The 71,448-nt window shown below is 50.5% G+C and overlaps 1 long non-coding RNA gene across 1 annotated transcript; it reads left to right on the top strand.

Annotated features, from left to right (window-relative positions):
* Positions 1-17,349: 17,349 nt before the first annotated feature.
* LOC132419818 (uncharacterized) lies at positions 17,350-26,707 on the top strand. The gene is made up of 5 exons (XR_009518250.1): positions 17,350-17,376; positions 19,181-19,261; positions 20,916-21,090; positions 21,725-21,827; positions 26,640-26,707. It is a non-coding gene; the product is annotated as an uncharacterized lncRNA (long non-coding RNA).
* The last annotated feature ends 44,741 nt before the right edge of the window (positions 26,708-71,448 follow it).

A 71,448-nucleotide genomic window follows, 5' to 3' on the forward strand; every position in this document is an offset into this window, starting at 1 on the left:
CTCTGGCTTTCTCTGTTCTCTTCCTTCTCGGGGCACAATGACAGTGGCCTGAGCTATTGTGCAGGCACTACCTCATTCCTTTCGCACGACAAGCGGCTACCGTCACTAGACTCAGTGCACAATGAAGGAGGGATGTGTGTGTGTGCGTGTGCGTGCATGTGTACAAGTGTGCGCTTATTCTGCGTCCACAGCAAGGGATGAGGTGCTGGGCAGGCCTTTGAAGGTGCACCAGGCACATGCACTGTTCTGTCAGGTCTCGCCACTTTCTGTCTGTCCATCCTCAGGCAAATCACTGAATTCTTCGAGACCTCCCTTTGCCTGGCTTGGAAATGGACGGGAGGGCGGCTGCCAGGTTCTCACCTGCTCTCAGACAGTCCCTCTGAGGCCCTCCTTCCAGCCCGGGTGACAGCAGCCTCTGGAATCGTCCTCACCCTCTGGAAGAATGTTCTTCTGCTCTTCCAACAAGACCGGATTCTTCCCTGGAGGGGAAGCCACGCCTGAGATTTCTCAGTGTCCCCAGTGCTATCCTGGGAACACGATGGAGATCTTAAAGCAAAATTTTCTGTGCGTGTGTGCACGTGTGCGAGCATGGGTGCATTTCCATATCCTTCTCTGAGAAAGAGCAAGCTTTCTATTTACAGCAATGTGCTTTCCGAAGTACCTTCTAAATGGCTTACCTCCCGTGACCCTCAGGCCTCCGCTCCCAGGTGAGCCAGAGCAGGGTCATCATCCTCACCCTGCAGGGGCGGCAGAGGCGCAGAGAGGTTGGATGACTCGCCAGAAGTTGTGGACTCTCATTCCGGACCCGCTCGCTCTCACTGACCTGCCCCGGTGAGAGAACAGGTGTGGCCGCGTGGCACCAAGGCCTCCCTTTCCTGGCAGAAGGTGGGTGTTGTCGCGGGGAGCCCCCATTCCTCACCCTCGGCACAGAAGCCTGAGGGGCTGCCAGGTGAGGAAGGAGAGGTGGGGCGTCGGCCCCTCTGCTGTGTCCTTCCGGCATTCCTCCCCAGCCCTGAGACGGGCAGCGTCCCGTGGGCTTCCTTCCCCACGGGGCAGACCAGGAGGCAGTGAGGCTTTGGTTAGGCCGGGAGGAGGAGGCCCACAGCCAGGGTGCGTAAGGGTGGGTGGCCCGGAGCGAGGACCAGGCGGGAGGCGGTGTGTGTGGTGGGAGATGCACCCTGCACTGGGCTGCAATTGAGGGTCCTCCTCTGAGTCACGCTGGCCCAAGGGGAGGGGCAGGAGGGCCTGGAGTGACACAGTGGGGTATGGTGGTGTGTGTGTGTGTGTGTGTGTGTGTGTGTGTGTGTGTGTGTATGAGAATGAGAGAGAGGGAGGGAGAGACTGCTGGGCCCTGTGAGAGTTGGAGGAGTCACAGGGACAGGGCAGCAGAAGCGACTCCATGGGTTGGGCATCTCCAGGATGTCTGCCTTGTGCACCGCCTTCCTCTGTTTCCACGGCCCTGGCCTCCAGGTCCCCCACGGTGCCCTAGAAAACACCAGGTGGACCGTGGAAACCTCACAGCAGAGGGCAGGCCAGCAGGCCACCTTCTGAGCACAGCAGGGGGATGAAGCCTGGGGGCGTGGGTGTCCTCGTGCAGAACACAGGGTGAGAGCCCCGTGCTACACAAGGCTGTGCGGCTTCGAAAGGTGGTGTGTGCGGCAAAACTGCCAGTAGCAGTGCAGGGGCCCAGCCCTGCCAAGAGGATTCTGGGCTTGGGGAGTTACGGGATGGGCGAACCTCGCTCGCACATTGATCATTATTTCCATTCTGACTAGTGTGTGGGAGGCCTGCCTATCAACGGGACCTTGTGGGGAGGAGAAGGTGGGCGGCTGGCTGGGGAAGGCTGGCCCGTCGTCTCCCTCAGTGGAGCCGATGGTCACTGGCAGTGCAGGCAGTGCTAGATGTCCAGGTGGGTCCTGCCAGTGCACAGTCACCTGGCAGGTGGCTGTGAGAGGCCTCCCTCCCCGGGCAGAGGGCACAGGCAGACAGCCAGGTCTTATGGAGGCCAGACTGAACACCTACTCACTGGCCAGCCCATATTCGGACCTATTTAAACAACCCCACCTAGAGATGCCCAGCTGTCCTGGGATATGGGCTGCTTGACCTGGGCCTGAGTGTGCCCAGACCTGTAGAAACCTGATTCTGTGAAGCAAACGCTGGCCTTGCAGTCGGGGGACCCGATCTGAATTCAGCTCCATTGGTGGACAAGTAACTCCCCTCCTGAAGCTCAGTTTTGTCATCAATAAAATGGGAGTAACAACAGCACCTGCGCCACAGTGTTTTTGGGATGATCGGCTGGGAAAAAATATATGACCCACATATAATACATAACAAGGTGCATTGCATATGCTCAGTTAATGTCAGCCATCGTCATTTGTTGTTATTGTCTATAAATATAATTGTCTCTCCCACAGGAGACTAAATTCTTTGAGGACAAGAATCACTTTTTAAAAATATTATTTATTTATTTATTTATTTATTTATTTATTTATTTTTGGCTGTATCGGGTCTTAGTTGTGGCACGTGGCTCTTTCATTGCGGCGCGTGGGCTCTTTGTTGTGGCATGCGGGTTTCTCTCTAGTTGTGGCGCATGGGCTCCAGAGCGCACGGGCTCAGTAGTTGAGGCGCGTGGGCTTAGTCGCCCCGTGGTACGTGGGATCTTAGTTACCCCGACCAGGGATCAAACCTGCGTCCCCTGCATTGGAAGGCGGATTCTTAACCACTGGACCACCAGGGAAGTCCCAGTAATCATTTTTAATTCATCTTTGTGTTACACAATACCTTTTCTAGAAATTCACCACTTTTTACATTAAGCAACTACTGTGCGCTTACATCATGCCAGACTGTCATCAGAATCTTGCTTATGATGAACTATGCAGTATGGGAAACACTGGTCCCCCGATCCACTGCACAGTACACAAGTGTCTTCACAGCCAACGTGCCCTCTCTCTTTCCTCCAGTCTCTTCTCTCCCGTCTCTTCTCTCCCTGCCTCCCCAGCCTCTGAGATCCTTAGGACGCTCACCTCCTCCTCTTGGTACAAACCAGATGGATATGGCTCCAGAGAGCATCTGCTACAGTCCCACACACTCAGGTAGAGAGAACTGATAACTTGATACTTGATGTGTTATTTCTCCAAGGGATTATTTCAATTCCAAGAAAGATTTAAACTTAGAGGAGATATTCTCAACTTAGTTTCATTGAAGGTCTGGCTATGGGTACAATTCACGTACTACTCACACTCTTTTTCTGTTGGGGAGAAAATCCATATCTTTTATCAGATTCGCCATTGGTCTGTGAACTAAAAAAGATTTAAGAAATGGTTCCTTTGAGCAGTGATGTCCAGGAGAACTCTCTCTGATAAAGGAAATGTTCTGTATCTGTTCTGCCCACTATGGAATCACTAACCACTTGTAGCTGTTGAGCACTTGAAATATAAGATAGAGCAAGTGAGGAACCGAATTTTTAATTTTATTTATATTAGTTATTTGAGATTTAAATTTAAATCTCCACGCACATGGGGCCGGTGGCTACCATATTGGCCCACGCAGCCTAAGATGATAAAAATTCAGTAGTAGAATTTTAGACATATTGGAAAGGTGGCATTTTAGGGATTCTTCCGGGTGGGAATTTCTCAAGGTCTCTGAAATCTGACAAACTCATCCATCCATCCATCCATCCATCCATCCATCCATCTATCCATCCTTCCTTCCTTCCTTCCATCCATCCACCAATTCATTTATGCATGTGTGCACACATGAATCAGCACTGACATCTGCTGAACAGCCACCATGCCTGCAGCACTCGGGGAGGAGAACACATGGTGACTAAGAGAGGTGCTTCCAGTTCGCTGGGGACCAGCAGGTCTGTGCAGAATGTCCAGGTGGATCTCTTTGGGGGCAACTTGTATGTAAGAGCAGTACCGCCCTATTCTGTAGTCTGATCCTTGTGACATTCGGCAATCCTGTGAGCAAGAGAATGTTTTTTCCCCTTAGGAGGCTGTTTGGTCCCAGGGGCTGGGAGAGGAGTGGGGTTGGGGGGATTTGCAAAGTGGAAGAGAGTGCAGATGTCTCCTGGGTGATCAGGTTGAGTTTGTAAATGGAAATTTCCTCGTTAACTTTTTACGGCTGTCGATGAGGCAACCTTTGGGAAACCAGGGAACTTAGCATCTGGACTTCATTGATTTTCAGACTTCTTCTCTTACATGTTATCACTAGCTCATCTACTCCCAGGGTTGTGGTGAGGATTAATTAGCTTTTGTGGATAAAGCTCTTATAGCAGCGCCTGTTACACAGTGAATGCTCTGGGAGCGTCAGTTATCATTACTGTTGAGAGTGCCCAGTAAATATAGGAGCGGTCGGTGCTCGATACCAGTCTGTGGAGTGAATGACTGAGGTTGCCGAGTGCACAAACTTAAAAGCATCAAGCAGAACCAGACCAAAGCAGAATGTCAAGGGCTGCAACAGCCTTTGCTGCCTACAAAACGGCCCAGTGCCACGGCCAAGGCAATCACGGTCTCTGTAGGGACAGAAGAAGAAGGCTTCAGTGATGGGCTTTGTCAGTGTGCCCGTCGTCATGGCGCTGTGACTCCCATCTTAGGGCCATGGTTTCTCACATGGGAGGGGACTAGACATTGCCTAAGACCTGCTCCAGCTGCAGTGGTCTGAGAACATGCCACCTGTCTCTAGCGGGGCCTTTACAACCCTGGAGGCATAATGACAACATCCATGGCTCCTCCGGCCAAGGGAGGTCCAACAGTCCACCATATGAACATGCTCAGAGACCGGAATTTGGGTCCAAGTGACCCATTTTGCAACAGCTCAAGAATTCCCAGTTGTGTCTGCTACTGAGTATAAAGTCCACAAGTGGGATGGCACTGCAGGACATCTGCAAGTGAGTTGTGGAGGCTTTCTCAGCTCTGCCAAGCGACGGGTGGGTTGGCGTCCACAGAAATAGACAAAACAATCCCCACAGGGTCCAAATAGTGCACTGTAGAATCTTCAAAACTTAGTTTGGGTGAATAACCTCCTTTGTGTCTGGCTGCCATAAAGCTGGACACAGTCATGACTCCTTTCTGCTGGTTGACCACAGCCCTCAATGTGGCCTTTGTCTGGTCAACACAGAGCCCTTTAGGCCGCCAATTCTATCGTTCTGATTAAAATGCCAGAATGGGTCTCCAGATCGCCACTGATTCTATTTCCTCTTAGAAAAGGAGGGAAAAATGGAAGTGGAGCAGGTCACCTAGCCCAGGTGTGAGGAATGGACAATGTTTCTGGGTAGGACGGCGGAGGAAGAGGAGGAAGGTCCAGGGTAGTGTTGCTAGAAGACTCTGTTATGCGCATTTTCGGGGAATGAGGTCTTCATGTTCAAGCGGGGAGCTCAGCTGTGCAGAGGAATGTGTGTTGGCATCTCTCGGAATGACCTCAGTCTCTAAAGGAATCCTTCCATGCCGGACATTTCTGAAGAGTGATGACCCCATAGCTGCCTGCTCAACCAGCAGTGAGGTACCCCTCATTCTCTCTCCTTCTCTGGCTGGCATAGCAATGAGCAGGGAGGTGAGGGAACTTGAGACTGGGAGCTGGCCAGAGCTAGCTGGCTCAGCCACTCCCTGGTCAGGGAACACCAGGCAAGTTTGCTCATCTCTCTGAGCCCTGGTTTCCTTAACTATAAAAAGGGATTACTTGGCTTCCCTGGTGGCGCAGTGGTTGAGAAGTCCACCTGCCGATGCAGGGGACACGGGTTCGTGCCCCGGTCCGGGAGGATCCCACATGCTGCGGAGCGGCTGGGCCCATGAGCCATGGCCACTGAGCCTGCGCGTCCGGAGCCTGTGCGCCGCAACGGGAGAGGCCACAACAGTGAGAGGCCCGCGTACCGCAAAAAAAAAAAAAAAAAAAGGGGGGGGGATTACTAAGTCTATCCTGTAGAATCATTGGTGGATGAACTGACTGTCTAGGAAAGAGGTTATATTAAGAAAAGTGGAGTTTTCATTATCATTATTTAATGTCCTTATTCAGCATTAAGACACTGAGATCTCCAGTGGATTCCACCCATCTTGGCTTTCTCAAAGAACCTTCTTTTCACCTTCAAACTGGACCTTCAAACAACTGGTGCATTTTACTCTAAGAACTACTGGTTTTAAGTTATTGTTTCTGCATTCGTCTTTGGCAGTGCACCTTCCTTTGCTATCTGATACATGCTCCCAAACTCTCTCCATTCGATGTTTACCATTAAATATTTAGTGAGTGCCTACTCCTACATTATCTGTATGGCAGGCACATCAGTGAACAAAGCAAAGATTTATACCCTGGTGGAACTACATTCTCATGGAGGGAGAGACAGAGTAACTATGGTACATAAGTAAACTATACAGTTGTTCAAAGCAGCAAGTGCTAAGAGGAAAGGAGAGGTGGAGCTGGGAAAGGGGGACAGAGAGTGTAGCAGGAGGTGTGGACTGCAGAGGGTGGCCTCAGGGACAGGGTGAAATGTTAGCAGAGACGTGATAAAGATAAGGGAGTTGGCCAAGGAGAGATGGGAGAGGAGCTTTCTAGGCAGAAGGAGTGGTTGAACAGAGTTCCAAAGCCGTGCTGGCATGTTCAAGGACAGGAAGGAGGCTGCTGTGGCTGGGGCCGGGATGATGGGGTGGAGGGAGGAGAAAAAGTCACGAGGATGGAGGTGGAAAGTGCAGATCACACAGGGCTTTAGTGGCCATTGTAAGGATTTGGGGTTTGACTCTGAATGACGTGGAGGGACATTGCAGGGTTTTGAGCAGAGGAGAGAGAAGATCTCACTTTTCAAAGGAATCGTCTGGTTCTGTGTTAAGAAGAGAAGTTAGGGAGGGAAGAATGAGAGCAGGGAGACCCTTTAGGAAAGCTTTGCTAGGATGTAGAGGAGAGATGATGGTAGCTTTGAGCAGCATGGGGTCAGGAGAAGTGGGGAGAAGTGGTCAGAATCTGGATCTACGTGAAGGTAGAGAAACTCCAGGTTTGCTACTCTATTCGATGTGAGGTGTGAGAGAGAGAAAGAAATTGAAGGCGTCTCCAGGGTTTCGGCTAAGCCAGGGGAAGGATGGAGGTGTGACAGCTCAGCTGGGGACAGCTGTAGGTGGAGACAGTTTTGAGTAGGGGAGATTAGGAATTTTGGATCTGTTGAGTTTGAGGTACTCATTAGCCGTCTAGGTCAAGATGTTGAGTGGGTTTTAGGCTCTGTAAGACTGAAGTCCAGAAGAAAAGGTCTGAGCTGGAAATATAAATGTGGGAGTTGTCAGTAGACAGTTGATGTTTAAAACCATGAGACTAGATGGCCCTGAGCCTTTCTCCTTGAACACTTCTGCTAAGTGTGCAAACCTAACTTTACCAGGAGACAAATAAAGATCACATTCATAGTAATACCTCGGATGTCTCTGGTTCTTTGCCCCCAGCTGATGATGCAGGACCCCCAGCTTCTGAAAATGTTCTACTCCCATCTGGTATTTCTGGGAGTTCTCAGGTGATGCCTCGTATGTGCTCAGAAATAAGTCCAACCCTCCCAGCTATGTTGCTATTCCATTGCCATGTCCAAAGGCATTGGCCAGGGTGCCTTGTCCAGTTCGTGGGTACCACTGCTTTCTCGCCCACAGGCCCAGCATCCCAGGTATCACAGCCCTTACTGATGCTCCTTTTCTGCTCCATGGGGCATCACCATCCTTGTATCACTGCCCTCAGGGACCCAGAGCCTAGGTGGGACTGGGGCTGCACATCTCCCCTACTCTGTGCTGACTTCTGTCTCCTGGAGATCTTGCAGTTCTATCAGTGTAGGGCCAGGCTTTTCACACTAGGACAGGGGTTCCCTGATGAGATGTCAGGGAGTACACAACACCACACAATAAATATGGTGCATCTTATTGGAGTATCAGTTTTTCTCATTGGTATCTAATTGAAAATAGTTTTAATAGTAAAAGAACAATTATATGGAAGAGTAGAACACAAAACTAGCCTACAATCCATAATAATTGTCATTTGTGACTATGTCACAGATCTCCCAGGGAATCTCCCATCATCTTTCAGGGGATGGTTAATTATAAAATTTTGAAAAGTCCTAGGACACTGTCAGGGGGTGGAAGTGGAATGGGAGAAATAAGCTTAAAGTATTTTTAAACATTTAAGTCCCTCGCTTGGACTGAATTAAACTAGCCAGACACCTATCAGAGCCCAAGGTAAACAGAGGCAAGATGGCAAATTGGGGTGGTGAATTACATTTTGGAGAGAGAAAACCATGATTCGGTGTGGCAGGATGGTAACACCTTCTCTTTTCTCTCGATCTCCATAGCCGGGTTTCTGGAATCACACAGACTTGAAACCAAAGCCAGGCTCGACCACAGATAGTTCGAGGCTCCAGGATAATGTCCCTGATAAGGTGAAGCTGGCATCTCTCAAGGCCAGGAAGGCAGGGGAGGCACTGAGCTAGCCAAGGAGACCTCACACCGGAATTTGATGGAAGTGTCCAGCGGATGAGGTCCATGGTATGTGGTCTATGGGGGATGTTGAAACAGGAACCATGGGGGAGGAGACGTCCAGGGGTTTCTAGGGGGACACAGCCGGGAAGAGAGTCCACGCTCGCCCCACTCCAAACAAGTGACCCACACATTCCACATCTAGGCCAGTGGTTCCAAAGGAAGGTGGTGATCAGAATTTTGTTGCTTATTTTAATATACTTACCTTCAGGCACCTCTTCCAGACCTCCTGAATCAGAATCTAATAAAATTTGATTTTATAAGGGCCTTTGGGGACTTCGAGATTGTCCTACCTCATTCCAAGTGTCCCATGTTGACCTTGATAACCACTGAGTATCTCCTCTGTACCAGGGCTGCATGCTGTGGGAGAGCACAAAAGTATTTAAGACGTGGGCTCTGCCCTCAGGTAACTTGAAGACGAGACAAGAAAAAGACAAATTACAACTTCATGAGTGAATTCAAGGCAGTGAAATAATGGCTGTCACCAAGCCATGCTGCTGAGAAGCCAGCGAAGGCTACACGCTGGATGGGCTGTGAGATCATAGCATGACTTGTGCCAGCCTTTGTTATGGACTGGCCAAGAGAACTGCAGAATGTGGCTCAGACCTTGAGCAGGGATTCCAGCTGGGCCTAAGGGGAGTCAGTGTCTCACTGTGTCTGCTGAGCTGGTGGTCTGGCCAGATCCTGGGGAGAGCTTGCTGCCCGGAGGAGAGGGTGTTGGCAGGAGGTCTGTACATAGATGGTGAGAGCAGATATGACGGGCCATGGAGGAAGAGAGCGTGATCCCTCTCCCTGGACCAAGTCTGAATGCTGTGGAGTGAGGGCTGGGGAGGGGACTGATGCGACTGTTTTCCCAGGGGCTCAAGCAGTGTTAAGGGAGCCCAGGTGACAAAGTGGGCTGCGGAGTGGAGGAAGCATGCGTTTCTCCCCTGCACGGGTCCTGGGAGGGCTCTGGGCAGCATGATGGCCGTCTGCGAGCAGTGGGTGAGAGCAGGGAAACTTGATGTTAGGCTGTGGATGTAATTCCCAATGGGCACTTGGTGGGAGAGCTGATACCTGGTGGTCACGGATGATCCTTTCAACTGGGAATAGGATGGACTTCTGGAGGCTTCACATGAGACCTTCCTTGTGGATACCCAGAAGTGCGCTTTACTGGGAGGGGGTGCTGTTGGGGGTGGTGGGGGGCGTCCTGTATCAGCAGGCGAATGCGATGAGCCAGAACAATCTGAGTTAAGGCTGTTAAGTACTGAGGCCTTTTGGTTCCAACAAACTGATGAAGCTGGGAATATCGTGCACCACAAAAGGACCAGAGCATTTGGGGGGATGAGAGGTGGGGTTAAGAGGGAATGAAGATGTCTGTGTTTGTGGACATGTGAGTTGCCAAGGATGGCAGAAACAGCAGTCTTAACCCAGTGGTTCCTAGGGCAACATTCTTTGGTTAATTGAGAATCTGAAAGTCCGTATGAAAGGAGGAGGTACTTGGTGACGCCCACAATGGGTGGGGCCTATGTGGAAACTGGCCCTAATCATACCGCTTGTCCAAGGCACTGGGAGAGGCTGAACCCTCCTGGGAAGGCCACCACGGACTGAGGCCCTCTGGAGATGGACAGGGAACTCAGGTCAAGAACTCAGGGACTTCCCTGAGGAGGGCTCCCTAAGAAGATGAAACCAACAGCCCACTGGCCTTCTTTTGCCAACGGGCATCCTGGGTACTCACCCTGTCAGCATTCCTATTGCCCAGGCTACAAATCTGCACCCACCTCAGAACTTATAATTGTGCATAACCTTATCCTTTATTCCAGACTCTCCCTCTCCCATCTCAGGTGAGTCTTCCCCATCCTTTCAAGGGAAGGTCTTGCGTTTCAAGGTAGCCACTGACCCAGGGGATAGGAAGCAAACGGGGCTTGGGAGAAAAATTTCAGTGCCCTTAGTGATTCCATTTCCTTTCCATCCTGCAACTGAGAGCCCAGTTGGCAGGCGACCTCATCCCCCCACCGAATCCTGACAGAAGCTGGAGGGCTCTGCAGTCCGTGGGTGAGATTATATGACACTGCCTAATTTGTTCTGAGCTCCCTGAAAGCTTCAGGGAAGACACTGCAATCGTAGCTTCCTCTGAAATACAAAAAAAAAAAAAAAAAAAAGCGTCAAATAAAAGGTTGTGACAGAGATTTAAATGAGAATAAAATGCCAATTAACTCAGAGGTATTGGACAAGAATCTGTGTCTCAGAAGAATCCGACATCGCACTTGGTGAATCAGTTTCAATTTCCCCCAAAGCACCAAACGGCTACACCAGGGAAGCAGACCTCAGAACAATCCAGAACGCGGTGCCAGACCCACTACTTATCACTTTAATTGACACTTACTCCCTATGATGCTCATACGTTCACCGAATGGGTTCAATTTAATTCTAAAGGGGGCATTTTTTCTTTCTCCTATTGAAATATTTAATGCGGCAGTCTTTAAAACTGAATAGCTTCAGCCCTAGCGTTTCATCACTCTTCTGTGTTGCTTTATTTTTTTCTCTGTTTTTTTCTGTTTTGCTCTAAAGGGTGCAAAAGACCCCTCCAACCACGATTTATTTTGAAAAAAAATTTTTTTTTTTTTACCAGCTCTGTAATTACAAAGCCTATTGATCTCTACCGTTTCTTTCGGTAGGGATGGGATAGGTGGCAAAAATGAAAATCCTCCTTTGCTATCTACCCCATAGTCCTCAAAATGACGTTAACAAGCACAGATCTACTGGAAAGAAGCCACCCTCAGAATCACGGAAGAGATCGGGAGATCGGGTAGGCTTCTACCGCCGTGGAGCACGTGTCTCTCCTCCCCTCTGCCGCATCGGGCTGCGCTAAGCATGAGCTGGGGAGGCGGCATCTTTGCTGATGAGAAGGATGAGAGGCTCCGGATCTCGGCTGATCACAGGAAAGCAGGTGGGTTCTCCCCCGCCCCGTGTTTATTAGTGCTGACAGACGGAGTGCAAGAGCATCCTTCACCCCGAGGTGTTACATACTGATACACTGACAGGCAATTATCTTTGGAGAGAGTGTTAAAACACAATAATTAATTGGAAGAGCAAGCGAAAGAGTGGTGACCCCAGGCTGAGGCAGAATGGTATTTCTAGAAAACACTCTGTGAGCCTGGTAATTTAGCCTCCGTGGGTCATTTGATTGCAACACCTCCCCAGTCCCGAAACCTTCCCAGTGCTTTGTTTTTCAAAAGCGTTAGCCATGAATGTGTTTCGGATGTCATTAAAGTGCAGAATAACCTCCCACAACAACTTTCCAAAATGGTGCCTGGCAGTAGAGAAAAAGCACTGCCTTGGTAAAGATGTCTCACACAGCCCTGCTTTTGTGATGGCCAGTGCTGGCAGTGTCTTTGTTTCAAACGGAGGCTGACACATGTCTGCTTAAATAAAACATTCGCACTTTAGCTGATTTGGTGGGAACAAGAAGTTCACATGCCAAAGCATGGGCTGACCTTCCCGACCCTCCGCAGCAGCAGCAGGGGGGAAGGCCACATTGTTGTCTCCTTTTGCTAACAAGCATGGAGAAGGGAGAGCTTTTCTTTTGGTTTTTTTTTTTTTTTTTACCATGATGACATCCATTGGCCTATATTTGATATTCTGCATAATGTACATGTGCCAGCAATCACACGTTTGATTGGGAAGGGGGAAAGGGGACGAGGAAGGAAGAGAAGGGTGGAGGAAGCCTTTTACACTTTAGCAAGAACCTGAATGTATTACAGAGGATTCCACAGTTGCAAGCGGGTAGAAACCACCTGGATTTAACTGAAAGGGGGAAAGGGGAGATTTATTTTCAGGACACAGGATTTCTAACAGAATCCAAAGGAAAGCAGGCTTCCTGACCTCGGAAACAGGTCAGAACAAAAAGTCATTTGCTCTCCCTCCATCTCTTGTCCCTAATAAGGGCTTTATTTGCTTCTTGCTGTTCAAGCTGGACCCTTTTCCTCTCTGGCCCACATGGTCATGGACAACCCCACACCCCAGGAACCAGGCCACATGTTGAAGGTACAACCACACGACATGAAGAGTGGCTCACTCATGCTGTCTCATGGATAAAATTCCCAAGCCTTGGACAAGGGTTTTGATTGGTCTACCTGAAGTGAGGTTCCTACCCCTTGTGTAAGCAACCTCATCTCCAAAAATCCTATCAGACGCTGGAGGGTCTGGTAATTTGTGGGTGAGATTATATGACACCATCCAATTTGCTGCAGAGAAGGTAATGGAACTGTAAAAATTAGAAAAATAAAATAGAAGGTTGTGGTTTACTCTAGAGGGTAAATCACTTTGAACAAAATGGTATATTTGGGGGCAGATAGGGGTTCAATGACGGGGAAGATACCCAAAAAAGTAACTTATTTAAGAATAAATAAGAATAAAAAAATAAGAATAATTTGAACTTAAAAAATAAGAATAACTTATTTTTTAACGAAAGAAAATACTGGGAGAGATTTAGTGCTAACTGTGCTGAGTTATTTAGAGGAAGCGTAAAGAGCAGAAGTGAGAATTTAGTGGTTCTTTGCAACCTTTCCTAGACTGTATCACCCTTCCCTTTATTCTCCAGGAGAGGCATTTTATGGTTCTCTAACATCCTGCATTTCCTTTTCTGGACAATCTATATAAACCTGTGGCACGAAAGGTTTGGGAGTCCTGGATTGTTTTGCCTTTCTTGTATTGCTATGAAGGAATTATCTAATTAGGGTAGTGTAGAAGTCATAACTCTCTGAGTCACGTGCGATAGAAACCAATTCAGACTGGATTTTTAAAAGGGGGGAACATATCATGGTACAGTGTAACTGAGAAATGCTTTGGAGGGTCAGGGCAGGCATGTCAGTGTCTAGAGGAAATCGAGTGTCTTGTTAAGGCTCCCTCTTACCCTCCTTCTTGTCTCAGCTGATACCCTCTATGTGTCAGCTCCATTCACTCCTGCTAAGATCGATCTTTTTCCCTGTGCTCAAAGAAGATGACTGCTGGCAGCCTCAACTTCACCCCTCCCTGGCACCAAGACTCAGGCAAAAAGCAACTCCAGCTGACGAGTCCTTGCAAGACTCTGATTGGCTGAGCTTGGGTCATGTGCACATCCCTGAACCAATCACTGCAACCAGGGCTAGCCCGGGTCAGTGTCTGGCTCCATGGAGGGGCAGGGTCCAGGGCACCACACTGTGCTACTTCCCAGACCACACGGTGTGTGAAAGGGATGGTCCCCCCCAAAGAAAGGGCTGTGTGCACACAAACGATATCTGACCACCATCGGTATTCATCTTGTCTATTATTGTTGGACATTAAAGAGGCACATTTAGGGCCAATAAATAGCCTTGGTGCCAAGATATTGGGGCCCCAAAGAGCCATCTGGCAGTGCTTCCAGTGCTCATGGGCCCTTGGCATCCTGCCAGGAGATGCTAAGCGCTCATAAGCATGTGGGATTACTAAATGGGTCTCTGACAATAAACCGCCAAGGTTAAGGCTAATAGTGGCTTTATAGGCTCTTTCCTCTGATCTCTTGAAAATATCCTCATTTTTTGTCGTGGGATCTGTTTTGTTATGATGACGGAAGACGGAAAGGAGGGGACTCATAGGGAACTGTAGGGAAAATGTTTCAGTGGGAAAGATGTTTTGTTTGCTTGTTTTTTGTTTTTTTTTTAATTCTTTGAGATAATTGTGGATTCACAGGCCATTGTAAGAAATCATAGAGAGAGATCTTGACACCCTTCGCCCAGTTTCCCCAAGGGTAATATCCTGTATAACGGTGGTATAGTGTCACCACTAGGAAATTGACACTGATACAACCCGTGGATCTTACTCAAATTTCACCAGTTTTACCTGCGCTCATTTGAAGACTGGATTATAATATGTATACGTTTTTCTCAGTAGTTACTCCTTGGAGCTGGGCTTGATGTTGGTGCTCATTATGAGAGCGAAAAAGTTTCCTAAGGTTCTGCATTCAGATGCTTTCCTGTAATCCTCTGGGATCCGATTAGATTACACCTTGAAGGGAGAGTGGAGACGATCTCTAGGACTAAATATAAATAGACTGTTCATTTCTGTAAATTACAAAAAGTTTTGGATTCCCAGCTGCCACTGCTTTGGGTGTACCCAGCAGGCGCTGGAGACACACGGGCCGTGTTTTGCACTTTGCAGCGGAGTGTAGGGTGGCTTGGGAGGGAGGGAGGGAGTCTGGAGGAAGGGAGACACCTAGTAAGCTGCAGCACAACTTGACGTGAGATGCGGCCAAGGACTGAGGCAAGGCTGTGGAAATCAAGAGAAGGGGACACACTGGGGAGATGCAGAAGAGTCAGAGAATGGGCAGGCCTTTGCACTTGGTTGAGTGTGTGAGTGTGTGTGTGTGTGTGTGTTCATATCCACTACTGGCCTTCATCTGTTCCAGGACACAATCCAGGAACCCCACGTTGCACATAGATGAGCTTTATTTTTGCGCGCTTCATCTTGAGGAACCGATGGAAGAGCTGAGGGGCATGGTCTCTTCAAAGCATGGACGATCTTGTCTCTAGTTTGGGCTGTATCTGGCAGAAGGTAGAGGTGGGTTGGAGACAATCAACCCGCCAACGTTTTTGTTTTCGTTTTACAAGATTTTCTAGATGTTACCTCTCTTCAACTCTGGGGAGATTTTCAGGGGATCCTGCGTGAAATCAGGTAATATATCACGTGAGTCTCTTAGCAGTTCCCACCTGCTAAGGTGCAGCACAGGCAGAGGCTCGGAGAAGCTGCGCTGTGGCTGAGGACACACAACTGACAAGGGCTGGCCGCGGGATCCCGCCCAGGGCTGCGGGTCTCCAAAGTCTGCTCTCATCGTGGAGGGAGAGTGCTCCTGCCCTGCTTATCTTCCCGATCACAGAAATATGGTTGTTCTGGATAAGAACTGCGATTGTCTTTGGATCCCTAGATGTGCCTGCACAGTGGCTGACATAATGCATCTTATATAGCTGTGGAAGGAAGGGAGGGAAGGAGGAGAAAAAGATAGTCTGAATCCATATACTCAGATCCTAAGCATTAAGAGGCTGAATTAATTGCTTGAGTTAGGATTTAATTAGGGCTTTAAACAACAGCTGTGCTATCTTGAGCGCCAACTGTAGATGACAGCTCCCGATCCATAGTTACCTATCTGAGACACTGCACCTATTTAAGATAAGCTTCCATAAACTGAAGGCGAACAAGGAACTATATGTAAGTGGCAGGAGCCATCTCTCCACCCTTAAGTGAAAGATCGCTAATATCTCACACCTTTGGACAAGGCTGGAGATGGGTAATATAGCAGAAGCAAAACAGGCTAAGACTGGGAGTTGGGAGGCATGGGATTGGGTCTTGTTGGTTTATTAGCTGTGTGACCTTGAGTAAGTTCCCCTTCCAAGGTCTCCATGGCCTCATCGGAGAAGTGATGAGCGAGGTCTCTTCCGGCTGGAAAGTGGTACCAGCACACGGTCATAGTGAGCTCTCAATGTTTTGCCTGAGATTCAAAAAGAAGAAATACTGTCCTAATTCCTTTTGTTCAAAGCTGCGTGAACTCCTGAGCTCCCCAAAGCAGCCTCTTCCGTGTTCTCTTGGCCCTTTCTGGTCTCTCTCCTGCCACTCTAGATTTTATGGACCCAGGAGGGAGAGGCCCACGCTGGCTGATGTGTCTGCGTCTGCCTCGTGCTCACAGCTCCATGAGGACAGTCCCACATGGGACTGAGTCCTCTGTGACCGGAGCCCACCCGAGGGTGGGCAGGGAGTGGGCATCTCAGGAAAGGGTGGCTGAAGGAGTAAATGGATGAACAAACAAGCAAAGGAACAAACGAGTGATGACTCATAACTCTTGGCAAAAGAAGCCAAAACCCCAGGCAGCCCAGAAGGTCTGCCTTTTCCTGGGAACAAGTGCCCACGTGTTCGAGCTCCCGTGTGCCAAGAGGCAGCACTGCGCTCCGCCTTTCCCACCCACCACCATCCTCCCAGCAGCTCTCTGAAGCAGATGCAGTAGTTCCCTCCCATTCCACAGAGGAAGGGACCCAGACTTCAAGTGACTTCAGATCCTGATCTGCCCAAGCCAGCGTCTTGATCCCCGCACCCAGGGAGATGGGTCTGTGCCTTCACTGCCTCTGAACCCCTTGTTTCATCAACAGGATCCTTTCTGCACATGTGGCACTGAGAGCCCCTTCCCATACGGACAGCGGCTGAACAGAAGTGATTGGGAGCTGCATGGCCCCCTTAGGAGGACGGAAAGGTACCTGCTTTGGAATGAGATACAACTGGGTTTTAATTCTGGCTCTTCTACTTACCAGCTTCGTATTCTCGGCCAAGTCCCATAACCTCTCTGAGTCTCTGTTTCCTCTTGTGTGAAACGAGGATAAGACTATCCACCTCTTGGGGCTGCTGTGAGGATTAGAGTTCAGCCACGGGGAGTGTTTAATACCGGGCTTGACCCACGGCTGCTGAGAAATAAAGCAGTAACGGCAGCGTATCCTTAGTTTGGAACAATTTGTTTTTCCATGCCCCTCAGTAAGGTAAGCATGGCATTTGACACCTTTTACAGATGGGGAAACTGAGGCATGCAGGGGTGAAGTGACAAGCCCGAGGTGCCACAGTTTACGAGGGGTAGAGCTGAGACTAGGCCGCCCTGCCTGCAGATGGCCCTTTGTCTCGGTGCTCTGCGTTGTCCTATGCGGGATGGGGGGAGGGTCTCTCTCTTGTCCACTTGGCCCAGTTGGGGATGAGGACCCTGGTCTGGAAGCCCTGAGTGATCACATCGCCAGCTAAGGCAAAGGCACCATGCTGGGGCCTCGATGGGGGGAAGCAAGGCCATAGGACGTTTGCTGAGGTCAGTGTGACTGCTGCTCCCGCCTGTGTGGCGCCAGTGAGGACACAGCACCAGAACCAAGTGGTGAGTGATGTTGGGTGAGCGGTCGGGGACACCGAGTGTGCTCGGATCTGCAGGTGACAGCGGACTGATCCTCTCTGCCCTGCGTCTGAGGGTCGGGAGAGGGGAGGTCTGGGTGAGACAGGCCTCAGAATGCTGTGCCCCAGGCTCCTGGCCTCCTCCAAGGGGACACTGGAGTGGACCGTCGCAGGCCACGGGGAGGAGAGAGCGGTGGGCCGTGAAAAGCGGGCTGCACAGAGGCAAGCACGGGCCCCCGGCCCCAGCCCTTGAGTTGTGCCACCAGGTTCCTTCCACGTAAGCCTTCTCGTGGGAGAGAGAATGGGATTCACCTGTTTTAAAAAGGTTGCGATTTACCTGCATGACTTTGCACGGGGCTCATTGGAGCCCAGGGAAGTCAGGTGCACTGCCTGGGGGCCCCCGGTCTAAGCAGGGAGTGGGAGTCTGCAGCCACCCCGGGGTGGACGGCTCTGCCACTGACACGGCACTTTATCTTCTGACTGGTCTGAGAAAGGGTCTCAACTTGGCCCAGGCTGCGCTGCCAGTTAGGGTCACAGATAGGACTTGGGGACTTCCCCAAGGGATGACGTTCAGGCCCTGCCCCCTCATTTCCCCAGAGCCTCTCGTTCTGACTTCTGGCTCTCTCTCCAGATGAGGTTGTGCTTAGAGGTACGCATGGGACAGGAAGGAGACATCTGTCACATCCCTCTCGATAAACTATTTCCCATACCTATCTCTTCACTTTAAATGCATCCAGAGCCCCACAAGGTGAACCTGGCCTCAGCCTCTCGGGAGCTTCAAGGCTCTGGACGAGGCCGGGTAACTCAGACCCACTCAGGAGTGGGGTGTCTGTCACCCGCCTGCCTTGTGACAACAATGATGCCCCTCATCTCGCTTGTCACCCCCTTGGGGCCCCCCCAAGATGTGGGGACCGGCATTGATTGAAGCCACAGCAAACTGGGCCGGCACTGCCTGTGATGCATGCCGAGAAACACACCCAGCTGCTTTCAAAGCGCCTTTCTCTCCTCTCCTTTCTAATGAAAACCCTTGTGTAATCTGTTAGTGCCGCGTCTACTGGAGCATGAATTATTCAGAGAAGTCTCTGTTCCATTATCTCCCCTCCCAGGGGGACGCCCCTACCATTGTCCGCCCTGACGGGTCATTATGCACTCTGTGAATTTAATCTTTTAGGCTATCTGGCCACACAGAAAAAATGTATGAATAACAATTTTCCTGTAATAACCTTCAACTAACCTTTCAACCAGAGTGAGTCATTCCAATCCCATTTTCACATCAAGAGGAGTTAAAGGCATGCAGTTACCTCTCGTCTGTTTCAGGAGCTGCCCCACCTCTGCCGCACCCTTAATTTTTAAAGGGGTGTTGAAGAGTGTTATGAGCCAGAGGAGGGTGTGGGAGGGTTGGGTGGTAAGAGGCGGGTCTGGAGTCCTGACACTAAGTCTGGGCCAGGGGTCCCGAGCCTCAGCTTTTTCCTGTGGACAGGGGAACCGTACCACCACATCCAGGTCCTACGGCCACTGCATCTGGCTCTCATTGTCCAGCAGCCTGATATTTTTTTTGCCCCATTGAAGGCAGCACTAATTCCTTCCTTTGCTCCTGCATAAGGAAAAATTTCCCCTCTGCCCAGAGATTTCCCCAGAGCCCTTCCACAGATGGCAATTTCAGATCAGTTTTAGCTTTTGGTGAGAGCTGTGGTGTCACCATGCTGCTGACATGAGAGAGGACGGGAGAGGGTGGGGCCGTGCGCGCACCCAGGAGCCCTAACCTTCCCCCCACCCCTGGCTTCCCACAGTGCGGCGATCTGGAAGGAACCTGGAGTTTGGAGTCAGGTAACTGACTTTGAGAGTTGGCTCCTCCAGCTGTGTGACCTTGGGTAAGTCACTTCCCCTCTCTGGGCATTGGAAGGGTTCCATGGGTAAGATGGGGATAATAATACTTTGCAGGGTTGTTTTGAGGATCAAATGAGACATTGAAGCAGTCTGTCTGGCGCAAAGCCCTGGGCCTGAGTTGGTTCCTCTCCTGGGCCTGAGGCACCCCTACCCCACTTTCCCCATCTCCTTTTCCCCTTCCTGAGTTCAGCTGGTTATGAGCACCTGTCTCCCCCTTCCCCCAGGCTCTTTGGCTCTGAGGCAGGGTCTGATACACTCATCCATGCTCAGGTCTGAGAACAGCAGCTCCCAGTGGCTCAACAGACCCAAAGAGACAGGAGGAAGGATGCTCACTCCAAGGTGGCCTTGGCCCACCCACTGGGTCCTGCAGAATAGCCTTTGACTCCTGGACTGCAGCTTTGATTCTGCTTTTCCGGTTTGCCTCATACCAACTTTCTTTTCTTTTTTAACCAAATGGGAAGAGCAAACCCAGGGTGTGAAAGGACTTCTGCAGGTCATAATTCAGAGGGTCAAAAACAGACGCTGACAAGGACCCTGTGTCCTGACTCCCCTCTGGGTGCTCAGATCATCTCACTGCCCCTTAAAGCGCTTGGATGGTGGTGGCAGTACAGGCCCTCAGGCAAGAGATCTAAACAGACATTTCTCCAAAAAAGATGTACAGATGGCCAAAAAACACACGAAAAGATGCTCAGCATCACTAATTATTAGAGAAATACAAATCAAAACTACAGTGAGGTATCACCTCACACCAGTCAGAATGGCCATCATCAAAAAATCTACAAACAATAAATGCTGGAGAGGGTGTGGAGAAAAGGGAACCCTCTTGCACTGTTAATGGGAATGTAAATTGGTACAGCCACTATAGAGAACAGGATGGAGGTTCCTAAAATACCTAAAAATAGAGCTACCATATGATCTAGCAATCCCACTCCTGGGCATATATATATCTGGAGATATATCCCCATAATTCGAAAAGATGCATGAACCACAGTGTTCATTGAAGCACTATTTACAATAGCCAAGATATGGAAGCAACCTAAATGTCCATCGATAGAAGAATGGAAGAAGAAGATGTGGAACCTGTACACAATGGAATATTACTCAGCCATAAAAAGGAACGAAATAATGCTATTTGTAGCGACATGGATGGACCTGGAGATTGTCATTGTCACTTAGTGAAGTGAGTCAGACGGAGAAAGACAAATATATAATATCGCTTATATGTGGAATCTAGAAAAATGGTACAGATGAACTTATTTGCAAAGCAGAAATAGAGTCACAGATGTATAAAACAAACTTACGGTTACCAAGGGGGGAAGGGGGTGGTGGTGGGATGAATTGGGAGATTGGGATTGACATATATACCCCACTATGTGTAAAATGGATGTAAAATGAGAACCTGCTGTATAGCACAGGGAACCCTACTAATGCTCTCTGGTGACCTAAATGGGAAGGGAATCTAAAAAAGAGTGGATATATGTATATGTATAACGGATTCACTTTGCTGCACAGCAGAAACTCACACCATTGTAAAGCAATATTCTAATAAGAATTAAATTGTTTTAGAAAGGGCAGGGACCCTTGATCTCCCTCAAGTCACACCGTGCAGGCCAAGCTTTAGCGAGTTTTTTCTCTCAGGTCACAAAAACGGCCAAGGAGGTGGTCCTGAAGTTCTGACAGTTTCCTCAGTGGGAGATGGGCACTCTGGGCGATCACACAGACAGCACGGAGAACCCTGGGGGCCTGTGTGAATGACGGGGTCTGCGCAGAGAGAGCAAGGTGCCACGAGGGTGCGAATAAGAGAGAGAGACGGGTGAGCAAGCCCTAAGCAGGGTTTATCTGCCGTTAGTTTTCAGACCGTCTTTGCCGCTTCCCATGCTCCCCGCCAGCTGTCCTGCTGTCGCAGGGCGGGGATGTGCAGGCCCCGTCCCACATCTGCGTCCCCGCCTGCTCCTCGGCCCCGCCCAGGAGGCCACCACCCTGGCTCTTCCACAGCCCGTATCCTGTACGCTTGCTTCGGTGCCTTTAGAGCATCCCGTCTCCCACTTGACCTGTCTTCCTCCAGAAAGCTCGCTCAGTTTGTCTTTGAGGGCTGGAGGGAGGCAGCCTGGACCCAGCCCTTCCTTCCTCTCCATTCCATGGCCGGTTGGATTCCTGTTCAGACTTTTCCTCCCGTCTCCCTCTGATGTATTTGCCGGGCTCTGAGCGAAGCCCCGCTGCCCCTGCAGAAGGATCTTTCTGAAAAAACGTTCCCCAAGGGCTGAAAGGAAATACAGAAAAACACTCACAATCGTTGCCTTTGGGCAATGGGATTTTAAGTGGGTTTTTAAAGTTTTACCTTTTCCTCCTACTTTTTGGGAGTTTCCAAACTTTCAACAATGTATGTTATAAAAGTTGACAGAATGTAAGAGATCACCGTTCTCAACATGTTTCCCCTCCTACTTCAGATCTAATAGTGATGCTCTGCTGCCCATTTGACACACGATCCTGGAGAACCTACTGAACGCCGGGCACCCAGGAGCGCCACCCAGAAGACCGGCCTTATGATTGGTAGGTGTAGCTGTGGGTCTGTGAGTTCAGAGGCTTCTGGAAGACACCCTTGTTAAAAGCAAAAACCCTCCACCTGCTAGCTGGGCCCTGCCCCTCAAGAACTCAGACCCGAGGCTTAGAGGCAGTTTTGCTGAACTGCATGAGACTGTGGGTGCAGGCAGCCCCGCTTTGGGCTTTTCTACCAGACTAATGAAAAGTGGAGTTCTCCTTCACACCATAGAAGCAGCCTAGCCTTCTGAGCTTCCCAGGTCTTGGCCATGGTAGACGGAAGAACAGCAGGAGACCCCAAGGGAACTGCCTGCCAGCCTGGGTAGGAATTGGCAGCGACTAAAGACAAAGGCAGTGTTACTGGGCAGATACCATGAAGCCCGCGAGGAGTGGATGCATTCACTGCACGGAGATGTGCCATGCTGGTTTGGAGGCGCACGGGAAACAGTGCTGGGCTCCTTGGAAATGCTTGACAGCGAGCGTGGCTGTGCTGTTTCACGGAAGAGGGCACGAGAGCCGGTAACATCCATGATTATAGAAATGCAAGCCCGTTTTCACTCTCAGACAGAGGGCCCATAGGCTATTGGGCTGCATCTTAGTGGCTTGTTTGCCTACCTGCCCCCTCCCCTGGAGCAGCTCTTTGGGGTTGGGGACCATGGCTGACCCTGCCCTGTTTCCCCACTGTGCCTTGCTAGGGCCCTGCCCCTAACGGTGTGTGTAGCCAGGAAGGTAGAGAAGACAGAGCCTTTCCAAAGGGCGAATGTGAATGGAGCGACTGGGGCGAGGAGTACCAGGGCCTCTGAGCCATTTGTGAAGGAGGGAAGAATCCAAACTGGCAGCTGAGGTCACCAAGAACAAAGCTCGGGGGCCACCATTAGGGGATCACCCGGACTCGGGCCTGAGCTGCTGCTTCCACGTCTTCACAGGCTCCCAGGAGAAAGGCAGCCCCCCGGGGAGGACCTTTCCTAGGTCAGAATTCGAACACAGATCCATCTGTGTCTGAAGCCTGCTTGCCTAATCCATCCCATGTCCGTTTCCAGCACCCACAAGATAGTTCCCCATCCCTATGCACTTCATCTTAGCTTTGTTGATTTCTCCACTGGCCCATATAACAGTCAACGTTCCTTCACCTCCACTGTCCCTGTCACCTCCTCTCCCTCTGCCCCATTCATACCTCCATCTTTTACAATTATTCCTGACGGCCCGCTCTCAGACCCTGATAGGAACATGAGATCCTTCTCCTTCTGTGCCAACTAATAAACCCTGTCGTACAGTCTCCACTCCTGGAGAGCTTGCCCTGGAGTCTGGAGCAGATTCTCCTGCAAGGAAAGCGCACAGCAAGGCTGGGGGAAAGTGCTCTGAACTTCTGGTGCCTGTTCGCTCAGATGTTTCCCATTTTGAATGTATATAAAAGAGCAAAATGGGCTGCAGAGCCAACATTTGGGCTACAAAAACATGTCCTATCAACAACAGCAACCTTCTCCCCAGAGAAAATGAGGTTGTGTATATGTGTATGTGTTTTTTTTCTTTTCTTCCGGGGGTGGAAGTGTTGCATTTTAATGCCTGATTTTGGCACTTGGTGCAGAAAAATAATTTTGAGATGCCAGTGGCCAAATTTTCCTCCATCCCACTTCAGAAAACTCGTTTGTGTTTAAATTTCTTGCAACTGAGTTATATACACAGTACATGGGGGTGGCTGTTCAAAATGTACCCATTTATAGCTCCACTGTATTTTTCCCCCTTTGCAATAGAGAACTGAGACATAAACACCACCCCCATCTGACTGCACACGAGGTATGGATGTGACAAATCCCCCGGGATTTCGGCAGCCAGGCTTTTGTGCACACAGGCACGACACATGTCAGTGCAGATTGCCAACAGGTGTGGCTCAGGGGGAGGACAGAGCGAAGGACAGGTGGGATGACTGTGCAGAAGCTGGTGGAAAGATGGCAGAGGGGATGCACCACCCTTCTCTCCCACAGCCTGGCCCGGTCCCCCTTCTAGACCAAGTGCAAGGCACGACCGCCGGTGTATGGCCAAAATGTGGGATTCTGGGCGATGCTACGGCTCTAAGATTGGCCTCTGCAGGAGAGACGAGGGGACATAAATGTCATCCCGAGTTTGGGGAGTTGCAGTAGCCTCTCTGGCGAAAGGCCCCATTTACACCTCACTGCCCAGTGGTTGAGAAACCAGCTGTTTGGGGACCCTGTGGAATCCAGGGTGATGTGTATTGGGGTGCTCCGGAAGCACAGCTTGTTTCTGAGACCCATGAGCTACAACGGACAGGCACTGTCCTCCCATTTCGCAGGTGAGTACCAGAGAGGCTGAGTCACTGGCCCACCGTCACACAGCCAGCCGAAGGTAGAAAGGAGCTCTGGAGCCTTTCTGGAGCAAAGGCAACAGACCCTGAGGAGAGTCTGAGGGGAATGGCATGGGTGCAGCATGACTTGAGGGTCAGAGGAAGTCTTGCCTCACCCATTTGCAGACCTGAAATCCTTCTGGGGAGAGTCAGCCATTGGGTTTTGATAAAATTTCCCAAAGGTGATAGAGCACTAGATTCCTGGGATATGTGAAGTGTGAAAGGGTCTCTGTGCCCAAAGAAGTTTGGGAAATGCTGATTTAAAGAAATGTAGACTTTTCTACCTTGCAGGACTTGTCAGAGCCTTTAATGTGCTAATGATCCAATGTGGGGCGTGGGGGCACAGGTTGGAGCCTCCAGGATTTCCCAACCCCACTGACCAGGGCACTAGCTTCACCACGCCCTTACCAGGGCTCTGTAGACACACATTTTGTGAAACGCTGGATTGCGGCTGTGATGAGTTTAGAAAGGTGTATTTTCTTGGGGAGGAGTAAAATATACCAATATTGATTAAACTCTCCAAAATGCAAAGTGGTTTGCAAAAATTAGCTTTGAATCATCTGGAAGGCTCAGAGGAAATGGGACACAGCAAAGGTAAGTTTCAATTAGAAGAAGAACAGAGGGAAGTGAAACCACCTTAAATCCAACTTGAGAAAAGCTTATTTAAATGTGTTGCTGAAAAAAACAAAAAAGAGGTTTCGTGCTTTGTAGAAGTTAGATTTGGCACCAGGAACTCTTCAGCTGAGACTGAAAGGCGCTGACCCATCGCTCTAGGAGCCTGTGTCCCGTGCAAGCAACACGTGGCCGGAGGCATCATGGGAAACACCTGTTGGCTGGGAGTGGGGGGAGGGGGAACTGGGAGCTGAATTTTTCTTCATTTTTAAGAGGAGAGAGATTTCTGCTTCTTTATGGAAGAAAAATGTTTTGTTTGTATTTGGTTTTGGTTTTTGGTGATGCCATGATTTGAGAGCACGTTTTTGCTCCATCAGAGGGTTTTTTTAATAAATGAAGCCCAAAGGCAGGGGCTGGATCTCGGGCACCCCCGTTGCCTGCCTCCTAGTTTAGGGCTGAGTGCATAAGGGAAATAGTTCTGCTGAACTGGACATTTGACTCCTGCGTTTTTAAGATGGAATTCTAATGGAAAAAAATAAGTCTGCACATAGTCCTTTCTGGCAGGACTGTCCTGTACATTGTGGCTGTTTCCAGAAGAAGCCCAGGGTTGGGAGGTGACTTGGGGGTCCATGCCTGCCTCTGCTTCCCTGTGGGTGGCCACAGGCAAGTCTCTTAACCTCTCTGAGCTCCAGTTTTCTCACCATAAAATAAGGATCCTAAAAGCTGCCTTGCTTATCTCTCATGTGATGGAAGCGTTAAAGGAGTGAAGGAATAAACACATGTTGTAAAATTAAGACGCCATACAAATACCAGTTATTATTACATGATGGCATTTAAGCAACGTCAGGAAGGCCTCCTTGCCTATCTAGAAATACCTTTTGTCAAGGATTGTCAAGGGTCCTGAAATTGTATCATTAGAAATGCATTCCCTGGGATGTTAAAGGCTTTTAGATCTTTAAGACATCTTCACTAAAATGCATTTGGGAGACATCAATATGAAGCCATTATCTCTGCGCCACCGAGAGCCTGGCGGAAGAGATGGACTTGTCCAAGCTGGTAGCAAACTAGCAAACCAGCTGAGGGGGCAGGGAAGTGATAAAGAAAAGTAGGTGTTCCAGGAAGGGATCCCCAAGACTGTGAAAGACCAGAGCTTCTTACCCTTGACTGTGCCCACAAATGGCCTGGGGATGGAGTTAAAATGCAGATTCTGACGCGGGGGGCTTGAGAGGGGCCTGAGAATCTGCATTTCTCACAAGCTTCCAGGTGATGCTGATACTGCTAGTCTGAGGTCCACATCTGTAGTACAAGTAGAATAATAATACTAACAATAACTAACAGCAAATCCAACCCTCCCAAGAACATCTGGCTTTGGCCGAAGGCCTAAGCACTGTAGGATTTGGTGGTTTGGGAGGAATCCTGTACAAAGGCACTGCTGCCTTGTGGGAGGAGAGTGACTAACACACGGGGATGCTGTTTGTTAATTTGGATGTGTTGTTTTGTGTGGACTTGGTTAGTGAGCTGTGCTCTTGAGAACCATTAAGATGTACATGCAGGATGGGGCCTTGAGACCTTGCTGGGCTCTACCCTGCCACCCTGACAGAGTCCAGTGTGAACTAGATCTCCCTGCCCACCCTCATCCCCTGCCCCACTTTCCCCTCCCCTTGCTTTGTCACCTCCCCCTAGCGCAGGTTTTCTCGAGCCTCTGGCTCTAATCTGCCTCTGTGTGTTGAGTGGTGTTTATGTGTGTACATACATTTCTATCTATCTATCAATCTGTCCCTCTTCCTCTCTCCCAGTCTCTCCCTCCTCTTCCTCTCCATCATCGAATCATCATCTCTGTGTTTCTTCTCTAGTAGCCGGTTCCCGGAGGAGGGGTGACGTATCAACTCACCAGATCAGTGTTTACTCGCCAGGAATCCCGGGCATTTTAGCACTGGATGATGAGCCCCTGAGGGCAGACGCAGGTGTTCCTCTGTTTGGAGCTCCACATCTCGGATCAGGCATGGACCAAGAGATGTGACAGTTGTAACTTGTAACAGCTCCGTGTGGAGCTGGGTTTGCAGGTCTCACGGCAGGCACCTCTGAGCCCCAGGTGAAGTGTACACTGCTCCCAAGCTCTCGTTTTCCCTGGTCCTGGAAGTTACCACATGAGGATGAATAAGGAAGACTCAAAATGTAGTGAAGGAGACCAGTCATCTACCACCATGGGAGCCCAGCTGATTATCTGTGAACAGATGACTGAAGGACCTCTCCCCCCTGCATGGCCGGGGCGTCCTTCAGAGAGGATGACTGGGGAGGGGTTAATGCCAGGGGGAAGCCTGGGCTACCAGAAGGGAAGAGCCGCACGGTACCTCTGAAGAGGGGGGACTGGGGGAACACATTGGTCTCCCAGCATCCTGGGCACATGGCACCTGGTGCGGGGAAAGACCTGTCCTTACAGGGAAGGTCAGGTCACAAATATTTAACTTGATGACTGGAGCTCACTGATGGGCGCGTGAGGGCTCATTATACTACTCTGTCTATTTTTGTGTAGATGACATTTGCCAAAATAAAAAGTAAAGGAAAGAAGAAGAGAGAGAGAAGAAAGAAAGAAAGATCAACGCATGTCATGCTTTCCATACTACTTTCTGATTACAAGCTGACTGCCCCCCTTCCTGCTGGTAAAGGCGGCTCTGATCCTGGCCACGTGGTTCTGGCTTACTTGGTGATCGTTTTGCCCTTTGCAAATTAAGAATGTGGCATTCAAGTTTGGATGAGCACTGCCCCAAGTGTGGTAAGGGGATCAGAGCCTACGTGTGAACTGTTTGTTACCAGAATACAAGGTAATCGAGGGTAAATAATTTAGAAACTTCTGTAGCCAATGACTTTGCCCTACTGTCCAAGCTCAGGGTCAGTGGATGGGTCTTGTGAACAGGGCTTGAGGGTAGTCAGATTCGAGTGGTGAATGTCATGTGGTGTGAACTGGGGCTTGATCACACACAGTAGGACCAAACATCAGACCATGATGGAGTGGATTTTTTTTTCAAGTGGTATCTCACAACATATGGCTTGAATCCTTGGGACTTTCGACGGCGTCAGCCAGTCCTTTAGAATCTAGTCGTGGAGAGCCCTAACAAGAAATTTCTAGACCTGCAAGAAGAAGACCCCCTGCAAGGACCCTGGTTTGAATTGCGGATCTCCCTACGGGGGCCTGCCTGGTCCACCTGCCCAGCCTCCCTGCCGTACCCTCACCCATCCTTACCCAGCTTGTCGAAAAGCAACAGATGCAAAGAGCCTGCAAGGGCAGGACAGTTTCACGGGCTAAGCCAGATCCCCGCTCTCCCTTTTCTCAAATTAAAATGGAGATGTGCTTCAGCTGCCTCTCCCACATCCCTCTTCCTGGGAGGACCTGGAGGGGTCCTCAGGAGGGGGACAGAGGGGCACTCAGGAGCCCCACACAAGCTGTCGAGGCTGTTCTGGAAGTGGGTAATCTCTGAAAGGGTGATTTAGAGCTCAGCGTGGCAGGGCTGGAGGCAGCGAGGTAGCTGTTCCCCACGGCGCTCATTAAGTTTCCATAGATTGCATTTCCTGCCTCCCCCCGCTAGCCCTCCAAAGTGCCTGTTACTAATTGATAAAAACACTGCGATCGTGACCGAGTCCGCTGATTGCTGGAGCAGGCAGACACAAGAGACGGTAAAATGTTCCGTGTCTCTCTATCAGGCTCTCAGGGGCTCAGGAGGAAGAAAAAATTAAAAAAGGGAAAAACAACAACATGAAGAAAGGAATATGAGAAGAAAAAAAAAACTGTGTTGTGAAATATTAATCAGAGCTGTTTGCCCCCGGGGGCCAAAAATATGAGGCGGCATAATCAATGTAGCAAGAGCTGCCCAGCAACATGTCTTTGAGAAGCTGATTATTGCGGGTAAACACAGCTAAATATTCTGAATCTTTGGACTGTGCCTCTGGTGTTGCTTGAGAATCCGATTCCCTTATCATCCTTCTGCAGGTGTGGCCCCGGGGAGGAGCGTGGGAGGTGTTGGCGGGACATGGCTTCCTGGGCAGGGAGTCACTTGGGCCCCAGTAGGAGCTGCTTCTGTTCCTTTCCAAATGCTGATCAGGAGGGGTGTGGGGTAGGGGGTAGGGGGTGGACGATGCCCAGGGAGGTTTGCGTGTGCCTGTGGGCTGGGGCCATCGTCCAGAGTTGGCTCTTAACAGCTAATGACCCGATGCTGGCCATGTCAAGGGAGCCCCAGTTCTAGAATGGCCTTCCTGAGGGTCCCCCAAAGGAGCCCAGCTGGTTTTAGGGGGAATCGGGTGGAGCATTCAGGGGTCTCCAGTAAGAATGGAGTCTTTCCAACTAAATTCTGCATTGGGGAGGATTTGGTTAGTTGACTGCAATATAAGCTCACAGTATGCACATCATTGCATTAAGCGGTCCCCATCCCTTGAGCTCAGTGATTAAGATATGAAACCTGCATGCAAACTGGAAGGGAATGCTCACCTGTCACTATGGGCCGAAGTGAGCGTGGGGACCTTCCAAACCTGGGGGTGGATCTCACCTGCACAGAACCTGAGGCTATCAGAATGGAAGTGACTTTGGAGATCAGGTATCTTCCTCATTGAGGACAGAGGCCCAGAGAGGGACAGTGACTTGCCCAAGGTCACACAGCAGAGAGAGGATTCTTGCTGCATAGGCCAATCTCCCAGCACACCCTTGGGGCATGAAGAAGGAAGAGCAGGGGCAAGTGATGGAGACTGGTTTGCGTTAAGCCTTCAGGCTTAAGGAAAGCTCCCTGTCAGCTACAAGGAGCTGGATCAGAGGGGAGTGAGCCCAGAACAAGAGACAGTCCCCCCTGAATTCCTGGGTGCTAGTTTCAGCTCCACAGCTAAACTTTCGGAGAACCTTGATTAAGTCACCCCCCTCTGAGCCTCAGTTTCCTTATTTGAAAGGAGTTTGACTAAGTAATGATAGCAAAGACCTCATCAAGTCCTGATGAAGGAGAGCAGTATTTGACGTGAGCTGTGGCCAGGGTCTTCTCCATGAAGGACAGAAAAAGGATGGGGTTAAGTAAGGCAAACTGGACCAATCACAGCATCGCCCTATCCAGGGACCATGGGGTTAAGTAAGGCAAACTGGACCAATCACAGCATCCCCCTATCCAGGGACCAGCATCCCCCTATCCAGGGACCAAGTAAGGCAAACTGGACCAATCACAGCATCCCCCTATCCAGGGACCAAACTGGACCAATCACAGCATCCCCCTATCCAGGGACCAGGAGAGCAGCTGCCACAAAACGATTCAGGAAGAGAATGGCCCTCTACCCCAAAGTGTCCTGAGTTACTTTCTTCTTCTCTTGGTGTTTATTATGGAAACTCAGAACTCCATCTCTGTTCTCCATCAGTCACAACAGCAGAGGACCCACGCCAGGGGAGGACCTAGGCAGGCAATGGCTGATTGCTTTGGTGAGAGTGGCTTAACTTGGGGAAAAAGTACTCCTTATTGGCTTCAAGAGATGGTCATTCAAGCCAATTGGGCTGATAATGGTAATTGTAACTATCATTTGTGGAGAAAGTACATTATTCCCAATCTTAAGCCAATTCTACCCATTTTACAGAACTGGAGAGCAAGGATTAGCAAGGTTCAACAACTTATCCTAGGTCATAGAGCTGGCCAGTGGTGGAGCTTGGATTTGAACAAGGTCTCTGTCTGATTCCCAAGGCCCATGACCTTCCCACTATACCTCCCATTGATGTCAGGGGATAAAGAGGAAATGGATGTTTTCTAATGCTGATTTCTCCTCAGGCCAGGAAAGTGAGCTTCAGGCTGGAAAGGAAAGAGTGCCATGAGCTGGTGGTGCAACTGTGATGGGGGAAGGAGGTCAGAATCCTGAACCTAGTCCAGTCTCCTAAGGCCGATGAGCTATATCCCCTGGGAACAGCTAGCGGTGATCTTAGGAGGGCTGTGGGGATGAGGAAACTTGAATGGTAATAGAAATATCATGAATTTGTGAGCCTGCTGTTGTTCCAGGGAGGGATTGCAGCATGAGTGATTAAAACCATGATTTATTAGGAATTGGAAAATGGCATGGTGATCATCAGGGCTCAAGATGGCTTTACAAAGAATAGCTGAATCAAAATAAGCCTATGTCAAAGCAGCACTCTTTGACAAGGTTACTGGAAAGGTGACCAGAGAAACACAATAAATGTAACAGATCTAAATTTCTATAAAGTAATTGACATGGACTCTCAGGACATTCCTGATGAGTGAGATCGAGAAATGCAGGCAGAAACCTTGGGAAACTGAGTTTAGCATAACTCAGAGAACTTTGATTAATGCCCAATGCCTGGTCCTCAAGACACTCAGCAACATTTCCCAAATGGAGTGTCAATGTGGCAACAGCTGTGGCTGTGACTGAATAGGATCCCACCCCAGTCTGTGACTTCCCTCATCACCTGATATAGACAGAGAAGTCAGGTTTATATTAACTTGAGAATAAAATTAATTGTATAGCATAATCTTTGTAAAGTCCTTCATGTACCCTTAGAATAAAATAAAAAAATAATTGAACATCCAGAAAAAGTTCTGGAAGGATCCACAGAAAACCCAATGCTAGTGGGGAGCAGGCAGGATGGGCATCAAGGGAGATTCTTTCTTTAGGATGATAATTCTATAATGAGGATTTGATCAGACCTTATTTGTTTGACTAGAACTAGAGAATGAAAAATAAAAAGGGCTCTCCAGCTTATCAAATATTTGGTGGGATTTGAGCATCAGGTATGTTGTTGGTTTGGTGACGTGGAAGGTCCCTTCCAACCTTTGGCTCTGTGCTTGGCTCCAACTCTTATTCATGGTGCTGACCTTGGACACACCCTCCCCTGCTCTGCCTCTACTTTTTGGAACCTGGTTCCTCCCTCACAGGAGAGTCTAGTTTAGGCTTGTGGTCCCCAAATGTAGCTGTACCTCAGAGTCACTTGATGAGCTTTTTAAAAACAAGAGATTTGGGGGTCACCCCATCCCAACAATGAATTAGGCAGCACCACTACCCTCTGTGCAGCAGCAAAGACAGAAATTCGAGCAGTGATGACGCAGTAAGCGCCAGGCACCAAGCTCTCCCTTTTCATGCTCATGACACACTTATCCAGTTGGCACATGGTTGCCATCAGAGGACAAGGTCGCAAAGGCTTGTGGAGATGGGGACCTGTCCAAGGTCATGCAGCTAGGAAATGACAGAGCCACAGTTTGGACCATTTCTTATGCGATATGTTATAGGGGCTCAGAGAAGAGGGTGATGACTTCTCATGGAGGAAGGATGGGTTCAGGAAGATTTCATTCATATGTGGCATTTGAGTGAAGGCTAAAAGGGTGCGTGTACTTGGGTATCAGAGGCAGGCCTGGCAGCAGAGGTAAGGAGCAGCCCAGGTAAGATGGGGAGCTGTGCAAATCAGGCACCTGGGAAGCAGCATGTGTGCTCCTCTGGCTCAGGGTTCTGGCCCAATGGGTGGGATGGAGCCAGGGAAGGTAGCAGTGACGTCCATCTCCTCTGTCAGTACTCCCTGGAGAACAGCCACTCAGGACCCCTTCTGCCCATCAGTCAACATTTCTTGACCCCCTACTGTATACCAAACCCTGTGCTAGGTACCAAAGGTCCCAGAAACATGGAAAAGATATGTATTCCAGCCCCCAGAGGCTCTCAGTCAGGAGGAAGACCAGACTGTGCTTCAAAGGAATGCCAAATAGTGATTCAGAAAATCGATAGCAATGCAAGAGAGCAACGCAAGAGATGCCATACAGCTCAGAGTTACCAGAAAAATAAATGGTTCAGACCATACGGTTTGGTTGAGGTCAGGGAGGGAGAGATGCTGTAGAACCGGCGGAACCTCAGCTGAAGGGCGGGCTAATTTAGAAAAGAGGAGGGAGAGCATAGCAAACAAGGCACACACAGCACAGGCAAAGGTGCAGAGGTCAGAAAACATCAGGTGGCACGGGGCCAGGCTGTGGTGTACAGACTCGGCTGTCTAGCCCTGCCCTGTGAGTGTGGCCTGGAGGATCACTAAGCCCAGGGCTTTTGTTGTGGAACTCCAAGATAGTTAGATGCCCTTAAAGCCAGTAACCAGGCAGTTTTTAGCCTTTGGCATCTCAGGCAAATGGCTGTCCTGCAAAGGGCTCCAGGCAGCCCAGGCCCCTGGCACCAGAGCACCAGTAGCCCCTGTCCAGGCAGCTTCAGAGCCCCATCCTCTTAGGACAGTAGCTGCCTTCTACTTGCAGGGTTGCTGGGACGATTAATGAGCTCATATTTATAAAGGACTCTCAACTCCTCAGAAGGGCTCTGCAGAAGTACAAGTGGGTTATAATTACCACCACTGTAATTAATGAGTCCCAACTTCTTAGAGAGTATAAAGTGCATAATAAAAGGAAGGGGGAAAGCAAGAGAAAAACTCCGTGTGTTTGAACTTGGAATTCCTTTCCTTTGTAAAGTACATTTTGGTAAAGTTATCAAACAATATTATATTCTCTCCTTTCAAAACTGAGGGGAAGCCCGGATGGGATGCCTCAGTGCCCAGGGCAGAGTTTCCAAGAATACTGGAGTACGTTGCAGGTCTCTGAAAAACACTGGACTGGAAATCAGTCCTGCCACTCCCAGTAACTTGCATAGTGAGCCATTGTCTGTAAGGGGACAATGCTACCCATCTAACAGGTGGGGGGGAGGGATGTCACTGAGCTCAGGAAAGTGAAGCACTGGGTACACGGCTGGCATTCAGTTAATACCAGTTCTGTGACCTTTTATACCTCAGGTTCCAACTGTGAAGGGGAAATAACACCTCCTGCTTAGCCTAAACTGAAAAGGAAGAAAACACATGCTTCCAATTTTCCCCTCTAATAAATGTAGTTATTTATAATAGATACCTTTTCATTTTTTTCTTTTAATGGTGGTAGGGTATCATTTCCTTATGATAAATTCCTAGGGTTGAAAAGAGAAAGCATTCTTATGGTTCCCAGGGTGCACTGTTAAAATTCTCTTTGGAGAATCTACAGATTCAATGCAATCCCTATCAAACTACCACTGGAATTTTTCACAGAACTAGAACAAAAAATTTCACAATTTGTATGGAAACCCAAAAGACCCCGAATAGCCAAAGCTATCTTGAGAACGAAAAACGGAGCTGGAGGAATCAGGCTTCCTGACTTCAGACTATACTACAAAGCTACAGTAATCAAGACAGTATGGTACTGGCACAAAAACAGAAAGATAGATCAATGGAACAGGATAGAAAGCCCAGAGATAAACCCACGCACATATGGTCACCTTATCTTTGACAAAGGAGGCAGGAATGTACAGTGGAGAAAGGACAGCCTCTTCAATAAGTGGTGCTGGGAAAACTGGACAGCTACATGTAAAAGTATGAGATTAGATCACTCCCTAACACCATACACAAAAATAAGCTCAAAATGGATTAAAGACCTAAATGTAAGGCCAGAAACTATCAAACTCTTAGAGGAAAACATAGGCAGGACACTCTATGACATAAACCACAGCAAGGTCCTTTTTGACCCACCTCCTAGAGAAATGGAAATAAAAACAAAAGTAAACAAATGGGACCTAATGAAACTTAAAAGCTTTTGTGCAGCAAAGGAAACCATAAAGAAGACCAAAAGACAACCCTCAGAATGGGAGAAAATATTTGCAAATGAAGCAACTGACAAAGGATTAATCTCCAAAATTTATAAGCAGCTCATGCAGCTTAATAACAAAAAAACAAACAACCCAATCCAAAAATGGGCAGAAGACCTACATAGACATTTCTCCAAAGAAGATATACAGACTGCCAACAAACACATGAAAGAATGCTCAACATCACTAATCATTAGAGAAATGCAAATCAAAACTACAATGAGATATCATCTCACACCAGTCAGAATGGCCATCATCAAAAAATCTAGAAACAATAAATGCTGGAGAGGGTGTGGAGAAAAGGGAACACTTGCACTGCTGGTGGGAATGTGAATTGGTAAAGCCACTATGGAGAACAGTATGGAGGTTCCTTAAAAAACTAAAAATAGAACTACCATATTACCCAGCAATCCCACTACTGGGCATATACCCTGAGAAAACCGTAATTCAAAAAGAGTCATGTACCAAAATGTTCATTGCAGCTCTATTTACAATAGCCCGGAGATGGAGACAGCCTAAGTGCCCATCATCGGATGAATGGATAAAGAAGATGTGGCACATATATACAATGGAATATTACTCAGCCATAAAAAGAAACGAAATTGAGCTATTTGTAATGAGGTGGATAGACCTAGAGTCTGTCATACAGAGTGAAGTAAGTCAGAAAGAAAAAGACAAATACCGTATGCTAACACATATATATGGAATTTAAGAAAAAAAAATGTCATGAAGAACCTAGGGGTAAGGCAGGAATAAAGACGCAGACCTCCTAGAGAACGGACTTGAGGTTATGGGGAGGGGGAAGGGTGAGCTGTGACAGGGCGAGAGAGAGTCATGGACATATACACACTAACAAATGTAGTACGGTAGATAGCTAGTGGGAAGCAGCCGCATGGCACAGGGATATTGGCTTGGTGCTTTGTGATAGCCTGGAGGGGTGGGATAGGGAGGGTGGGAGGGAGGGAGACGCAAGAGGGAAGACATATGGGAACATATGTTTATGTATGACTGATTCACTTTGTTATAAAGCAGAAACTAACACACCATTGCAAAGCAATTATACCCCAATAAGATGTTAAAAAAATAAATAAAAAAAATAATTTAGTTGATTTTTTTTACAATTATACAAATATATGAAATACAATTTATGTTTGTTTTGCTTATATTTGTTCATCTTGAAAAGTTTGGCTAAGTTTATTGTAGAAGGATATTTTTATATTACTTTAATAAAACCCAACATTTTATGTTTCTCATAAAAAAAAAAAAAATTCTCTTTGGAGGAATTTGTGCTGGGGCTACCCCATTGAATAAGGACGTGTGTTTTCCCACAAATTAACCAGCACTGTGTATTACTATTTTAACGTGTGTGGAAGGGGATGCCATTCCTTTTGCAAGGTTTCCACCATTGGTGTGGCAGTTGGGAGGCTGGGAGTTCTTACTCTGCCTCCTGGTTTCTGCTGGTGTTGGTCATGAAGTTGTTAACAGTGCTTCAATAGGGTAAAGTAGGGAGATGAACCATTTTCTTCTATACAGAAAAATAACTTTAAAAGCTGAACAGGGATATACCTCCACTCATCGTAACTTTTGTTAAGAATCTGAGGACTTCCCTGGTGGCGCAGTGGTTAAGAATCCGCCTGCTTATGCTGTGGACATGGGTTCGAGCCCTGGTCCGGGAAGATCCCACATGCCGTGGAACAACTAAGCCCGTGCACCACGACTACTGAGCCTGTGCTCTAGAGCCCACAAGCCACAACCACTGAGTCCTCCTGCCACAACTACTGAGCTCATGCGCCTAGGGCCTGTGCTCCGCAACAAGAGAAGCCACCGCAACGAGAAGTCTGTGCACGGCTCAGTGCAACTAGAGGAAGCCTGTGCGCAGCAACAAAGACCCAATGCAGCCAAAAATAAATAAATTTATTAAAAAAAGAAAAAAGAATTTAAATTATTTGGAAAAATAAACCAGAAATTCTATTTCAAAATAATTTAAAACAACTTGCATATATTACCTATCATGCAAATTCAATTTTAAGAAATCCTTCTAAGGGCAAAGAGCATATGGTGACACTTCAATGAGATAAAATTCCCTGATCGGGCTTCCCTGGTGGCGCAGTGGTTGAGAGTCCGCCTGCCGATGCAGGGGACATGGGTTCTTGCCCCGGTCCTGGAGGATCCCACATGCCACGGAGCGGCTGGGCCCATGAGCCATGGCCACTGACCCTGTGCGTCCGGAGCCTGTGCTCCTCAACGGGAGAGGCCACGACAGTGAGAGGCCCGCGTAGTGCAAAAAAAAAAAAAAAATTTCCTGATCACCTGAGGAGCTCAGGTGGGCAGGTAGGCATTTAGGGCATATGTCCCTACAAACACTTGAGGACAGCATTGTCCTTCGTGCAACCCCAGCTTTCCTTGCAGAAACGTGGGGAAAGCTTCCTTTTAACTCCCTCCAGTCTCTGTATGAGCTTGGCTTGGTGTATCCAGCTGTCTATAGAGGCCTCAGGCCTCTTCTTGGCTTTGGTGGTGTCATGTCTTATTTACTCAGATTTTGAGAAATTGAAGTCCAAGTGCTCTTTTTTACATTAATCCTGTCGTACCATTTGCTAGGACCCACCCACGTCTCAGCCACTTTTCTGAATTTTATCAGCTCTGGTCTATTCTCTGTGGCCCGACTCGGCATCTCTCACTTTTGCTCTTGTTCCTATCTTCTGCATCCAGAGGTTGTCAAAGGGACTCCTGTCACTCTCCCAAGTGCTCAACATGCTCAGACTTCTACATGGGCACAGGATGCAGCAGGCTAGCCCACCGCCTGATTTACCTGGGAGTCATGGGTTTACACATCTGTCCTCCTCCCCCAGATTCTGAGCCACTGGGGCCAAGGATAGTTAGCCTTTGGGAGAGGAAAGTAAATGTAGAAACAGGTGTCAAGGAGAGTTTATATGTTGTCTGGCCTAGAACCTCAGAGCCTTTCTGGAAAGAGGCCAGTTCATACAGAGAATGGAGGGAGCTAAAAGGAAGCTTTCCCCAATGTCTGCAAGGAAAGCTAGGGTTGCATGAAGGATAATGCTGTCCTCAAGTGTTTGTAGGGACATATGACCTAAATGCCTACCTGCCCACCCGAGCTCCTCAGGTGATCTGCCCCAAGTGGCCTGCCCTGGCTGCACCTGCTCACCAGGGTGGGTGGGCATCTAACCCAAGCTTGGGCTAACTCGACATCTCAGGGATTTTGGAATTGGGTCATGGGGACTTCGCAGAGTTCATGTTAGCACTTGAACTGGGAGGTCAGGGTGAACATTTTCTGCTATGTACGTAGGGAAGAGAAAGACAAATATCAGAGAGGGAGAGAAAGAATTGAAGCAGATGAGAAGGTCAGAGGGAACTGGAGACAGGAGATTATTAGGACCCTCAGAAGGGGAAAAGGAAGAGAAATCCTTGGGCTAGTTGCCTTCACTGGCCCACCAGCTTCCTGCCCTTCACCCTGAGATAGTCCCATGAATCCGTATAATAAACTCCCTGTTTTACTTAAGGCAGTCAAGTAGCTTTCTGTTCTTTGCAACTAAATGATTTCTACCTAAGACACACGATTTTCATGATAACTTGACCTCATTTACTAAAGTGTACAGTTTATTTTTAATTTTTAAAAAGGAAAATCTAATGGAAAAAAGATGCTAATTTTGCCTATTTATTCCTTCTGCAACAGAGATTTCTAGTTACCTACCCAATATCCATTTTCCTCTTTTCATAACAGAATCCCTGTATTTTGGAGGTAGCAATATGCCCAACTAAAATGCTACATATCCCAAGCTATCTTGCAGCTATCAGTGGCTATAGGAGCTAAAAGTGGAAACCTTTGGGTGGGCCTCCAGGAAAGCACCTTAAAGGGGGCTGACTCGACTGGCAGGTGATTTTCTTCCTTCCTTCCTCCTAGGATCTTCCTGTCTGGAACATGGGCATGATAGCTGGAGCTGCAGCAGCCATTTTGTGAATAAGATGGGGTCCCACTTTTAGAGAGCTGGAAGGAGCCTGGGTCCCTGATGAAATCAAGGACCACCCTAAGCAGTCAGCAAATGGTTCGCTCTGGCCTACCTGGGCCTACCAGCTCTATCTCAGGTATAGGTTGGGGAACCTCAGTCCCAGCTCCTTCATTCTGACCTGTATCCAGGTGCTATCTTTCCTCTCGGATTCACCCACACGACCCCAGAAGCATCCCTTTTCATCCTGTTGAGTCCACTCTTGTGGCTGCCACTCCCCTCCCTGACTGCCTCGGGTCTCCATCCCTGGTCTACATGACAGCCCATCCTTCCTGCTTAGCGCATCCACCTCAGGTTGGGGGTGACACCACCCAGCTGCCTGTACTGAGAGCCAGGACTGCACCCACAAATCCAGTTCTTAAGGCTATTAGGCAAGGACTCGGTCCTGAAGCACACATTTGGGACCCCAGAGCTGATCCTAACCCAGGGCTTCCTAGCTCTGGTAAAGACTGTGCAGCTTCCCAGATGCCCAGGCCAGACGCCTGGGAGAAAGCTCCTCTCTCACCACCCTCCACCTCTCACCACACCATTCAAAGGAGCACACTATCCAGGAACTATCTAACTGCTATCAGTCCTGAAAGGACTAATCAGTCCTGAAAGGTATCACTTCTCTCCGTCCCACTGCCACTTCCTGGTCGGGCTGCCGCCCTCTCTCTCCTGGATTGTCCTAACTGCCCCTCCCTGAAATCCCTCCCTGCAACCTTAACTTGCCTCCAACCCAAGCTCCACTCTGCAGTCCACGTGGCTTTTGCAGAACGTAAATCTCATCATCTCCCTTCTCTGCTTAGCACCTTCCAAAGCCTCCCTGTTGCCTCTAGAAGCTCACTGGCTTCTTGGGCCTTGACTCCTGGTTAAGTGTCAAGCTCTGTCCATCCTGAGTGCCTTTCTCCCTCCCACCATCCTCAGGAAGTCTTCCCTGACCTCTGGGCCAGGTGGAATTTCCATCCTGCTTGGTCCCAAGACCCCCTGTACGTCCCCTGCCAAGCCCCTCAGTTCTTGGTTGAAAGCTCTCATTGTCAGATGCCTCCCCTGCTGGGCACTCGCTCCTTAAGGGGGCCCACGCTGCAGGCTACACCCTGCGCCCACCATCTGGCTGAGCCCCTGGCGCAGGGTGGGCTTCAGGAGCTCTTTGTTGCGTGATAGAGGGCACAGGCCAGGGCCTGGATCCAGCAGAGAGGACTGAGAGATTCCAACAACTTCTGGGTCCCTCAGCTGCGACCTTGTGTGCCTCCGTCCACCCAAGACAGCAGCCCAGCCTGGGCTCAAGCGATCTGGCTGGCGAGGAAGATAGCCCAGGAATCGGGGCCGGGAGGCCCCCCCACTGGCTGCTGATGGCCGGGCTGCCACACACTGGAGGGATTGTGTTTCCTCCTCTTCCTGAAGGAAACCCAGGACCCTCCCTCCTCCTTCACCAGAAGTCAGAACCATCCCTGAAGGGCACCGGATTAGAACTTGGAGTGGCCTCGGGAGATAAATCCAAAGGATCATGCAACGTTAAGCACAACGTACGTGAAACAGACTCCCTGGACAGGGATGTCCCAGGGTAGCGGTTCTCCAACTTGAACGAGCAACAGGATCTCCTGGAGGGCTTGTTAAAAAACAGACTGTGGGGCTTCCCTGGTGGCGCAGTGGTTAAGAGTCCGCCTGCCAACGCAGGGGACACGGGTTCGAGCCCTGGCCCGGGAAGGTCCCCCATGCCGCGGAGCAGCTAAGCCCATGTTCCACAACTACTGAGCCTGTGAGCCACAACTACTGAGTCTGCGTGCCACAACTACTGAAGCCTGTGTGCCTAGAGCCCGTGCTCTGCAACAAGAGAAGCCACTGCAATGAGAACCCCGGGCACCGCAATGAAGAGTAGCCCCCGCTCACCGCAACTAGAGAAAGCCCACGCGCAGCAACAAAGACCCAATGCAGCCAAAAATAAAAACAAATAATTAAAATACAAACAAACAAACAAAAAACAGACCGTGGGCTCCATGCCTAGAGTTTCTGACTGGCCAGTAGATTTGGGATGGGCCCGAGAATCTGCATTTCTAACATGCTCCCAGGGGATACTGATACTGCCAGTCAGGGGCTCACACTTTTGAGTGCCCCATCCTACTGGGACCTAGAGCAACCAGCCTGGAACTTCTGCCACCCCTCAGAGGCAGAGGAGGTACCCCTGGCTGGCACTGCCAAGCTGGACGGCCGTGAGCGGGTGCCCAGGAAAGTGACACCACCTCGTCTGCCCCAGAGGAGGGCTGCGTAGCACCCCTGGGTGCTCACCCCACACCCACATCCTGACGCACCCAGAGCCCGGGCTCCATTTAGCTGCCTTTGCAATCCCTTCCTAAAACCCTTGAAAAGAGGGAGAAAGATTTTAAAGTCCTTACTCTGCACTACGGAAGAAATATTAAGCAATGATGGAGCCTTAAACCCTTTATATGCAAATGTACTCGTTTGAATAACTGCCAATTTATATGCCTCATCAAATTAGGCATTCAGATTCTAGCCTGTGTATACAGTTGTTCCTCTTCCTGGTTCGGGCTTAGATAGTCACATGAAGGATGAGCCGCCAGCTTCTCTTCGGGGCCCCTGTCTCCATAGAACTGAAAGGAATAATTAAGGATTCGTTTTTTGGAGTGTGAATTGTCCCTTTGATGGTTGGGCTGGCCCTCTTTTTCGTCCTTTCTGTCATAGTAATTCACCATCTCCTCCAGTGTGGGGCTCCTGAAAGTATGTATATTTTTCAATCCCCCTGGGTTTCATCACACCCCGGGAGGGTGCTGGGGTGTAAAGTGGGACCCACATTTCGCAGGTGGGGAAACCGAGACTTGAGATTACACAGCCTGCAAACTGGGACTCAAGCCTGGGGTTTTGGATTCAAAACTCAGGCCTCTCTGTCCCATCATGTGGGTCCCGTGCGTGTACATTTTCTCTTTTTTTAGCCCCAGAAGGTCAAAATTGGTGATAATTTAAAGCTCTTTTATTCTTTTCTCAAAGAATTGTCTAAAAAACAGCAAAGCCCTTTCACTCAGTTTCTTTCTGACGACCCCTGAGGGGCACGTGGAGACACCTATTCTTCACCCAGTTACACAGCTGAGGAAACTGAGGCCTGAAGTTACAGGGCGGGATAGAATCAGAGCAGCAACTGAGATCAGGTCACGCTCTCCCCCTGTGAGGTGAGGCCAGCTTATAAGATGACTGTTAGCGCCTCTCCCAACCCTGATTCAATGACCCTGCACTGGCAGCTTGACCAACTGGAGACTGACCGTGGTGGGAGTATTTATACCTTGGGAAGTAGCACACACTACAAATCAGGGCACCGGCCCAACCTAACTCCAGATTTCTCTCTCACAGAGAAGATGTCCAGGAGAGACAGCAGCCTTATTGTCCAGACTGTCTTGGATCTTCATGGCTACATCCCTGGCACCCCACTCGCATCTCTTGAGGCAGGCCAGACACTGCACGGTGGACTCCCCAGAGAGGTGACCGAGTACCCTCGGCTACCTTCATCAGAGGGACCATTCACCTGCCTCTGGGCATCCTTCCAGCTCTTGTCAGTTCCTGTGGGATCTGAAAGTTCCCAGAAGACAGCCAAGGAGCCGCCTCTGTTGTAGAATTATACGCCACCCATATGCTAAGTCACCATATGTTTTTGACCTCTGGGACCCTGAACCCCGTGAGTTAGGGCATTCGGCACCTGTCTATTCCTCCCTGTCTCACTAGCTCAGGACCCTTTATAGGTAATGAATCATTCATGCCTGGAGATGTACAAGGTGAGGCTGGACAGACATGTGGCCAAGTTGCTGCAGGGTTAAATTCAAGCCTCGTGCAGAAGGTAAGGCCAGATGTCTCAACCTGAGAAGCCATGATTGTCTTCTTTGGCCTCGACTCTTGACCTTACCAGACCTTTCAAAGCTGCTGCCCTCTCCTGCGGGGTTAAATGCCTGGGCCTCTTCTCTCCCAGCTTGCCCTGCCCATCACAACCCAGGACCCGTGTGAGCTAGCTGGGTACCACTGTGGAGGCTCTAGCCTGAACTCGGAATCTAGACAGCAAACAGGGCCACTGAAATCTCAGATTTCCTGTTGGAGTTCCCACCGGTCTCCCCTCTGGAGCAGTATGCTGGCTTGAGAAGGCTGCCGTTGATTGGCACGGCCTCATCAGCCTCAGGGACACAGGCAGGCCAGTCGTGCAAGGAGCATCAGGCTGGGAGGGGCTGGGAGATGCGAGTTCTGAAAACCCCTTTTCCTTTTTTTCTAGGTGTAGGTGTTCTGATCCCTGGGTTGTAAATATCAGGAAAGGACTTGGGGTAGTTAATCATGTTAATCCCTCCTTTTTTCTGAGACCTGTGGTCCATTTCAGCTCCATCCCTCCCAGTCCCAACATTGTTGGGGGTTATTTTGTCAGCTAATACAGAGGACTCCTCCGGCAAAAGAGACACAGATAGTGGCTTTTTGATGGAGGTGGGAGAAAACCTTTGGTGCATTTGGGGTTTATTTGCTTACGACTTACACCTCTCCTGCTTCCTGAAAGTGTTCAAGGCAGTTTACAATTTTAAAACATATAATGAGGTAGCCAAAAGTAAAACTAAAAAGAGGTTTCCAGAGCCATTTAGAGAATTGGGAGGAAGAACCTTTCAAGAGCCTGGAATAAGATCTGATTTACCTCCGAGCCTCCTGGCAGCCAAAGCAAAATGAAGTAACCAAAGAAAGGTAATGGGTAATTGGGGGATCCTTGTAAAGGGAAACCTGATCCTTTCCTGGAGGTGGGACCAGACTTGATGCCTTGGGGATGGGGCTCACCGCCTCACCTTCTACTCGGTCTTCATCCAGGTAATGCCAGCTCTCCCCAGCTAATCTCCACTAAAGCCCGGAAATGAGTCATGCCTGCTGTGTTTTCAGACTGGCTTCATAAATAAACATAGGCGCCTAGGAGGAATTCCCCAAAGAAAGTTAAGAAATCAGAGTCGTGTTTATACCAGGGAGTAGGGCATGCAAATACAGCAGCTGCTTCTATCTGTAAATAGGAGAAGAGAGGGATTTGGTGGCTGTTTGCGATGATCCAGTGTGGTCTAGACCAAAATAGTCAAGTGTATTTGGGCTGGGAATTAGGTACAGATAAACATGAGGTAACTCGCTTTATGCAACGACTTTGCCTGGAAACATCTCGGGCAAACTAGCCCCTTCTCCATGCGCTCAGACAGGCGTCCATTAAAGAACTCTTTGGGCTCATCTTTTGTTGAGGTTTAAAAATGTCTGTCTCCTTTATCCATTTGGTACAGGCGACTTTCTAATGGATGCTCTGATTAAAGAGGGAATCCGCCCGTGAAGCAGGAGTCCGTCCGCTTCCTCACGCCTGGAGGCTGTGAGATGCCTGGGCACCCTTCCCCTCTTCTGACCCACGTTCCATCTTTCTCCATCTCTTGAATAAATCAGCTTTTAAGTTTACACTGGCCGAGTCAGGAAAGGGACACCGTATGATTTGGGAGGATCTGTGATGCTCTCAAGGTGAAGGTGGGCCTGCCGACTGTGAGTGCAGCCCCGGAAGAGACAACAGAGCCCAGAGCGCCCACAGAAGCTCTGCCCCAAGGCATTTGCTGAGGTCTCAACACAGGTGGATAAGGCAAGAAACCTGCAGCCAATGGCAGGGCTCAGATGAGCAGAACAGTAGCTTCCAGAACAATTTTCAAAAGCCTGAGCTGAGTGTACGGAGCCTTTCTTCAGGGCCCTGAGTATGTCTGCAGCCTCATCTACCCCCATTCCTTGAAGAACATCTCACTCGTGTGTGGCAAACTGTGAGGTTCCCCAAGTACGCCCAACATTGTTCAGGGAGCTCTCTTCCTAGGGTGCCTCCCCTTTCTTCCTCTAGTGTTTCTCCGTGGAAGCAATTTTGCTTCCCAGGGGACATTCGGTAACGTCTGGAGACGTTTGTGGTTGTCCCCACTTGATGGGGGGGGGGGCAGGTGTGCTGCTGGCATCCAGATGGAAGAGGCCAAGGATGCCGCCAAACACCTGCAGTGCACAGGACAGCCTGCAGCAGACACGTATCCAGCCCAGTGGTGACAGTGCCCAGGCTGAGGATTTCTAGGTACCTGGGACTTGCCCTCCCAAACTCAGCAAGGAACAGCACCTGCTTAACAAAGGCTGCCTTGACCCCTCCCAGCTGTGCTGGGAGCCCCTAGCCAGGTTCCTGGGCCAGCAGAGAGTTGGGCCATGGGGCTGTGATGAAGGACCCTAGGAATGAATACGGGCATTCGTGTATTCTTCCTTTTCTGCCCTGCCCTTTCTTTCCCCTGCCCGAGTTGGCTCCTGGCTAGCAGGCATGTGCAACTCTTTGCCAAGAGGCTTCCGGTTGGTCCACTGCAGCCTCAGTTTCCCCACCTGTAATAGAAGGAGCACAGACCCTTCTAGGGCTGACCTCGTTCTGACCCGAGCTCCCACTCCTCCAAGGTGACAGCCGCCCACTTCGTCATCGGCCTAGCGTCAACAGACGAAGTGCAGAAAGAAACCGAGATTAACTCCACTCCGGAAAAACCGTGGGAGCCAGAGAACCTTGTTAGAAAATGCCTGCTAAATGGAATGCCTACTAGAAATGACAGTCACAGTTTAATTAATTCCCAGAGAAGAGTCTTCTCTTCGGGGCTTTGAATTTGTAACCTTGCAGCTGCTTCTCCTTTCTTGTCACCAGAATCCCTCCGAGCTGGCTGATTTGCCCCAGACAGCTCCTGAGTGAGATCAGGAGCCCAAGCCCCTATGGCAGGAGCCGGGTAGGGGCTACCCGAGGCATCAGCCTGGGAATCAGGTGATCCAGGGACCAGGATGGCCCTCACTGCCACGTGACCTTGGACAAGTCTCCTTACCAATCTGGGCCTCAGTTCATCCATCTGTCCAATGGGGGTGATGATGCTTAGACTACCTCACGGAGTTATTAGAAAATCGATGGGAAAGGGGAGAACAAGACAAAGGATGCAACTGATATGTCTGGGATCCTATTATATACCAGGACCTTTACATACATCATGGCACTATCCTTTGTGCTGATCACTGAGACTCAAGAGATGTTGATGAATACTCTTGGTCCCGTGGTGGTGGAACTGGGATGTGAGCCCAAGTCGGCCCAACGCCAAGGACCACGTTCTCCCTTCCACGCTGCACTGTCTCCATTGCATGTGCTGCCTGTGAAATGTGGGATTCCTGTCCACATGCAAACCTTTCCCAGAATCGCCATCCCGGCACACATTTACCCTTCATTAAGACTAAAGTGTGTGGCACTGAGGCGACCCTGGAGGAGGAGAGGAAAGAGAAAGCGGTGAGAGCTGGAGGAGGTGGGATCTGAGCTGGGCTTTAGAGGGTGAGTCAGAGAGGAGCAAGAAGGACGTCACAGGCAGGGAGGAGGACAAAACCAAAGGCTTGCCAGCTGGGATGGGCGTGGGGGATGCAGGTGGTAGTGAGAAGAATATGTGACTAGAACAGGGCTTACATGGGGGATGACGGAGAAAGGGTCGGGGAGATGGGTGCGTTGTGCGGATAGGCCATCTTCTCTATCCTCAATCCATGAGATGCAGCTCTCAGATTCCTCATGCACACTCTGGGGTCAATGACAGACTAATAAAAAGAAAAATTCAAAAGTAGAGCCTTGCATCCCTGGTGGCGCAGTGGTTGAAAAAAAAAAAAGTGAGCATCAGACAGTCAAGTGGACCTGAAAACTAGTGTCAGCCCTGCCACTAAGAGCTGTGAGACCTCACAGAAGTAACTTCAACAATCTAGCCCTCAGTTGCCACCCCTGTAAAAGGTGTTGAACAAACCTTGGGCAGCCTGAGAGTGGGATGGATAACTTGCCATTAGCTCTGGGCTGCTTAGAGAATTAAATGAGATACAGTGTGTAAAGCGCCTACCGAAAGGCCTTCTATAGGGGAGGTACCAGTGAGGATAATTGAATGGGAAGGTGGGTGAGGATGAGCAAGGGCTGGCTGCATCCCTGTGGTGTGACAGCATCCCAGCTCCAACTGGACCTGCCAGCTGCTGCCTGGAATCCCACCATTAAGGCCTCCTCCTTTCAGCCTGAAGCACTGATCCTAATTAACATGCTCATTATCTCCAAGGCTCTACTTTTTATTTTTTTTTGCGGTACGCGGGCCTCTCACTGTTGTGGCCTCTCCCGCTGCGGAGCACAGGCTCCGGACGCGCAGGCTCAGCGGCCATGGCTCACGGGCCCAGCCACTCCGCGGCATGTGGGATCTTCCCGGACCGGGGCACGAACCCGTGTCCCCTGCATCGGCAGGCGGACTCTCAACCACTGCGCCACCAGGGAAGCCCTGTCTGGTGCTCTTTTGCTGATAACTCTTGGCTTGGTGGAAAGAACAAAGAGGAGTTCCATGCCCCCCTTCACCAAACCTCAGTTTTGGGTCTCAGTTGGTCAGAGTCACCATGAATACTCATTGGCCTGGAGAGCAAGGAAATTGACCAAAACGTCAATTTCCAGCTAATTGAAGGTTCTCACTTTAAGGACCACATTTAAAAAAAAAAAAAGTATTAACCGTTTCATATGGAAATCATTCTAAAATATCATTCTTTCCTGCTCTAACAAGTAGTACTTAGGGAACCCAATGTGTTAGTCTATAGTAAAGGGGGTACCTGGAGCGTGAAGGCCTTTGTAGTTTTTTGACCTTGGCCTGCTTGGGTGGTCAAAATCCATGACTCACCTGCCTGATTCATTCCCATTTTCTAGGAAATGAGAAGGTGGCCAAGTGAATAAATAAATAAATAATGGGAGGAGGTGAAGTGATGAAAATTGTACCTATCTTGAAGACCCCTGGCTAACTTGGATGTGTTGGATTACCTGGAAGCAGCCTCTGAACAGTCCTCAGAATGCTGGTTGGTGAAATCGCACATCATTTGCCCATAAAACCGAACAGTTGGGGGCTGTTTATGCTTTTTGTTCAGTTTGCAGTCAGTTGAGAAATGCCCCCCAACCCCCTTCCTGAGTCCTACCCCTGTTGATTTCCAAGCTGCCCAGCAAACACCCGTCTTGCCTGAGGCACCCCCAGCCTCTCCCTTTGGGTGCAGCCTTGGAGGGGCTCTCAGGAGAGGTGTAGCTCCCCCAGCTAGGAGCAGGCCCACGGCCCCAGCTGAGCCAGACCACCACCCCTCCTGGGGCTTTGCTGCTGGAGCAGGAGAGAAGGTGGGCAAGGTCCCGGAGCATCCCTGCCCACAGTTCCTGCAGCCTGGGACCCAGGACACACTGGTTTGGCTTTCATTCTATTTCCCAGACTGGTTCCCCTTCTGTGAGCTTCCTGCCATCCCACCAGCAAGGGCCCTGCCTCTCCAGGTGGTCCAGGGCTCTTCTGTGGTTTGCAGCTAATGTTTCTGAGGCAAATGTTGCCATGTCCTCCCTTGCCACCGGCTGTCCTGGCGCCTTCTCGCCCTCCCATCGGCGTGCTGCCCTCCAGAAGCCCTCCCCTCCTGATCTGTTACTACTAATGGGCCATGGGATGGACAAGCCCTCAACTAGCTCATTAGAGGCACGTGCAAAGAGTCCATGGGACCCAAACAGGGCATGGAATCAGCTACACAACCCATCAATACATATTTATCAGCTCCTAACGTGTGCCAAGGTCAGTGCCAGCCTCTGGGGGGTGGGGTTTGGGCAGGGCTGCCAGGTGTGTAAGCGCCTGCCGGGCAGCGCCTACCACCAGCAGCAGAGGGAGGCTCTGCGGCTTCCCTCTGTCAGTATCCACTGCCCTGGCCCCGGGAGCTCCCCACTAAGAGGACTGAGGTTTAGAGCAGTGGTCCCCGCAGGGCCCTTTGATCTGGAGCCTAAGTGCAATTTACAGGAAATTTTAATAGCCTTTTATCTTTACAGCAGGAAGCTGAGTTACGACCAAGGGTCCCTCACGTGCGGCGGCCAGGCTGGTTTGGAACACAAGCCCCATCTAGAAGGAGAAACACATATTGGACTGCAGATCTAGAGCGGGAGTCGGCCTCAGGCCTCGCACACGCAGTTTACGTGTTTCTCTATTTAATAAGCAGTTTTGGAAACCCCTCTCTGTGCCACGTCAGGTGCTGAACACCGAACGATCCTCACAACGTCCTCAACAGCAGGTTCCCTCCTGGGAGGCAAGGACAAGGCGCTCAACCCAGGCCTCGGGTCTGAGTTCAGCTTCTCCTGCCTGGCTTGAAGCTCTGCTTCGCCCGAAAGATGCCCAGCTCCCTTTTGTCTCTGAAATTCTATGACCAGTTTGTTCAGTGTGCTCCACCACACTGGCCTCCCACGCCACTTCCAAAACACCGTTCAGAGCTAAGGTCAGCATACAGCATATTTTGTCCTCTATCCTGCCTCCCATCTTCCCCAGTTCCATTTTCAATGCCCAACAGGAAGTGGGCCTGGGTCTTGCTCCACTGTGGTGTTGGGAATGGGGGCTCTGTCCTCCTGGCACAGGCGGGGATGGGCTGGGAGGAGGAGAAGGAGAATGTTGAGAAGGGAGGCTTTGTGGGGGCCATGGTGGACCCAAAGCGATGACCGCCGGTAGCAGAGTGCTGGGCTCACAGCCCATTTCTGGATGCAGGGGTGGGATGGGGAGGTGTCCTTCCCTGCACTCAAGGCTGCACTGTCCTTAGACGTGGGAAACAGGCCCAGGACCCACCCTGGCCGTGATCCACCCCAGGGGCGAGGAGGCCACAGGGCAGAGGGCCTATGCTCACTCCATGCTCGTGGCCCTCTCCTTCCAGGCCACATTTTGGAACCGGGGACCCTACAGTTCCCTGACCAAATGGTCCTGACTGTGCTTCTGGGGCCTGAGAAGTTTTTTTCTGGGGTCCGTCTCCCCCAAGGTCTGACCACACTACCAGTGTGTGCAACCCTGGGCCCAAGGGGTGGCTTGTGGGGGGCGACTGTTTGGGAAGAGTGGGGTAGGGTAGATGGCAGGCAGAGTGGTCACAGGAGTGGCTGCGAGGCCTATCAGGTGTGGGGCGCAGCCGGGCTGGCTGACACGAGAGGGGAGGGGAGGCTGTCTTTCCTATCCTTGCTGTGGCACTGCAAACATTAGGGGTCTCCAGTCCTGATACAGAGGACGGGGCATGACAGAAGATGCCTTTGTGCCCACGCTGATTATCAACATACTGAATGCTTACGATTTGTATCAATTCATATGACCAGATTTCGAAATACTCCAGCTTAAAGTAGAATTTTTCATAAAATAGCTTTTAGAGATCAGGGACTCACTCAAACATTGCCTAAGGGCCTCCTAAGGGCTGGTCCTGTGGGGTGCCAGCCACGCAGAGCTTGGAGCTGCCTGGGGAGGTGGCAGTATGCCGGGAAGGGCGTGAGTGATAGGACGCTACTTAAGGGGAAGTGCAGACTTGTAAACAGATCTCAATGCCCGTGGTCGGAAGGCTTCCCTAAGGGAGGAAGATAAGTTTACAGATGGGTAACCGAGGCCCAAAGACGCTAAGTGCATTAAGCTCAGAGTGGCTGTCATGATCAGATGCCAGTTTTCCCATCTCTGAGCTCAGTGGGCTTGGGGCCACCCTTCATTGCCTAGTTTTCATGTTTGTGCAAGGACGCCACACACCAGCCTATCTGCACAGAAAGCTCACAGTTTACACCCATCGTTAGATTTTGACCGTGCATGCACGTACACACGTACACACACACACACACCCCTGCCTCCAGTCTGAGTGTGGATGACGAGCCTGAATAGCAAAGAGACACTGGGTGCTGCCTGCAAAGGATTCGGAAGAAAGCATTCGGAAGAAAAGGAGACCCACTGGCCGCTTACCAGGCGTCCTCAGTGCAGCTTTGAAATCTGAGGCTGGGCTCCCCGCCCTGCCCGCCTGCGGTTTTCCTCCACGGGCCTCCCTGGGGAAGCAGGCCCTGCCATGAGCTGGATTTGATCAAAGCCTCCACAAACCCGAGCTGAAGCCGCAATTCTCGGCATTATTAAAGCGTTTAATAACTTTCCACGACTCCTCCCTCACCGAGACCCTGAAAGGCCGCCCGTTCCTGCTCCATTCTCCCTCTGCCTTTTCATGTGAGGGGAAGGGGGCCAGGGGGAGGGGGGGTCGGATCTGATTTTCCTCACCGAGTTCATAACCATAATCACCATGTTCATAATTTCCATGTTCTGGAAAGCTCCTTACAGTATAACAAATGCCCTAATTACCATGTTTGCGGCCCTTAATGTCATTTTAAACACGCCTCTCCATTTCAGTCACCCCGCAACGTGGCAGAGAAGCTGCCGGGAGAGCTTCCTGTGTGCAGAGCGGGTCTCCGGCCTGCCTAGATCCCGAGGTTTCAATCTTATCTGGCAGGCAGAGTAATTTGAAATTTAATCATCTTTCCCCCCAAGCGAGAACGCCTTATTATTGCTTTTTTAGACAAAGAGAACAGGCCCAGGAATCAATCTCCAAAATTTGGGGGTGGGGAGGGAGGGGGAGGGGGTGCATCAGGCTGTGGATACATGGCTGCCTCATTAGGGGGTCTCTGTTCTTGGGACAATCACTGTGACTGTTTCTAGCTGGAGCCAGCAGGCGTAGGCAGGCCAGGATGCTGGTGGGCAGGCCCTGGCAGAATCCTTCTGTCTGAGAACTCTCCCCTCCACCAGTCTAACCTGGGCTCAGAATTCCACAGGGAAGTGTTTTTTTTCTCCCTTGTTGAAAGGGAATCGCCTCGGAGAGGTGGTCCAGCATGCCCAGATTAGCCAGCAGAATCTAAGGGATGCCACCTGGTACCCAGGTTTCCCAACCAGTCACTGAAGGTGCTTTAGCTGCAGCCTGTCGCCAAGTGAGAGAAATAAGGATGCAGGACCTTTTGGATAAAACCAGATTCTGTCCGTGGATCGTGGAGGAGAAAGAAGTTTTGAATGTATAGAGCCAGAAGCTAGTCTAAGGAAAATTCTGCCTGTCATCAGCTGTGTACACTTCGAAGTAGAGAATCTGGTTCTCATCACGTCTGGCCAAAACGGAAGTTCTTTCCCGTCTGGAATATACTTGATAATCCTGCGTATACAATTACGAACGCACGACACACTGACAGCTCATCTGTGCAGGAAATTGGATAGAGGTTTTCCCAAATTTGACAACAGTCTGAAAATTTAAATGACCTACCAACAATGAGTTAGGAAACTAGAAGAAATTTCTCTAAGTGATCAGTAATAAAAAATCCAGTTGACAATATCAAAGGGAAGACAGAATTGTCCTTTTATTCTCCCTATAGAAAGTAACATAACTGTGGACATGTGAAGAGGGGATTGAAGAGTATGTAGGAAAACGTATCTTTAAGGCATATCAGGCAGTTAACTATGAAGTACTGTGGGGTTTTTCCCCTGAATTTTGTCATGTTTGTATCTGTCAGCTTTCTAAATGTGATCTGTAATTGTTGTGATTTCTCATCCTAAGTAATTCTCACTCTGATATCTAATTTTGTGTCTGTAATCTGACATTCTTTTTCTTAACACCTAATCGAACTGGGTCCTGTCTGAGCAGAGCAGCTGGGACCTGCTAGCAGATTGAGTGTGGGTGCAAGAGAAGGGTGGCCAGCGCTGACTTCGGAATTGTATCTTTCCAATGTTCAGGTGGTAAAAAAAAAAAAAAAGCCCCTTACTTTATGGAATCATGGGAATCACTGAGTTTTCAAATGCCCTTACTTGGCAAAGCAAGCAGCCTGCCCCCTTATGCTAACTTCCCGTTACATTTACCTTCGGAATGCCACTGGTCTGTGAAAGCTCACGTCAAAGCTGGGCAGTGCAGTGACTGGGCTAGACTCCCGAGGAATGAATCCTGCAGAAGTGCCTTTGGACTGGAGGGCTAGAGAAAGAGCTGCCTCTGAGACACAGACTCAGCTGGGTCCACCGAGCCATGGAGCGGCCCAGAACTTAGAGCTGGGACAGAGTAAGGACTTTTTACCCAAGGGCTGGCCCTGCCTGCCTCTGGGGTCCCATGCCTCATGACCCCCAGACTGATGTCTTCCCCAGCAGGCCTGACCCCCACTTTCCCACATCTCGCTTCCAGGCTCCAAGCTGGTTGTGGTTCAAACACTCCACGGTTTTTGCCGTTCACGTTGTGTCTCCCTGTTGCCCAATTGCCTTTCGTGGCTTCTTAGCATCTTTACACGTACCCAAAGTGGTCCCCTACTCACCCCCGGCCTCCTTGTCCTCCCGGGTCTCGTACTGGCTGGCGCTGATACATGACACCCCCTGGACCGGGCCACTGGCGTCCTACGTGCGCTGACCGATGCAACCGTGTGGTAAAGGCATGAGAAACGCCCCGCAACAGGAAGCCACATTCGTGAAACCTGGGGAATCATCAGTTATATCCGTTACGCCTGTAACCTGCCTCGACTAATCAAGCTCGCTTTAACTGTTACTACAAGAACCTGTATGTCCTCCAAGCTGCACGTAGCCTAAACAAGAGGTTTGCCCAAGTTATTTTTTTTAGGAACTTGGAGTCAGCTGTGTCCAGTTTGACAGCAAGCCGGTTAAGATTGGGTGGGACCACCGACCTTCCAACGGGGTATGCGTGAGTGTCCACTTGGTGACCTTTTGACGTCAGAGGACCCAAAATTCCACCCTCAGATCGTGCTCACCATCATCTTCTGAACACGCATCCGGTGAAGAAGGCTGTAGCTTAGTTACACCTGGACTGAACTACGATTACCTCACCTTTTTCTTATTTCTAGTCACCTTTCCCAGCGATCCCCACATTCCCCAAGCCTAAGACCGACTGTCCTGCTCCCTCGTCCCATAAATACCCCTTGCCTGGGGGGAGGTGGGTCTGAGATTTGCTCTTCTATCTTCTTGCTTTTCTGTCTCTTCAAGTAACCCTTCCTCTCCTCATATCTCAGTGGTTCAGCATTCAGCTGGCTGCTCGTAGGGCAAACGAACTTGGTGTAGTCATACTCTGAACCCCTTCCTCTACCCAACAGGAGAATTGACCATAGATGACCTTGGAAGACAAATTCAGCCTGTTTAAAATCATCCTTAGGGCTTCCCTGGTGGCGCAGTGGTTGAGAGTCCGCCTGCCGATGCAGGGGACACGGGTTTGTGCCCCGGTCTGGGAAGATCCCACGTGCCGCGGAGCGGCTGGGCCCGTGAGCCATGGCCGCTGAGCCTGCACGTCCTGAACCTGTGCTCCGCAACGGGAGAGACCACAACAGTGAGAGGCCCGCATACCACAAAAAAAAAAAAAAAAAAGCAGAGTTTTGATGAGTCTTAACTCAGAGCTGGGTTGGTGGCAGCGACCCTACTCCCAAATTAAATGGAAAGGCCAAGGGAACAGAGTAAAGAGCTGGGGTCCCCGTGGCTGAGGAGAGGCTGCCTGCCTTCATTGTGCCACAGCTGGCCTCTGCCAGAATGTCTGTGGGGGATGAGACACCTGTTTTAATTTAGAGATAAAGCCAGAAGGAATACAGCAATGTTAGGAGGAGGCTGGGCAAGGCTACTTCGGAGGGCCATGGAAGCTCCTGGGCCCCTCCCCACTATCTGATGATTGCAGGAAGTCCGATTGTCTGAAGGTAAAAAGCGTTCCATATAAGGGAGCGGCTACAAGCTCAGGTAGGACCTGAGCAATGAGGACCATCTGAGACCTGGAAGCTTACGTCATCTGCGTGAAAATCTTCTTTAACCAGAAGAGAAACCAAGAACCACAGAGGGAAAGGGTCTTGCCCAAGGTCACAGGGCACTTGAATGCCAGGGCCTGCCTGTGTCCCCTGAGGCTCTCTAATGGGGGGAGCAGGTTGAAAAATAAAAGTGGGTGCTGCTGGAGGAATCAAGGAGTGACGGGAGGATGCAGGGAGGGGGCTTTGAACTCAAGGGGACAGGGGGAAGGCAGAGAGGCCAGAAAAGCAGAGACAAGGCCATCACCTCGGAGATGCCTGTCATATCGGCTCTGTGTGCTCACGAGGGAGGGTGGGGTCTGAGAAACCCTGGGGAGACGGTGGAGTCAATTCGGTGGCTGGAAGGGGACATTTTCAGTCAGTCAGGGGCAGATGCTGGTGGGCCCTAAGAAGCTCAGGCCTGTCCCTCCCCCTCACAGAGGAGGACATCGGGGCCCTCGGTGGGGAGAGGCAGACGCAGGTTGGAAGCCAGGCCTTCGCCAGGGTTTCTGGAGGCCGGCAGGAGGTGTGGGACCTCCCTGCTTGCTTCCTTCCGGGAAGTGACTGGCACTTTTCCCACTTCAGGGCCCTTTCTTTTTCTCCTTCTTGCCCCTAGTGGGGAGGGGTCCTAGGTAAGGCAGAGTGGAGTGAAGACAGACGCTTCATCAGACACAAAGCGTCCAAGCAATGTTGCAGCAAAGGTGTGGGTAGCCAGGGCCTTCCCCGAAACAAATCTCAGCTGGACTGCGGGGACAACTGCCCAGAGCCAGGAAGGCCGTTGTCACTACTCAGGGAACCATAGGAGAAGGTGGGAAAGGTGGGGGGAGGGGAAACAAGGTGGGGGGAGGGGAAACAAGGTGGGGGAGGGGAAACAAGGTGGGGGAGGGGAAACAAGGTGGGGGAGGGGAAACAAGGTTGGGGAGGGGAAAGAGACCTGTCTCAGGGATGGGCAAAGGGCTATGGATGGCCAGAAGCAGACCTGCCATGAGGGGGAGCTCAGCAGGTGACCGAGAACACCCCCAGTCATCAGGAACGGATGACCAGTAACCAAGGGCACCTGGTGACTTAGCTGCCTCATGGAAGCTCTCATTACACACAGGCATATCCAGTTGGATTACAGAAAATATAGGCGACCACAGATTAATCTATATCACATACTTCTGTGATACCTATCATCATATAGAATACCTATATGATGTCGGGGTAGGGAAAAATTCCTTAACAAGGTACAAAATCACAGTCCACAAAAAAAACGTTGACTAATCTAGTTACAAATAACTGTCTTCAGTACGGCCAACAAAACAAAGATTTTATAAAAAAAATAATAAAACACCGAAACACAATGAAAAGACAAGCCATTGACTTAAGACATTGAGAAATTATCTCTTCTATGTGGAAAATTTCAAATATCCCTCAAGTTGAAAGAATACTTATGTCCCAGGACCTAGATTAAGGAAGGGCAAACTGTGGCTCGCAGGCCAAATCCAGCCTGTCTCCTGTTTTTTCATATGGACTCCGAGCTAAGAGTGATTTTTATGCTTTTAAAATGGCTGAAGAGAAAGAACAAAAGAATGGCGTTTTGTGACCTGTGAAAATTCAGATTGTCACGTCCCTAAATAAAACTATGGGAAACAGTCCCATTCATTTACGAATTGTCTGTGGCTGCTTTCATGATACAACTGCAGAGCTGAGTCGTTACAAAAGAGACCATACCTGGGTTGTGGGAAAATATCTACTCTTGCCCTTTAAGAAAGTTTGACCTCTTAGATTATACAACTAACAGTTTACTGCATGTACTTTATTACATATCCACCCAGCTATGAAAAATTTGCAAACCAGATACTAGCAAAAATTAATATGCAAAATAAGTTGAGAAGGAGTGTCTGTACTTCCATTGAGGCAGCCTCGAAGGGATGTGAAAAGGCCAAAGATAAGGTGAATTGCCACTTTGCCCACTCCGTCTGGGCTCCGTGTGTGTTTGGAATTGTCCACGGTATTATCACTGCTGATGGTTTTTCCTGGTAATGGGCTGGGCCAGTCAGATGTTGCAAATGTGAAGAGTTTCCATGGTGTATAATTATGTATTTGAAAGATTATTTGATTCTATGGACTTTACACTCCAAGGAGGCAGATGCACGCAGCAGTGTTGCATGTCTGCTGCCTAGCACAGCAGTGAGCCATATCTGACCTCCATCGGTATTTGTCACATGAAGGAATGACAGTTCTCTGAGATGGGAGGTGTGTCACCAACCCCTGCTGGCCAAGGCTCTACCCTTGCTTGCCTGTGATGGGCGTCTCTGGCCCACCGTCACCTGGAACCAGGGGTGGCCTCACCCCAGGAACGACAGGAGGGAGGGAAAATGCCAGTTTAGTTAGCTCTTCATCCTGGTGGGAGCCGAAGCGGGTGATGCAGGATGTTCCCTACACCTGAGGCACCATCAGATGGGTAAGGGTGCCACCATCCTCACAAGTCACCATAACGCCAGGAGGAGAGGGAAGCGCACCCTCCAGCACGGAGCACCGAGCACGTTCTGTGCCGGTGTTAGCTATACCGTTCTGGCTTTCTAGGTAGCTCCTGAAGACAAGCTTCAAGATAGCTCCATAAAAGGCAATGTGATTGCAAACAGGTATCTCAAAAACGCACAATATGGTCTACTGTTCCTGAGTAACATCTTTAAAAAAGAATAGAAGAGCAGTCAGTTTGGGGTAGTGAAAAAGATCAGAAAAACGGTGTAATTGGGTAATTCACGAGAGGTTGGCAAGACATCCAGGCTCCAGATGCCGATTCCTCTGCTGTCTCTGAAACAGTGTGTGCTGTTCCCGGATTGCAAAGATGCCTACCCCAGGCGCCGAAAATTAACCGGGCATTCCCTTGGAGGGGCCGTATTGGCTACACCTATTGCTTTTTTGTTTTGTTTTGTTTTGTTTTTATTTTGGCAAGCTGGAAAGGCTGAGGTGTGCTCCGCCCATGAGTCCAGCAGTCATTAATACGGGAAAGGAGCACCCACTGGGCATCTACTTACTGTGCTCCACCCTGTGACAAGTTTATTCATTTATTCACTTGTTCAGGAATCTCACGGTCATGGTCATGGTCCTATGCTGCCGGGGTTGCTGAACTGGAGGGGCTTTTGATTGGCCAAGCATCATAATTCCACTCTCCTTGCCAAGGCCTGGTTTAAGAATGATCACGGAACTCAGTTTGGTTTGGTGAGACTTGCAGGCATGTCCTTTGAGCTTCCAGGAAACATTTCTTAAAAATGGATATAAGGGTTCTCTTTTAGGATGGTGAACACGTTTTCGAACTTGATACCGGACAACGTTGAAAATACTAAATACCACTGACTTGTACAATTCAAAATCGTTAATTCTGTTGTGTGAATTTCACAAGAAGAAGAAACAAAACATGGACGCCAAGGAGGAGGCTTTGCCTTCCTGGCCTTTTCTTAATGCCATGTGAGGATGCCAGCCTGGAGCCTCTGCAGCTATCTTGTGACCATGAGGGCACCGGCCTGTAGACAAACGTCAGTATGCTGAGGACAGCAGAGAAGAAAGGTGGAAAGAATTAGCCTTGATTACACAGGAGCTGTGAATTAGCCAACCCTGGAATAGTCCAGTCTTGGGATACATTATGTAGGATGTTTAAATACCTGGTTTGTTGAAGCTGTTTGGAGGCCAATTTTATGTTACTGGAACCACGACTGTACATGGTTCGGGTCTGTTTCCACCAGTCCAAGAGGGAAGGGCTCTCGTCTCTACTCAGCACCTATTCCTACTGCCCTACAGTTGTGTGTAATGCAGAGACACGATGTTGTTGAATAAATGGGTGTTTTATCTAAATTATTTCACTGTATTTTTACAGCTTGGGAGACAGACAGAACCACCTGATTTTAAAGCGAGAAAGCTGAGTCTCAGAGATTTAGTAACTTGCCTAAAGTCACAGAGGAATAAACCCAAGTCTGTGTGACTGCAGTGCCCCTCCCTGTTCCAGTGTACCCCGTGGCCTTCAAGTGCCAGTCTGTGGACAAAACAGGGCTGCAGTGTGTGCCTGAGAAACTTATTATGTGGTTAGATAAAAGATTTAGCTTTGTGAATACAAGTGCAGATGGTCACACAGCTTCCATTTGTGTGGTCTGGTGGCAATTACAGCATTTTCTAACAGACCTTTTTGTGGGATTCTCGCTGCAGCCCCGTAAAGGAAAGAGGGAGGTGGAATTGCTCACAGTTTAGCAATGAGGATGATATATTGAGAGCAAGAAAAGCAGATTAACTTTCCTTCCCTGTTATTGTGAGAATTCAAAGGGTTAATGGAATGACAGTCACCCGGGAGCTGTGAGACACTGTACGTGGTGTGCAATTATTGCTGGAGCACCGGGAGGGGATTTTGAAAACGAGAGCTGAGAATTATAATGCCAGCAAGCAACGATTAGGCCCCCACTATGTGCCAGGTACTGCATTAGGCACTTTACATGAATTATCTCATTTAATTCTTACAGTATTATTAAGTAAATACTGTTATTATCTCAGATCTATATGTGAGACAAGTTGAGGCCCAGAAAGGTTAAGTGATCTACTAAAGTCACACAGCCATACTCAGAGGAGTCTGGATTTGAGCTCAGACAGTCCGACCCCAGCCTGACATGGTCACTAATAAAATGCCCACCTATTCCTGAGTCTTTGACAGGTAGCTGTGGTCTCTGATACGACTCACCAAATAGGAAATCATCTTTTCCAACACCTTCAAGGATGACCAAAAAATGCCCCAAAGAGAGGTGCCCCTATAGGGTGATTTAGACCCTTATCTCTGCCTGTCATTCTCTCCCATTACAGCTTTGCTTTTTTGTTCTTTAAAAAAATTTTTTTTTAATTTATTTGGCTGGCCAAGTCTTAGTCGTGGCACGTGGGATCTTCGTTGCCACGTGCGGGAATCTTTTAGTGCGGCAATCTTTTAGTTGCGGATCTAGTTCCCTGACCAGAAATCGAACCTGGGCCCCTGCATTGGGAGAGCTGAGCCTAACCACTGGATCACCAGGGAGGTCCCCTTTGCTTTTTGTTCTTAAAGATGATCATAAGAATTTTCCCGTTCAAAACGACAGCCCCCGGGAAGGGTGCTCTCTTTAACTCAGAAGTTATCCCCTTAGTTTAATAAATAGCGAGCGTGCTGTATGAAAGAGTTAAAACATCCCTCTTCAAACATACACAAGGACACAGGTGGAAATTTCAACCATGGCTTCCGTATGGGATGGGGTGAGACGGCAGGTATACTTACTTAAAGGAACCTAGAAAATGGCCTAAGTATAAATTAGGAGTATATGTATATGGAGTAGATTTTCTTTTCCTAGAAGGTTCTAGGAAGTTTCCTAGGTGAAAAGCCTAGAAGGTTCGTAAGCCCCACCTACCACCAAAATGCACAGAGAGCCCCAGACGACAGAAGACAACCTAGCTGAGTAAGGGGTTTCCTCCCCACTCACACAACCTGGGAAGCAAGATTGCCGTTAACACAAGATCCCCACAGGGCTTCCCTGGTGGCGCAGTGGTTGAGAGTCCGCCTGCCGATGCAGGGGACACGGGTTCGTGCCCCGGTCCGGGAAGATCCCATATGCCGCAGAGCGGCTGGGCCTGTGAGCCATGGCCGCTGAGCCTGCGCGTCCAGAGCCTGTGCTCCGCAACGGGAGAGGCCACAACAGTGAGAGGCCCACGTACCACACACACACACACACACACAAAAGATCCCCACAGTAGCTATAGCTTTATATAATTTTTGATTCATATTTATGCTTAAATGCCTGGTTAGAAAATCTACACAGGTGACTCTATGGTCTGTATTCAGTCCTTGGTCAATTGCTCTTTCTTTCTATAAAACCCTGAGCTTCGAGAATCGTTCCCGGCATTGTTAAGCAGCAGTCATCCAGCCAGGTAGGCCCTCCAGCAATTCCAGTTAACGATCTGGCGCTTACCCGTGTAAACTGGGGGCGGAGCTGTGAGCGCCTTACAAGCCAGTTGGATGACAGTTGATCTCCATGGATCAGTCTTTCAAACTTCCTAACCTGGTCATTCTTCTTCCGAAAATATATACTAATCAACCAACATATAGGGAGACGTTCCATTCACATCATTTATAACAGCAACAATCTGGAAACAAACTAAATGTCCAGCAATAGGGGAGTGCTTAGTTAAAGTGGGAAGTCCATTGAAGGGACTCTCGGCTGTTAGGAATTATGCTTACGAGGACTGATAACGTGGACACGCTTTTCATGTAGAGTTGGGGGGGACCACTCAATATTGAATGCACGCTGATGGTGATCTATGAAAAAAAAATGACCCTACATACTAGAGTGAAGCCAGAACTTGAGTCATATCTATGTGAGGATCCAGATATTTCTAAGCACGCTTGGTCACCTTGGGTGGGTGGTCCCCAGCCCAGGGGTACATCGGCACGTGCTGGCTTGCGTGAAGGCTGGGGGGAGGCGCCCCGGTGAGTGTGTGAGCCCCAGAAGGGCAGGACCCTGGAGACCCAGCACCACGTGCTTTCAGTAAACTGTTTCACAGGCTAAGCCCCAAGGGGAGAGAGCTACAGAGGGACACCGGGCGCTGTCACGTAGAATATAGAACAAGCGCGTTCTCTGCTCCAGGCAGAAACCCACGTGACAGCTTCGTGCTGGCTGGTTCAGCAGCCCTTTAGCACCGGGAAGTGTCAGAGGTGGTATGAGGCACTGCCGCCCCCGAGGAGGTCTCTCCCAGGGCAGCATTAGAACACCACAGACACTGGATGGTATCAGACTGGCCTGGTTTGTGAGCACATGTCAGACAACACTATGGGACCCCAAGAAGCGTGTAGTGTGCGAGTCTGTATGTGCACATGTGTCTGTGTGTATGATTTGACATGTCGAGCAGAGCCAGAAAAACAAAGTGACTACTTGGGCTGGGATGGCCTGTAGAATTCTGAGTGACCCACACCCAGTACGTCTGGAGGAAAACCTATCAAAACACGAATGCTGGAAGAGGTGGGGGGAGAGGATTCTGGAGCCCATGGGAGACAGACGACGACCTTACAGCACCCCTTGGAGGTAGTGTATAGGGGACGGGTCTGGTCGTGCGCAATAGAAGACCTTCAACCAGCTGCCCTCCCCATGCGAAGGCTGACTAGTAACAGCCTCACGCATTTCTCAGATACTTAGCTCCAGCTTGAACCAGATAGCGTCCTAGGAACAAGAGGACGTGTGCCTCCAAGCCTTGACCTTCTAGGAGCTCCCTGTGCGGCACCAAGCCCTGCCTCTCTCTAACCTCAGCCCTGCCCCTCTTCCCCTTGCTCTGTGCCCCTGTCACACGGGCTTCCTTCCAGCTCCCTGTCACCTCGGGGACTTCGCAGTGCTGTTGCCTTTGACGAGAATGCTCTTCCCGTTGCTCCTCCTGGTCGACTCCCACCCGAGGTCCAGGTTTCAGCTCACAGAGCCCCTCCTCTCGGAGCCCATCTCCACACCAACCCAGTCAGCCCCATAGTTCTGCAGGCTCACCACTCCCCGATCTTTCCCTCCATGCTGCTTCTCGGTCTAAAATCTTAGACGTAAGTCATTCGATGGGATGGCTGTCTAGCCCCCCTGCTAGACTGTGAGCCTTATGAGGGGCGAGGCCACAAACGTCAGCTTAGCATTGCTGTCAGAGCCTTGCACAGTACTTGCGTGGCAGGGACTGAGCAGATATTTGGATGGCTGGATAAATGAGGTGTGAAAGAACATGTTATGATAAGGATGGTGAAAATTGTAGCATGACAGGAGGGAAGGGTATGTGAAATGACCCTGGAGGGGAAAGTAGGGGCCAGACTCGACACCGGCTGGAAAGCCGTGCTGAGAGCAAAGCAGAGACACGGAAGGCTCTTAGGAAGGAGATCAAGGGGGCTTGTTTAGGGCTGGGGCAGATAGGAGGAGGCAGCCAGGAGAAAGCAGGAAGGACATGCGGGCCAGAAGTCTCTAGGTGTCTGTCTGTCCTCTAGACCTACAAACCAGCCTACCCACCCTGTGCCAGGCCACATGTGTCTAACCTGGGCACGGCAGACCCCCAAGGCTGGCAGATCCTTCCTGACCCGAGCCTGCGGCTGCCCCGATGCCCAGCTCTTGACTCTGTGTTGGCTCCCCTGCCCTGGGAAGCTGGCACGGGGCTCCTGGCTCTGCCTACAGGCTCCTGGCCCGGACTCACTTTCAAGCTCTTGGGTGGACGCCATGGCCAAGTCCCTGCCTCTAGAAGCCCACCCCAGAGGCCGGAGCTACTGGAAATTGTAGAAGAGCAAGCTCTCTGAGCCTCACACTGTGTCAGGGTGAGCCCTGTCTCTTGAGCACAGCCTGGAGCCGGAGCCAGGAGGCCTGGTTTCCTCTCCCCTGGCCCTGGAGCATCAGAAGGCTCATCGGTGGAAGAACCAGAACACGTTACAGTGGGCCGTCCACTGTCCTAGCCCCCTCGGGCTGCCATAGCAAAGCCACATACACTGGGGGGCTTAAACAAGACAGGTGCACTTTCCCACAGCTCTGGAGGCTGGAGAGGCTGAGGTCAAGGTGTCGGCAGGGTTGGTTTCTTGCTTGGAGATGGCTGTCTTCCCTCGTGTCTTCACGTGCTCTTTGTGCACGTGGGTCCTAATCTCTCCTTCTTAGAAGGACACCAGTCACGTTGGATTAGCGCCCATCCTCGTATACTGTACTTGTTTTAGCTTAATTACTCCTTTAAAGACTCTACCTTCAGATATGGTCACATTCTGAGGTCCTGGAGGTTAGGACTTCAACATGTGAATTTAGCGGGGCACACAAGTCAGTCCATCACAGAATCCCGGATCACCACAGAGAGCCTCCCGTGATCCCCATTCCATAGCCCGGAACCCAGTGCCTGCCCTAAAGGGAAGGGGAAAGGGAATCCAGACAAGCCACGGCTGCTTTTGAAGGAGACACAACCAGAGAACATTCCTGACCCTTCAGGCCTCCCCACCACAGCCCTGCAGGGACCCGCCCCTCCCCGCTGCCAAGTCTCAGGCAGCCGCGAGGCTAATTGCTTGGCAGGGATGCTACGGGGAGAGAAAAGGCCTTGAGCAAGCTTTGAGTTCCTCCAAGATAGGGCGTCTCCAACCCAGAGCTTATCAGCACGCTGCTGGGTCAGGATCCAATAATTAGAGTGACGTTCCCAGAGCAACGTGGTAGAGCGTCTGCCCTCCCCTTCGCGCCAGCCAGACGGGACCTCTGGTTGGCAGCTTCGGAAAAACAAGAAATTCCAGTAAGGGATTAATGACTTAATTATAAATGCGGCTTGGAAATGGAAAGGTTATTAAGAAGGGGAAAAGATACATGCTAATAAGAGACACGCTATTAACAACAGAATAAAGATTCATTGTTGGTGCCGCCTTAAACTTTTCCAAGTTCGGTAATAAAAACCACCTGGTCCTCGGAGGGTTGGCTGCCATGGTGACAGGCCCCGCGGCACTGGGCTGGGGCTGTCTAATGGGGTGTGTCTTCCCTGCCCTCTGATCGTGTTCCCCGCAGGCCTTGGGCTTGCTGGTGAAATTGGCCAACAGGCTTCGAACCACCTCGGAAGGGCTGGGCCCGTGCCCATGCGTCAGAAGTGCACAGCGAGGCTTAGGGAAGCCACCAGGTGTTGTCAGGCCCAAAGGCTGAGGCTGACTCCCGGAGCCCCTGAAGGCCCATCTGTGCGAGAGCCAGAGCTGGAAGGAAGCGGGGATTCTGGGAAGGAACGTCAGCCATCACAGGTCAAAGACAGTGTCCTCCCACCCTCGGTGACAAAGACATCGCCCTGAGCTCAGAACATTGCTGTGGCAACTGTGAACCACTGGAAGAGCATTGGAATGGAGTTGTCTTCGTGCCAGGGATTACAAGAGGTGTTTGTTCACATGAAGTTATTTAATCTTTGCAATCACCTTGTGAAGCACTATTGTTTCCACATGTCACTGACAAAGCAACAGAGGTTCAGAGAAGTTAGGAAAGGCACCCAAGGTCACTGGGCTATCAAGGGCAGAGCTGTGATTCGCCGCAGGTGAAAGCGGGGGTGGAAAGGACCCCCAGGGCCTTGAGCTGTTTTCCTGCTTAGACTAGAGTCTCCTTGAGGGCAGGGACTGGCCTTCCTTGTACACTTCTCAGACACAGGGCTCAAACCCCAAATCCTGGAAAAGCTTCTCAAGGACCTGGGTCACCACGTCAGGCTTCTCTAACCAACCATCTGTGCCCACGTGTTCCTCCCCAGGGCCACCAGGCCTCCTGCCCTCCCACTGCGCTTGCCCAGGAAGTGGCTTCCCAGAGTAACCTAGGGGGTTAATTGCTCCAGATGACCGTTTGAGGGCTGATGGGTTGTGGGGAGGAGAGTGAGGGAGGGGCAGCTCAGCCCACCTTACACCTTCTCTCTTCTGCCCCCAGTGTAAGAATCCTGGAATTCAGGTGGAGTTGAGCAAACCCCGGCATGCAGCATCAGGAGTCCTGGGTCCCAGGAAACTGGGTCCTAAGGGATGGGTATGGGGCAGATGAGCATTCCTGGAGAGGGGAGGAAAGACTCGCCCAAAGGAGACGGGAGGTGGAAGCCTCTAGGGCTTAGCCAGCCAGCTCCATGGGAAGGGACCATGAGTGTCCTGTTCACCTGGGGGCCCCAGTGACTGGCACAGTGCCTGGCACACAGTGGGTGCTCAGATACCAGTGGAATGAGTGGCATGTCAGGAGAGTGGCCTTCAGACCCCCCAGCAATGCTCAAATCCACCCCTGCTTGCACCCCTCCAACGACAAAAGAGCTCACTCCATCCCGGGGCACCCACCCACAGCGGCTAGAACCTTTTTCCATGTCCTGAGCTGAATCCCACCCCTCTTGCCATCACCCTCTGTGCCCCTGTGCCCTCAGTCACCAGAGCCAGTCTGCTCCTGTATCCACAGGAGACAGCACAGCCACGTCCTAGCTGTGTGATCCTATCCTCATTTCTCAACTTCTCTGAGCCTCAGGTTCCTCATCTATAAAACGTAGAGGTAGGCACGTATACATACAACCGCCTGGCACCGGAGAGACTTCCTCCTTCAGGTAACCCAGCGTCCACTGGCTCCTCCCAGGCCAAACACCCGGCCCCCACTTGCGACTGGCCTCGCTTGTCATGGTGCCCAGTGCCCCCTCCTCATCCCCAGCCAGTCCCAAGGCTCAGACTAACCTCAACATGGGCATCGCTGGACTGCCCTGGCTCACCCAGGCCATGCCCCGCAGCTCCTCCCGCTTTCCGGAGGACTGCGCTGGGGGAAAGGAAGGGAGAGAGAATGTGGAAAGGATGGGGCTTCTAGGGGCCAAATGGGGGAGCCCCCAGGAGGGAGAAACCAGGGCCTCGGATTCCTCATCTGTAAAGTGGTGATAACTCTTCCTTCACAGGGTTGCCATGGAGACCATTTGCAGGTGTCCGACACTTAGTAGGTCGTCAACCAATGCTATCTGGTGTTATTCCTATTGTTATTAAATGTGCCTTTTGTTGTTCATGGCATCTGATTGAGGGGACCTAGGGTTTTGGTTTTGCTTTGAGTTGTTTGTTAATCAGGAGTTTTTGCTAAGAGAACTTTTAGAAACCCCCAGAAGCCCTGGACCCAAATCAGATCTCAGGCATGACTAGAAGGGTGCTCAGCCCTTCCAGTTCTAAAACCTACGTGGTCTGTCCCTTGGTAGTGTCCTCTGGCCAGCTTCAGACCAAAGCGGGTCAGCCCTGACATCAGCTGCCTCAGGAGAAGGGGGTGCTGGCAAGGGGCAGGGGTGGCAGGACCCTGAAGGAAGAAGATGGGTGAGAGCAAAGGGAAGGGGGCTGGGGGAGGGAGACAGCTCATCTAAAATGGGGAAACTAATGAAGGGGTCTCCATCTAATTAGACAGGCTGCAGTTTTAATCAGACAGAGTTTCCTTGGCAAAACCTGTTTGCATGTTTTCTGTCGTTCAGCCAACGTGTTAATTAGGCAAATAATATTAATAATGATATTCACTTCGGGAAAGTTACGAGGAGAGGGAAAATGTGGCAGTGACGGTTTGGGTCTGGGCAGGTGGGAGTGGGGAGGGGGCTGGAATTCACAGGCAGCCTGAGGGAGGGGAGAGAAAGCAGCGTGGAGGGCTCTGAGCCTGGGCTCAGGTCCCCAGTGTGCCCTATCGCCTGAGCATCTGCTCCTCTCCAAGCCTCGGTTTCCTCATCTGTACAATGGGAATGATGACACTTGAGCCCTTCCTTACAAGCAAGATGACGTGTGTGAAGACCAGAAGGCTGTGTGCAGCCCTGGCACAGAGCAGGTAGAGGGGTGGGGGTCAGGAGAGGTGCTGCTTCCTGGCTTCCGCCCTGCCAGCATCCACCACCCCCTCTGACCTGCACCTCTGCACTGTCTGGAGTCCCCACTGCCACGTCAGCAGGGAGCAGAGCAGGGGTGAGATGGGAGAGTGATGGGTCCCGAACCTCACGGAACACACCGCTTAACTTCCCAGAGCCCCACACAGGGAGCACCCCAGCCAATCGCAACCCTCCCCCAGCACAGTCTCAGGCTGGTCTCCAACTTCCTGTCCACTGAGTCCGGGGTTTGGGATGAAGGGGAGGCTCCTGTAAGTCTACCTTGCTTCTGCCTCATCGCCAAGCCCGTCCAGAGCTAATGTGCCCCCCGGCACCCCGTCCCCCAGCAACACAGGTCAGAGTAGCCTCCAGTGCATGAGGAGCCAGGCCCCCACTGCACACCCTCCAGGCTGTGCTCCTAGGAGGGCGCTTCCTCCCAACTCATGATCACATATCACAGAAGGAACCTTAGGTATCGACCAGCGAGCCTCCATTCTCCCCGGTATTGCAGCCCCTCTCGGACGTGGCATCCGGCCTCAGCTTGCACACATCCTATGACGAGGTACTCACACCCACGGGTGCTGCCTGAGCATCAGGCACTTTGGGCTCCCCTTTACTTTGGGTTAAAATAGTTCTGGCTGCAACATTTAGTCACTGGACCCAGTTCTGCCCTCCTGAGATGCACAGAAGTTTAGGCTCTCTTCCGCAGGGAAGTTGGCCCTCTAGCCATTTGAAGCCAGCTGTCCTGGGCCCCTGGGTCCCTGTGTCTTTCTCTCTCTAGGACCTGTGGCCCCAGCCTCCAGCAGGTCCTGGAAGACTGTGTACTGCCTCTGTGGGTGCTTACTGAGCACCTACTACGTGCCAGGCACGGAGTCCTGACATCTATACAGCGCATCTGCTATTTAATCCTCCCAGCGAGCTCACCAGACAGGGCTCAGGATCCCCATCGTACAGCTGAGAAAACTAAAGCTCAGAGTCATGAAAATTACCTGAGGTTTCTCATCATTTAGTCACCAAGGAGAGGCTAGAACTCAAGTCTTGATATTGGACCCCATGATCTTTCTAGAAGAAGTCCTACTAATGGTTCACACAGCAGCTCCTTATCCAAGCTCTGTGAGGGGCCCACTGCCATCCTCCTCATTCCGGGCCTCTGCCTCAGAAGTCATGAATGTAGCCCATGTTCCATGACCAATAGGATGCCAGCTTGCCCAGCTCTGCCCCTCTGCACTTGGGCTGAGAAGAACCAGGCTATTCTGGCCCTCACAGGGCACTGATCAGTGTTCCAGGGGCTTGGAAGATTATGGCTTGTTGCAGTTACAGGATGGGGAGCGGTGGGCCTGGCCCCCCAGTGGTTAATGCCTCCTCCTTGCCTCTAAGATCCCCAGCCTGACTTTGCAGTTCACCTTCAGGGAGAGGCTGGTGAACCCTTTTAACTGCAGCCAGAGAGCTTGGCTGTGTTCCCCTTGCCCGGGGTCAGACGCGTTGCACACCTCCCAGCCAGCTGCAGACAAGGTGATTATGAGCTAATAACTTTTGGTTCCAGAACCCCAAGTGAGCACTGATCAGGGGTAACCCCGAAGGCAGCTCCCGGGGAGGCGTGGGAGCCAGGGGCTCACCTCGCCTTCGCAGCCACAAAAACAATTCTCTTTTTAATGGCAGGGTTCCCTGATTCCTCTCCTGGCTGTCACTACCCAGTGGCTGGAAGAGAGTCCTAGACCACAGAGGGTCACGCTGGGGCCCTGGCTGTTGCAGAAAAGGAGACAAGCCCTGAGATGGGGTGGGGTGTGCCAGGGTTCCCCGAGGGCTTGAGGCAGGCAGGGAAGGAGGAAAACCTTGCCATCCATCTGTGGGCCTCTTGGCCTTACCAGCTCTCAGGATCTGCAGAGTGGTTTGTTTGTCTGGGGGTCCAGCCCTCTGCACAGGCTGCCAACCGGCCTATTACTGGCCTCTTTCAGACACTTGAATTCTTTTCCTCTAATAATATTATTTATAATTTAGATGTCGGGCCCAATGGCTGAGGGGTGCGGAGCCCCAGCACTGCCAGCTCGGGTTGGGGGCCAAGGTGAGGAAAAGCACCGGGTAGGAGAGCGGAGTTGGGTGTGGGAGGAGCCTTGCCGAGGAGCCCCGCCGGCGCCAGCATTAGCTTGTTATGTAAATACCTTATTCAATTATTCCTCCTCCTCCACCTCCAGCACGCAGCCGCTAATCGCTCACCCCTGGCTGGCTCATGAATATTAAACCCAGCTCCCCTGCCAGAGCATCTCAGTGGTGGGAAACGGTGGTGCCCGGGAGAGAGAAGAGCCCGTGCCTCTAGTGGGCCCTGGATCCCAAGAGGAAGACTCGGGGCTTCATGTTCACATCCCTAACGTGGGGCTGGCACGATCAGTCCACAGAGACAGTGTGCCTGCTTTTGTGGAGACACCAGCCTAGACTCAGGCTAGACTGGCTGTGTGCCCTGAGGCGAGGAATTCAGCTTTTCTGGGACTCAGTGTCCCCATCTGTAAAATGGGATAGCAGCATTCACCTCATCAGTGGTTATGACTTATGAACCCGATATGTAGAAAACACGCCCGTATCATAGGTGCAGTTAGGAACTTCTGTTTGAATCCTCTCTGCAAGACGTGGAGCCGAAGCTTGCCCTCGGGGAGCTCAAGGCCTGCTTTCTAGGGCCATCCACTGAGACAAATGGAGCCCAGGGCCCAGAGGGAGGGCAGGGCAGGCAGGAGGTGGAGGCTGAGGAAGGAGAGGGGCCCATGGCTCTGGAGAGGTGTGGAGGACTTCCTGACAGAGGCAGGCTTGGCATAGACTGTAAAGGTTACATTTCATCTTTCACTCACTCAATACATGCTTATTAAGCACCTATTACGTGCTAGGCACTTGGAGTAGAGCAGTGAACAAAACAGCCTAGAGACCCTGCGCTTGGAAAGCATGTGCTGGTGGACTGAAGACGGCAACTCTCCCATTGAGAGGTGGGCTCTGTTCCCCTCCTTGAATCCAGGTTGGCCTCAGTGATTTATTTTTGATCAATAGAATGAGACAGAAGTGTTGTTCTGAGGCAAGATCAAAAGATGTCTCACAGCTTCCACTTGTGCCTCTTAAAACACTCACTCCAGGAGTCCTGGGCCTCCAGGGGAAAAGTCTGACTTCAGGCACACTGGCAAGGCCGTGCGCAGGCGCCCCGGTCAGGCCCAGCTTGGCCTTTGCGCTCTCTTCCACTAGGCAGCGGGCAGGCATGCGGGCAGCTCGGAGGTCCCATCCCAGCTACCCGCTGAAGACTCCAGAGCATGTGAGACAGAAGAGCCACCTGCCGCGAGCCTCACCCGAATGCCTTACTCACAAAATTGTGAGAAATCATAGAAGGTTTGTTTTAAGAAAATACATAAGGGCAGAAATTGAGACACAGATGCAGAGAGCAAACATATGGACACCAAGGGAGGAAAGCGGCTGGCGGGCTGGGGTGGGGGTGTGATGAATTGGGCGATTAGGATTGACATGTATACACTGATGTGTATAAAATGGATGACTAATAAGAACCTGCTGTATAAAAAAATAAATAAAATTTAACTAAAAATTAAAAAAAAAAAAAGAAAATGCATAGAGGAGAGTTCCAGGGAGAGGAAAGAGCCAGTGCAAAGGCCCTGAGGCAGGGGCGCACCTGGCTGGGACACAGAGCAGTGAAGAGGCAGCAGGGCAGGAGCGGAGAGCCTGCCTGCTCACAGCCGCACCTCCCACCTCTGCAGCCGTCTTGCACAACGGGTCCCGTCGCCTGCCCTGAGTCTCCTCATCCACTATGAGCAGTCACCATCCCCTAACCTCAGTGTTCCCATTCCACAGACTGGGAAACTGAGGTCCAGAAAACAGTGAACCCAGAGGCCCGTCGCTTGTTGGAAGAGCCAGGTGAGAGTCCATTCTATGACTCCAGGGTTTTCCAACCATCTCTCCTCTCCTTTCCTTCCAGAACACCTCACCACCACCGCATTCTGTCCCCCCGACTCCATTCCTCTCTGGGGGCTACCCTGCTTCTGGCTTCTCAGCCTCCCCGGCAGCCCTGTCTGCTGAAGAGCTGCCACAGCTGACCCTCCAAGGCAGTTCCCCAAGGTCCAGCCTGAGAGCTCACCCCCGACCTCCATCCCCCCTGCTCCTGCATTGAGATGTTAAGGTCACCTGATCCACTCAAGAGGGCGAGGATCGGGGGTGGTTCTGAAGCATCAGAAGTCAGAGGAAGGGACTTATACAGACTGAGCATCCACCAGAGAGGGTGGAGCCCACCCCCTGGGCGGTGAGACTCGCCATTGCTGGCACTGAGTGGGCACTTACCGGGCGCCAGGCCGTGCTGGCTCCCTTACTCATTAACCCTCAGCCCTCTGAGGTCAGTGCCATTATGTCCCATCTCACAGATGAGGAAACTGAGACAGATGGAATACTTTGCCCAAGGTCTTCCAGCGAGAAGGCACCAGGGGCCACATTGAAACGGCTCGGAGCCCTGAGCCGTTTCCTAATATCAAAAATGTCAACCCCAGTGTAAGACTTTCCACAAATGGTAGGATTTCTGTCACCACTGTAGACAGCAGATGAAAAGACAGAAGGCTTTCCAGAACTCTTCAAGTCATGCCATGAAAGGGACCTCCTCCTCCTTCTTCAACAGCCAGGTCTGGACCAGCCCACAGGGAGCTGAGTGCCGAGTGAAAACAAGAGAGCAGGATAAACACTGGCAGGATGAGTGGGGCGATGCTGTAGGAGACGCTGACTCTATTCAGCCCAGACAGTGAAAGAGGAAAGGGAAGGTGCGCTGGGTTGGCAAGATCCAGCTCGCTGGGAGCCCGCTCTCAGCAAGCTCGGAATGAGAGAACACGAGCGCCACTGTTGGCTAAGGTCAGTATTGTTAATAATTGATTAAGGATGATGATAACATAGCCGTCGTTGATTGAACCCTCACCCTGCACCAGCCTTTCAACACAGCTTATTAACTCCTCACAATAAACCATGAAGTAGTGATGCCCACTTTAAGTAGAAGGACACTGTGGCTCAGAGAGGTTCAGTAACCTGCCCAGATTCACACAGCCACTAGGTACACCGAATCCAGCTCTTAGTCCCAAGGCTCATGCTCTTAAC

The sequence above is a fragment of the Delphinus delphis genome, chromosome 2 (assembly GCF_949987515.2).
Source record: "Delphinus delphis chromosome 2, mDelDel1.2, whole genome shotgun sequence".
Lineage (NCBI taxonomy): Eukaryota > Metazoa > Chordata > Mammalia > Artiodactyla > Delphinidae > Delphinus > Delphinus delphis.